Consider the following 72089-nt stretch of genomic DNA (forward strand, 5'->3'; position numbering starts at 1 on the left):
AAATGTTTCATAAACCTCAAAGGTTTTCTTGGCAAAGATACTAAAGTTGTTTGCCATTTCCTTCTCCAGTGGATTAAGGCAAACAGAAGTTAAGTGACTTGCCTAAGGCCACACAGCTGGTAAATGTCTAAAGCCTGATTTGAACAAGTCTTCCTGACTCCAAGCCCAGCAATCTAGCCACCTAGCTACCTCCTAATATGAGTTAATATTATTATTGAAAAGTTGATTAGAGTGAATTAATGTAAATTGATTAATGTTTTCCTACTTTCTTTTTATTTTTTAAATAAAATTTTATTTTCAAAATATGTATAGCATAGTCAAGCTCAAAACATTTATAGTTAAGCTATTAACTTTCATTATAAAATTGAATATGCATGTTCACAGAAAAAATTTGACCTTTCAATGGCTGATCCTTCATTCATTCATTCAACAATCAACAAACTTGTATTAAGTACCCACTTCATGTAGAATGTCATGCTAGGTACTGGGAAAGAATCAAAGTTTAGATAAGTCAGGTCCCTGTTCTCACTGGATTTGCAGTCTAACAGAATAAAAGAATAAAATAAAATAGATACCTATGATATACAAAATTACATAAGTACATTAGAAAGTTATAAAACAAAGTACAATCTAAATTTCAAGAGGGAAGGTCACTACCAAAGAGAGGGTTGTTCTTATTGGTGTTGTGCATCCTTCATTCTCCAAAAGGCCGAAGAAAATCTTTTTAACTGTGGTGACATTTAGGGTAGGCCTAAATCAATCAGTTAACAAGCATTATTAAGGACTTAGAGAGTTCCTGGCACCATGCTAAGTGATGAGTAGAGAAAGACAAAAATGGTTCTTTCCCTCAAAGAACTTGAATTTAATAGAGAACTTAACACACAAATAGCTAGTTATATGAAAGGTGTTAGCTTATTCTACCTAATTTAGTAAATAAATGTTTCTAATCATAAAGTTTGCTAGTTAACAACCTCCATAGATGGATAAATACCTATACCAACTCATATTAAAGTTAGAAGTGTTGGTAGCTGTGTTTAGATTTGGAATTTTTTTTGATTATCATTCACCATTTTGCACTGCTAATCCCTCTAACATCTGTCCCCTTTATTCTTCCGGCCACAAACCTAATTTGAGCTCTTATCCCTTAAAGCTGAAATGACCACAATGGCCTCATCTAACATTGTACCAACAGAGGCTATTGTTCTGTACCCATTCTCTTCTCAGTCACTGAGATTTGTGGATCAGGTTTAGTCCTGGGTAAGCCTGATTGCTAATTAGGGGAATTAGATTGCCTGTTCACACTATCCCTGCATCTTGGAACAATGTTAATTATAGTAAATTACATTATAGCTCATGTCTAGGTCTACCCAAAGCAGAAAGTAAAAGAAGTAGTAAATGTACAATGTGTATCAAGTATGGGACAGGTAATTTCTTCCTACATAGAAAATAATAACCATATTAAGAATCATACTATACATTAATTGATCAATTTAAACAAGATTCAGTATTTTAATTTATAATTACTGTTAAAATCTGCTGAAAGGTTAGTAGTTAAATCTCATTGGAACATAAAACAATTTGAAATGCTATTAATTAGGCATTTCACTTTTCACCTTAGCTTGGTACTGTCTAGATCAAGCAGCCAACCTTGAGTCATTTTTCTTTTCCAGTGGCCACCCTCAGCTATATTGAAGCTGGAGTAATTGCAGACACTTCACCTAAAGGCCTCTAGATCTTTCAAATTCATACCACCACCTACTCAAGAGAAAGAAACACCATGAAAAAAAGGAAAAAGAAACATAGAAATGACAAAGACCAACAGGGACTCATGTATGAGCCCATCTACTTGTAGCCCTCCCACATAAGCTACCACACAGGCAGGATTGCCATGACATCAGGAGAGGAAAGGTTTCTGTTGTTCCCTCCCTCCATGCTCTACTAGACTCACATATTGCTGCCTGGAGAGTTGTAGCCAAGAGAACCTAGGTGCCAGCTGTGTCCTCTCTTAAGAGATTCACTGAGTCACCAACTTTTGTGGCTCAACAGCCAATTAGGTAATTTATTGTTATCTTCTATTGAAAGCCCCTTGGGTGTATATATATAGATATATATATATCTATCTATATATATATATCTATATATACACACACACACACACACACACACACATATATATATATATATATATACACATATATATACTTGGCCTGAAGCAGGTCCCCAAAGCTCCCACATGGTCAACTAGAAACAGACAGAAAGTATCTGCACATGCTCCAGAGGATGGCCAGTATAGGCTCATTCAGTCTTGCTACATTCAGTGAACTCTCTTGCCACTGATCTACCTTGACCTCCTCTTGATGACTTCCACCTGCACTCAATCTATCCAACACAAAGAGAGCAGATTAACCTCCATAAACATGAATTTTATCTGTTTTTTTTGCTTGCTTGTGGATTATATAGCTCAAGGATATGAGACATGGAAGGGGTTCAAGGAGCCACTCCAGAAATGGTTTAAAAAATGGTAAAAAAAAAAAAACTGTGAGTGAAGGATAAAGGAAAAATGACTATTTATCATCAAGTCTGAAGCCTGAGGGGAACTTGATAATGGTTCATTAGTCTCATTGGGTTATTGGAGGATGGAACCCAACTATTTCCCATATTAGTATCCATAATCACTAATGGAGACAGAACGGAGGGAGGAAATGGGCTTCAGAAGCAGCAGAAAAGATTTAGATTAAGAAGGATTTTGAAAGGAAGAATTTTCTAGCAATTAGAGCTATTCAAAATGGATTGGGCTGTCTTGTGGTACATGAATTCCCCATCATTAGAAGTGTTCAAGCAAAGTCTGGATGACCACCTGTCAGAGTATCTATAGAGAAGACCCTGCATTGAGTAAGACGATGGACAAAATGGTCCTTAAGGTCCCTTCCAGCTCTCAGAATATATTATTCTGCATTTCTGGAGCAGATGTAGAGATGATTATTTTGAAGAGAAAAAGACCTTTTGAGGTCCCTTTCCCTCCAAGAAGTGTGCCCTTCTATGAGATAACAATAATAGCTCACATTTATATGCACTTCATATTTTGCAAAGCATTTTCTACAGATAACTCTGCATTCATCATCATTACATTTCCTTGTTCAAAATTCTCCATGTCCCCCCTTTCCTACGATGTTATATCTAAACTTTATTCGTTAGTTTTCAGGTACTTCCATAAATTGCCCCTCCCTATTCTAGTCAGGGCCATTTTTTCATTGTTCCTAATAATGATCACTCACATTTATATTGAATTTTAGAATTTGCAAAGCACTTTATGTGTCTTATCTCATTTGCTACTAACAATAACCCTGTAAGTACTAATGGTATTATTATCCTCATTTTTAGGATGAGGATGCCAAGACTTAGAGAGATTAATGTAGTCACACAGCTAGTAAGTACCAGAGGTAGGATTTAAACCCAGGTCTTCATGACTCTCTATGCTCAGCCCTTTATGATTATTCTACTCCCTCCTTCATCCCTACCTCCCCAAATCCTACTCATCCTTCAAGGCTTCATTTCAATTGCATGAAGCCTTCCTGATATTTCTAGCTATCACTGACTTTCTCTCCTATGAATTCCTATAACACATATGGCCTAAAACACACTATTTTGAACTTAATCATATGCCATTTGTTGTTTCATGTGAGTTTTGATCCCCCAACTAAATTATAAGTTCCCTGAGGGCAGATACCATGTCTTCTATATCTATGTCTTCCTCATGTGCCCTATTATAGCACTGGGCATATAGTAGATCCTCTTTTCTCTTTGTTCATTAAAAGATGAATGAGTTAAATGATGACAGGAAGACAGAACCAGGACAAATTCATTGCTGAGCACAGAACTTGTCCTAGACCTCTCACTGACTAAGCCAGGGGCTTCTGTTGTCAAGGATCAATGAACAGATAGAAATTTCAATGAGGCAGAATTCAGCTCTGTGTAAAGAACTTTCAAATACTTGGAGCTGTCCAAAGTAGTGAGCACGCCACTAGAAATATTCAAGCAGAGGCTGAATTAATGCCATTCAGGGACACTGTAGAGGGAGTTCTTAAACGGGGTGTATTGCGCTGGGAATTGCACTAGATAATTGATAAGACTTCTTCAAATGTTAAGATTCTATGATTCTCAGATACCCCTATTCTCCTGGGGGCCACTAAAGACACTAGTGGTGAGTAGAATCATTCCTTCCTCTTTCCAAGTACATACACATACACGCATGTACACACATACACACACAGTTAGGAGGATGAAGCTCCTGGACACAGGTGTCCAAATCCTGAACCCCACTTTAGATCATGGGCCCCCAATGGGCAAGGACTATGTCTACTCTCTTGATCTCACCCTGTATAATATATAAGCTATTAGGGAGATTGAGGGATACACTATCCTTTGTTCATAATGACAAGTATAATGACATTCACACCCTCCCCCACCCTTAACTCCATCCCACCCCCCTAGTCCTCAGCCTTTGGTACCCACCTGCCCCACCAACAATAACGAATCAATACTTGCTCTTCCTCTGCAAGAACATCTCTGTAATCCTAATTGGTCACTATGGCAACCCCAGCTGCAGCTCCTTGAGGCCTCAATGAAGAGACAGAAGGATGAGAGGGGGTGAGATGGAGGTTAAGCCTACTTATTGTATAATGCTCTGCCTTTGATATCACCTAGATCCACATGCTAAGTACCTGGAAAGAAACAAAATCCCGTGTAAATTAGAATGATTCCATCCAATCCTCTCCCTATACCCTGACGAGCAAGAGCCGATAAGGCCATTGTCTGGAGACACAGGGTCTAACCTCCTACCGCCCAGATGGCTGATAGGGTTTCCGTAGCCCTGGGCATATTTGGGGGAGGGGGCTGTGAAAAAGTTTCATTCTCTAGCTGAAGTGGGGTGTGTAAGGACTTTCCCATCTCTCCTGATGTAGAGGCCATGGGAAGAGGTGAGGCAGGGAGCATCTGAAGTAAAGGGTCCAGAGAGAGGGCTGGAGAAGGAAAAGAAAGTGCATCACAAGGGACAAATTCATCCTACTTTTCAGAAACCAGGGTGACACAACTTCCTTTCTTCCTTCCCTTCATCTCTAGATATCAAAAGACTGACAGTTCCTTAGCTCTCCTCCCCCTTCAATACCACTCTACACCCCCCATTCTTATAATATCATCAGTGCAAAGCAGGATTAGGTACATTCCCAAGACTTGTAATTCTCAGATATAGACCATGTGGCTACAACAGGCCCAGGCCCAGGACAGCCTTGAAAATGGGCACCTCAAAATACATCTGGTCACAATGAGATCTTCCCAATCCTAACTCCCCAGCAAGGAACTAGAGAGTGAGACAAAGGACTTCAGTTGTCTTTGCCCTTCACTGGACAGCATTGTCACATAGAAAATGGCTAATCTTCAAGGGAAAACTGTTTCTCTATTGGTCAATCAGGGCATTCAAATCTGTCCCAATCTCCAAACCCAAGTAAATAAACAACCCTATCCTTTCTTTCTTTTTAGGACAGTGGACAGAGTTCCAGGATTCAAGTCAGGAAGATTCATCTTCCTGAGCTCGAATCTGGCCTCAGACAATTCCTAGTTATGTGACCCTGGGCATGTCACTTAACCCTGTTTGCCTAAGTTTCCTCATCTGTAAAATGAGCTAGAGAAAGAAATGGCAAACCACTCCAGCTTCTCTGCCAAGAAAATCCCAAATGGGGTCAGAAAGAGTCAGACACAACTATAACAACTAAACAACAATAACAACAACAGCCACAACAACAACAATCTTTTCTTTCTTAGTCTGGACCTCTGATCAGTTCAGTTCATAAAATCATATAATATTAAAACTGGAAGGGCTTGCAGAGTTTCTCCAGGTCAGCCCCCTCATTTTATAGATGAGGAAGCTGAGACCCAGAGAGTTTCCACCAAGCTCCTCAGTGGCAATGCCAAAGCTAAAATTCAGTACACTTTTCACTACATCAACTGTGCCCCCCCCCAAAAAATACCACTTACTATTTTTTGAAACATCCATCGTGACTTTGTCATGCCCCTCCTCCACATTTGGATCTACTCTTTCCAGTCATTTGCCTCCTAAAGGAGAGTGGGCTTTTCTCTACTTAATTCAGAAAGAGCATCTTATTGTCCAGCATCGGTTTTCACAGCAACTTGTATGGAGGCCTGGCAGAGGAGAGAGAGACAGAGACAGAGAGAGAGACAAAGAAACAGAGAAAGAGACAAAGAGAGAGAGACAGAGAGAAAAAGAGACAGAGAGAGACAGAGAGAAAGAGAAACAGAGAAAGAGAGAGAGGGAGAGACAGAGAGAAAGAGAGAGAGAAAGAGAAAGAGAGAGAGAAGAGGACAGAGAGAGAGAGAGAAAGACAGAGAGAGAGGGAGAGAGAGAGAAAGAAAGACAGAGAGAAAAAGAGATAGAAAGAGAGAAGGGGGAGAGACAGAGAGAGAGAGAGAGAGGAAGAGAGAGAGAAAGATAGAGAAAGAGAATGAGAGAGAAAGAGATAGAGAAAGAGAGACAGAGAGAGAAAGAGAGAAGGGGGGGAGAGACAGACACACATACACACACACACACACAGAAGCAAAAGAGAGACTCTTCCCAAAAGTTTTCCCAAAAGAAATGTATTTTGGAATCAGGTAGCCAAATGCATTGGGATCCTCTAAGTCAGACAGTGGGAAGGAGGAAGGAAGGAGTGGGATGTAAAGAGCAAGAGACCCTTCATGCTTTGAGAAACCATACATGATTTCAAAGTTTCCTTTCTCTCAGTCCAGGAAAATAGAGGTCCTGTAGTTTACTAAAGCAATGAGACAGAGACAGAAAAAGGAAGGGAGGAAGGGAGGAAGCGAGGGAGAGGGGTAGAGGGACAGAGAAGAGAGAGAAGTGGGGAGAAAGGGAGAGAGGGAGAGGGAGATAGAACAGCTCCAGGCAGTTGACACTGGTTGATTTCTCTCCTCACCTGGTTGAAATGGGGGGAGGGTGGAGAAGATAAACACCAGATCTTGCCTGTTGCTTGCTCCTAAAAAATCCACAAAGAGAAATGGGATTTTCTAAACAGGCCTGACCCAAGAACTTGGGGAGGAATTGTAAGGGGATTGGAATGGAAGAGGAGTCAAAGTCTTGCTGTCAGTTCCCCAAATACAGATAATAAGCTCTGAAGAAGACACAATCACACGTCTCACTCATACATAGAGGGGCTGCCTGATTTCTAGACCGTGCAAGAGCTCCAGGACCACTCTCTGGACTCAGCCAGGATCAGAACAGCTCCAGACCCAGGAGCTTCTTACTCAGTGTCCCAGTTCTGGCCCTGGTTGCCTCACTTTCTATAGTCAGCCTTCAGGGGCCTGATGCTGCAGTCTCCCTCCGCACTCCAGGGTGATCAAAGGGCTCCGAGGAGGCTCATCTTTGCTTGAGATATCCCGGGGGCTTGGGCTCAGAGCATGGTGTCACTGGCATATGCCAGCCTGCTCCTTAACTTGTGATCCATTCATGCCAAACAGCTGATTGGGCTGTGGGTCTGTATGAGGTTTCAATTGCTGCCCCGACTAGGTGCGCAACTCTCCAGTGTAAAATCCCTCCCTGGACCAGGACTGCTTCCCTGGGGCTGGATGGTTCCAATTTCCAGTGCCTGTCCATTCCTCTGCTTCCACATACCCTTGACAGGAAGTTCTCCCTTGCCTCTAGTTTGCTTCCCTTTCCCAGAAAGGTAGAACTAGAAAGAGTAAGGATTAAGCCTGTCCTCTGATCTTTACTGCAGTCCCAATAGGAACTTTCCTCTAACTCTTCTTCTTAAGGGTCTTTAGGTCTCCTACCTTTACTCTGCCAGACCATCAAAAAAGAGGAGTTGGGTTTCTCCTTTTTGGCTAGTCAACAGAGGTTGAATAGTTAGTGTCCTACCTGGGATTTTTTTTTTTTTGGAGGCAGAAGACTGAACTAAATAATCTCTCAAGGACTCTTTTGGACTCCAAAGAGGTAAGATTCTCCTCTCATTTCTGAGTTCTCAAAATGTATGTACATCATGCTGTATCTCTCTTTGCTTCTCTTCCTCTTTGTCTTGTCTCCATCTCTCCTTCAGGCTAACTCTTCAATAGGACCTCATAAAAGTTTCTTCCTTGTACCCCCATCCATCCTGTTGCATTGATAGAGTAAATATTTTGAGAAATAAATATTGCTTAGAGGTCATGTCTGGATACAGTGCCAGGGTTTGTCTGCATGATTGGCTGTGGAAGCATTGGGAGATAATAGGAGCCCCTTTGTCCTCAGTGGAGATGGAGGGGAGCAATCGGATGTCTGAGGGAGATTACAAGCAGTTATGGATATTGCTTGTCATGCTGCCCTCAGCAGCCGCCTTTTTCAATTGACTAGTCGCTTGTATTTCCAGAATAGGGAATGCCAGATGTATTTACCAGAGTGAAAGGGAGCGCAGAAGGCCCTTGAAAAAGATACCCAGCTGTCATTTATCAATGGAAGCCTGGATAGCTTAACTCTTAGTGATCCGATTGGCTGACTTTTTCCTGGGAACTAATGGGTAAGAAGTACAAGGCAGATCTCGCTTTGTGAACTGGTTATATTCTCAAGTGTGTGATTGTAAATCAGGTCATAGATTTAGATCTGAAAGGGAGCTTACAGGTCATCTGGTCCACAGCTTCCCCACCCCTAATTTATGGATGAGACCCAGAAAGGTTATTTGAGTTGTTCAAGGTTACCCAGGTAGCAAATGGCAAAACCAGGAATCAGACCTAGATTCTCTGACTTCAAATCTGAAACTTTTTTTTCACTGCATTATACTACAAATTGGTTGTTAGAACTTAGAATGCCTAAATTCCTGGGCCAGGCCACAAAAGCCTATTGTATATACCTGAAAAGCCATAATACACCTGAAGCATTATTTCAATGACACCTAGCAACAGGGCATTGTGGTATGACAAAAGGAGCCTTAGACTGAGAATCAGGAGACCAGAGTTCAGACCCTAACTTCACCACTAACTAGCTATCTGACTTGGGGTAAGTCACTTCTTCACTTTTCAGGGTCTCAGTTTCCTCATCTGTAAAATATGAGTGTTAGACTGAATGATCTCTGAGGTGCCTTCTATTCTATGATTTATGACAATATGTGGAGGGGGAAGGGTGGCATTCTAAGTTCCAGGTAGGAACCAAGGAACCATTTTCTTCATCCTGATTTGAGAGGAGAGATTGTAGTAAAATATCCCTCCATACCAATAACTTGTTAGCTCTATACATCTGCATAGGAGAATGATAGCTCGTATCAATATAGCCTTTCACAGCTACCAAGTACCTTACTAATTACCTTATTTCATTTAATCCTAATAATTCCCAGGAAGATAGGAAGTATAAGTATCATTATCCCCACTGTACAGATGAAGAAGTTGAGGTCTACAGAGGTGAAGTGACATATTCAATACATCATAACCAGTGACAGAGATGGGATCAAGCCCCAAGTCTTCTGGGGAGTCCTGTGCTCTTTGTATTATACTTCCTTAACCTCTAGAGACATCTGCATAAGAGAAGGTATCTCACTATACCACTATATCGACGTAGGAGAAGCTACCCTGTATATCAGCCTTTCTAGAAACTATTGTGAACTGGGGAAGTAAGGGCAATGGGCAGACTGTAGAAGTTGGAGTCCTTAACTACAGATCCAGACTCTTGACTGATATGCATGGGCAACTGGATAAGAGTGCCAGGTCTGAAGTCAGGAAGACTCATCTTCCTGAATTCAAATCTGACCTCAGACACTAGCTGTGTGACCCTGGGCAAGTCATTTAACCCTGTTTGCCTCAGTTTCCTCATCTGTAAAATGAGTGGGAGAAGGAAATAGCAAACCATTCTAGTATCTTTGCCAAGAAAACCCCAAATGGGGTTATGGAAAGTCAAACACGACTGAAATGACTGAACAGCAACAATTGACATGTACATGTCATCCCTAAATTGATTTGGAAGCTGTCTATAACCTAAGATAAGCAAGAAAGGTCTAATTCCTGGTGAATTCACAGGATCATAGGATTTAGAGCCGGAAGTAACCTCAGAGATCATCTAGTCCTGTAATAATTTTAAGGACAAGGCTGAGCTCTGTTGAGTGGCCTCAATTCAACAGTCAGTCAATATTTACTGAGCCCAGTGTTATGTCAATCATTGTGGAGGGCACTAAAGACTCAGAAAGAAGTCCCACTTCTCTCCATGGGGAATCTTATAATATGGTTAGGGAGGTGAGGCTCATGTACAAGATACAATAAGCTTAAGGAACCATCCCACGGTTCCTTAACCATCCTTTCAAGTCGGTGAGGTAGTTCCCCATCTGCTGCCTCCAAGTACTTGCTTCTCACTGTGTAAATGTTCTGCCTTACCTTCTTACCAAGTCATGTTTTTTCTTCTTCCTCCTCCTTTTCCTTTTCCTCCTCCTCCTTCTGCTACTTATTCTGTGCTAGGCACTGTGCTAAGCATTGGAAATACAAATACAAAAGATAAGACGGATAGTTCTTGCCTTCAAGAACTTACATTCTAACACGGGAAGATATCACAAAGAGGGGAGTAGTTGCCAGGGATTCAAACCCATTCCCCAAATCTCACCTCTTCCAAGAAGCCCTTCCCTCCTAAAGAGTCTTCATTATCACCTATGCCTTCAGCGTTAATGTAGTTGATAACATATGAATGTCCTTGTTTATAGGAAAACATGACTTCTTTAGTGTAGGAAACCCCTGTATGAAGGAAGTTTCCTGACACCTAGAAGAGATCACAACTAGGTAGGTAATTCCAATCAAGTTGCCTTAGACACATAGAGATTATTTGTCCAATATCACCTAGTCGGAGGCGGGATTTGAACCCAAATCTTCCTGATTCCAACCAAGCTGCCTCTTGTTTATATATATATATATATATATACATATATACACACACATATACATACATACATATATATGTGTGTGTATATATACATACATATATGTGTGTGTATATATGTGTATGTGTGTATATACACACACACACACACACACACACACACACACATATATATATACATATATATTTAGTTAGTCAATGGAGTTAAGTGACTTGCCCAGGGTCTCACAGCTAGTAAGTGTCAAATGTCTGAGGCAGGATTTGAACTCAGGTCCTCCTGACTCCAGGGTCAGTGCTTTATCCACTGTGCCACCTAGTTGCCCCTCTTGTTTATATTTTTAAAAAATCTTCTTCTCATGTGAGTAACTTCTCTCCCCCAGTAGACTCTAAGATCCTGGACAGCCCGGACAACGTGTCCTCTTTCCAGAGTGTGACTAAAATCTCTTCACATGGATCTCTGTAATTAGAACAGGTGTGTATTCCAGCATTGACTGGTAACATATATTGTTTTAATTGTTTTTTATCCCTGGAGCGCTTGGGCAGGGAAAGCTTTGGAAGGCTGAGCTGGCAACCTCTGTTCCCTGAGCTACTTAGCTTCCCATCGATCTACCTACCATTGATCAAGGGACATGGTGCTCAAAGCCCCAGGACCTCCAAGTCATGAGAATGTCACTTGTCATCACTGGATGGAGTATATTCCAATGTTAAGAGGCAGCTGAACAGAAGCCTGCTAAGAATTAGCCAGGGGTTAGGGGAACCAAGATTCCTCACCCCTGAGCTAAACAAGGGTAACTGTGAGAGAATTATCTGGTGGTTCAGGACCAGGTGAGAGGAAGGAGCTCTGATAGTAATACCATTGCCAGACCCACCAAAGGCAAATTGGATGGTCTAGCTGGAAAGCTAGATGAAAACAAGATAAGATGAAGAGCCAGACACAAATTCAGATCAGGTACTAGGAGGGCACATTAAGTATGTTTCAAACTTTAGAGGATATGGGAAAATAAGAAAGGCTTCCCTGCAATCATGAACCTCTGCTGAGTTCCTAATTAAGGCTAAGTTGACCTGATTCCCCTTTGCCTCTTAAAAGAACCAAGTTATCAGGATATGGGAACTGAACAGAGGATATACCCCAGAGGTCTCACTTAGTAGAAGGAAGGAAATAAGCTGAAGGATATGAATGGTACCCTGAGCTAATGGTCCCATTTACCAATAATCCTGCCCATAGCTCTAGAGATAATATGGAAAGCTCTGATGGAGTTTAAGATCTCCATGTGTTGCTAGTGGCTTGGACATAAGCATAGAAGTAGAGGGCCCAATGAGTCATCCAGGCAGGCAATCAGGGGGACCCACTGACCCAGAGGGCCATGCTCCACTCTTGGAAACTTCAGAGCTAGGAAGAGGAAGTTGACAGGGTCAATGGCTTTTGAAGCCATCTGTCTTGGCTGAAATTCCCTGAGTTCCCATCATCTCTAAGCTGCCCTGCTCCAACAGAGCCCCATGCAGTGAACTGAATTAAGTCTAGTAATAATTTCATACTCCAAGGATCCGTGATTTCATTGATGTGGCTACTTCTTCTGATAATACAGATCCTAGCTCCTTTACTCCTTAGAAGGCAGCTTTCATGTGTGGCTATGGTTGAAAATTTTCACCTCTTGGTGGCCAGACTCCTGGTATAAAGCCTTAGAATTTAGTTACTCTGGTCCTCTATGATAGACATACCATGTGTCCCCAGGCCCTTACTGGAAGACATTTCAGCTTGGTAGAACCTTCCAGAGCTTGTTTTTGGCTAGAATAGCCTTTGAGACACTGTCACCTCCAGTTCACAATGAGGCACTGGGAAACTTTAGTAGAGAGAAAAAAATGTATTATTACTAAAGTAGGTTGTAAGAAGCTTGATGGAAAAGAATTCTAAAATAATTTTTAAAAATGTTCTCTGGATTTCTGGGCAGATGGGTTGGGCTGCCTGTCTTCTGTGAAGGAAACGTGAATCTGGCAGCACATTTCCTGATGGGTTTCTGAGTTGCCTGGCCTCAGCCCTCTGGCCCTTACTAACTCTATTATCAGTGGAGGGACTATCCTTCAAACTAACATGGATTTTAAGATTGTGTCCAGCCCTCTCACAGCCTGGCACCAGATTGTTAGAGAAGTAAACTTCTTACCTCTTGCTCTGCCCTGCCCTGTCATTTTCTCTCTAGTAGGCAAAGATGCCCATTTATGGTCCTTTGGGATGCTTGCAAAGGCATCCCAAGAAGCCTAAGTCCAGCCCAGTCCTTGGCTAGGCTGGCCAGGCCTTGCCAATGTGAAAGGTCCATGTTCCTGGCTTGAGAAATGCATTCTGCCTGCCCCTGTTCCCAAACCCCCTGCCCAGCCCAGCAGGCTCTCTTCTCCAACCCCAGCCATTGGCTCTCATCAGCCTTCCTGGCTGAGTCCTTAGATAAGAAAAGAAAATTGGCAGCAGGAGTGGGAGGAACCAGTGAGGCTCAGGGGGTCTTGTTTACCTAATGACATGCTGATTGCAACAAAGGTCATAGCCCATCTGCCAGGCAGCATGTGCCAGGGTACCAGCCGTCTGCACAGTACGAGCTCCACATACTGGTGAGGGGCAGGTGGACAATACAGGACAAATCGGCCTCTTCTTCCTTCTCCAAACTGCCCCCTGCTCCCCTTCACACACAGACACACAGACACACACACACACACACACACACACACACACACACAGCCAGAATTGCAAGGATAGTTACAATCAACTCTTAATTATCTACATTTGTGTTAAACACTTTGTGGATTATCCATGGCAAATGTTAGCTCCCAGGCTGCCTTCTTCTTGACTCCTCTGATGCTCCCAGGCCACCTCTTCCCAACCAGCTTAGGCTTTAAAGAATTGTAGACTCATTTTAATATTAGCCTAGGTTCAGTATAATTAGAAAGCTTAATCTGTTGCAAAAGTGTACGTGTATATGTATATGTGCTTTATTTTCACTGCTATTTTAAGGTTCCCAGGAAGCTGTTCAGGTCAACCACCTTTTCAAACCCACTATTCAAGGCTGTGCCCCGCCCCAACCCCTTTCCCACTTGCCTCTGTATCTCCTTCCAAATAGGCAGAATTAGACACACGGCTTTATAGGAAGGCCCAAAAGGACATTTACTTAAAATAGCATGCAAGATAAATAACAAGGAATTGAAATAAATAGCAAGAACTCTATCCTCTGTTTTCTAAAACCTTATCCAGTCTCGGGTGGTTGTGAGTCCATTCTCTCTGCCCCCTGAGAGGCTTTACAGCAGAGCACCGCAAGCCAGGAAACAGAAAAGATGAGCCAAGGGTGTGATGGGCACTATAGTCTGAAGGTTAAAAAAGCAATTATGATTGAAAGGAAGCATCTTCTTAATAGTAGCAGGGGTCAGAGTCCTGGATTCCTACCCATTCATTCTCTTTTCTCCCTACATTTCTTCTCAGCGCTCCTATGTCTATAGTTCAGACCTCCTGTGTCTCATTTCTCAGCTTCCTTGTGAAAATTTGCATTAATCAGTATCACTCCAGTAAATAAAAAAAACATAAGGTAGCCATCTCTGTTATATGTACATTTTGAGAGGCAGCACAGTGGAGTGGACAGTGCTGGACTTGCAGTCAAGCAGACCTGGGTTTGAATCCTACCTCAGACACTTTCTAGCTGTGTGATTCTAGGCCAGTCACCTCAACTCTCTGAGATTCACCTTACTTTTTACAAAATGATAAGGTTGGATGATGACCTCTGAAAGGTCCCTTCCAGCTCTAAACCTATGGGCCTTTTATAGCCTTAGTTACTTCATTGTAAAATGGGAACCTCATAAAGTTGTTATGACTTGGCACCTCCCCTTACCCCTATTACATGTGAGCCTCCAGTAATACCATTCCAAGTTGAAGGAACCTCATAGGTTCCTACTCAGAACGATGAGCTCATGAATCCTCACCCATTTTTATTCGTACTTTTACCAAGCAGCCTGAAGATATATTAGTTCAAAACAGAAGATATTTAATCAAACAGCATAGCACATAAAGTGAAAAGAAAACCTCTCTCGTGCACACACATGGGGTACATTATCCCCTTATTAATGGGGGATCACACAGGAAGAGAACACATATGACCAAGAAACAAACATGAAGAACATACATTGAGGGGACCTGTGTAAACAGGAAACATATATGAAAGGGCACATGCCAGAAACAGATTTGGCCAAGGCTACTGTGTAGAGGTCATACCCATGAATAGGGTGGGCTGGGTTGCTAGCATCTCTGGCATTACAGATCTGCAGATTTCGTCTCTGAGATCTTCCCACTGCTCTCTGTCGCCATCTGCAGGGCATAGCAACTCCTCTCTCTTCTGAGTGTTGAATAGTCTCTGATGGACATTGTGCCTCTGTCCTTGTTCCCTCTCTATTAGTCTCTTGGCCAGTGAGATGACCCCTCTTACTATATGCTGGCTTCACCTCCTCAGGGTCATCTGCTGCTCTCTGTTTCCATCTACTAGCTAAAACAAACAAACAAACAAACCTTGTCCCCTACAAAAACAGACCAACACACTTCAAATGAATAACTGAGACTATGATATACTGTACCTACCCACACAGTCAACAAAGGTCAGTGGAATGTCCCAGGCTAAGATTAAATCTATTCTTTTTACTGACTTGGTCTAGTACTGTCATGAGTTCTTTCACGCCAGAATGATTTGACTTGTGATAAGAAAAATTGTTGTAACTCCTGTTAAATCCCCAATTATGAACTTATGTCCCCAAAATCCATTTTGGGGACTTTGCCTCCTACCCCCTACTCTATTCCATAATTCCTATGGAGAGGCTTAGTCTAGGGCCTCAAGGCTCATCTTACTTCCAAATTTTTTTGTTGTCATGCACATGAATTTAGAGGCAAGAATAAAAGCTGAGTTAAACATTTGTATTCTTACATTTACTGAGTATTATCTGCTAACAAGAAAAGTCTTGGTCCTTTATTCCTAGGTACGAACATCACTAAAGTCTCAGAAAAGTCTCCCTATATAAGCAATAAATGAGATGCTGTTTGTAAAGCACTCTGTAAACCTTAAAGTCTCATTTAAAGGTAGAAATCATCTTGAATTCATCCACATGCTTGGTTGTTGTTGTTTTAATTAACCATGCCTCAGCAACACTTAGATAGCTGGACAATGAAAAATATATGGCAGCTAAATCCTACTCCACACCAAGGAGCTTGTGGCCTAACAGGCAGGCATAGAAATAGCCATCACTGTATGTACTTCTCAGATGTTGAATGGTACAATAATATAAGAAAAATAATTGGACTAAGAGTCAGGAAACCTCAGTGCCATCCCAACTTTGCTGCTGAAACATTGAATTTCAACAGTAGCATATGAAGAACATTTCATTAAGGTATGTACCCAGGGACTTTTTTTAAGGCAAACTTCTATTTAATATTTGATCATTAAAGTCATTTTAGTCATCAGATTAAATAAACTAAAAATTAACTAAACAATGTTTCAAATTGATAATTTTACTTAAAAATATAAATTTTGCAAAAGGCTCATTTTATGAAGCCAAAGAACCTGGGTTCAAATGCCGGAAGTCATTTTTTTCATCAAACTAAATAAATTATAACTTAACTAAACCATGTTTCAAATGAACAATTTTGCTTAAAAATACAAATTTTGCAAAAGCACTTTTAATAAAATTCTCATTTTTCCCTTAAAATTCACAGAAATCATTTGACTTTATCCTCTTAGCTAAAAAAAGGCATGTTTTCATCTGGACCATGTTCTCCAAGTCATACACTTTATGATGAAGGGCTAGCAGTGGAGTTTAAGGACTAGTGATCAGAGGATTACCCTCATAAAATTTTAAATTTTAACTTTTTGCTTTCCTTGTCTGTAACAACCAGAGCCCCACTGGACTGGAATGGTAAGGGGAGGTGGCAGAGAGCCTAGTCGAACTTTCCCTAACGCAAGAGCGGTCAGCTGGAGCTCCTTAGCAAATAGATTGGGAGTTGTGGGCGGGAAGGAGGAGAGCAGACACCCCCAGACCCCAGCAGAAGTCTGACTGGGACAAACAGAAGTGCCACCAAAGCAGATGAGGCAGCACCATGAAAAGAATCTAGAAGGAGCTGGTAGAGGGATCTTAGGTTACAGGGCAACAGAATCACTGCTCTTTATTGTCCCTACGCTAGATGCTCCTTGAAGCAGCAGAGGGGAAACACGTGGGAAGCTGAGGAAGGAAGCAAGAGCAGCAGCAGCGGCTGCTGCAGCAGCCAAGGCTGCTCAGAGACGGTGGAAACAACTACCCCAGCCCCTGGCAGGGGTGCTGGCACATTAGCCTACGCCTGAGAACACCTGGAACACCCTTTATGCGTGCAGGTGTGAGAGAGAGTGCTCATGTCTCTGGGTACATCTTTTCAGACTGAAAAACAGAGGAAGTGTTAGAAACACACCATCAAACACGCATCCATTAGCAGAGGGTGCAACCAGTTTATATTATCATCACCCCTTTGCCTATAAAAGACTCACCTGTTTCAACCACTTCCTTGGTCTTTCCCACTAGTTCATAGCCACAGAGGTAATGAACCTTCAATGAATAACATCTATTTTCCTTGGTGATACATGTAAAGGTGAAAGTCATTGAGTCAATTGATTAATTACCCTATACCACTTAGCCCTGACACCTTTATCAGGTGAAAACACTTCCACTGAATGGATCGATGAACTAGGTGTGAATAAGGTCTAAACATCTCTATTGAATCAATCAAAGGATTTAGGTCCTTGGTCATTTTAGGAGTCCTTGAAATCTATTGGAAATACTAGAGTGATATTATATAGGAAGAATATTCAGATTAATTGAGGAGACCCGGTACCGCTCTATGGGTCTTATATAAATATGAAGAACCTACGGGTTTGAACATCTGGCACCTAATGGCAGAAGTTTCAAACCAAACCCAAGAAGGAATTGCTTATGGGAAGGAGAGTAGGCTTGGTCTCTCTGCCTGGGTCTTCTTCTATCCCCCAGACGAGTGGAAGATCTTGTAATGGAGGGTCAGAGGATTTGGGACTTCCCGTCAGTGTCCTAATTCTAGCAGTGTCCCTGGAACAAGTGAAGCAGTGTAGAAATTAGGAGCTGAGGATAAATCAATCATATGAGGAAAGTCAATTTAAAGACTCTACAAGAAACCCAGCATAAAAGCTATCCCATGCCTCAGAAAAACTTCATGAGAATCCCACAAAGGGGAGAAAAGTACTTCCAACAAGCAGGAGTCATGAGTTACCCTCTTTGCCACTTACGCTAAACTTGAACCCACATTCCCCTAGACTCCGTATATACTAATGGGAGAGTATGTCACAGACTTTGGGGAACAGGTTTTGAAGTGACTGTTCTGACTGACAGTCAGTTTCTAATTAGTGCAAAAAATGTATTCCCTGAAGTGGCCAAATGTATTAAAATTCATACTACTTGAAGTTAGAATTATGTAAAATGTGGTAATTGGTTCCAGCCCAATTGGAAATAGGAAGTGAGAATTCAGATAACGAAATCACGTCAAGGGAATCTTTATTCACACTAATCGGGACCTAACTATACCATCTTAGTAAATATGTGTGGTTAATTAATTGATATCAATTGATAATCACGGGAAGAAGCACACCATTTGAGGTTCATGAACTATAACATTAGAAATAACATCCAAAATAAGAAATCAAAGGATTGCCCATCAATTGGGGAGTGGCTAAACAAGCTGTGGTGTATGATTGTGATGGAATATTATTGAGCTATAAGAAATGAGAAGTGGGATGATTTCAGAAAAACCTGGACAGACTTACATGAACTGACGCAAAGTGAAGTGAGCAGAACCAGGAGAATGCTGTGTGCAGTAACAGCAATATTGTACAATGAAGAACTGTGAATGACTTACCTATTCTCAGCAATACAATCATTTGAGACAATCCCAGAGGACTTGTGATGAAGCATACTATCCACCCCCAGAGAAAGAAGTGATGAAGAACTAAAGCATGCTATTTTTCACTTTCTTTCATTTTTTTATTCATCTTCTTGTACAAGATGACTAATGTGGAAATATTTTATGTGATTGAACATGTATAACCCATATCTGATTATTTATCATCTCAGAGAGGGGGGACGGAGAGGGGAGGGTGGGAGAGAGGGATAGAATTTGGAACTCAAAACTTAAAAAAATGTTAAAATTGTTTTAACATGCAATTGAGAAAATACAATATTATACATTCAATATTTTAAAATTAAAATTAAAGAAAAGTAAGAGACAAGAAAAATAATATCCCTTGGCCTCTTAGGGGCCCTTAGACCCCTGAGAAAATGCTGTAACTGTGCTCTGAGGACCTAACTTGTCAATCCAGAGTCTGTGTCATATATACCCTAAGGATAATCTGTACCTGGCCCAAACCCAGCAGCAAAGACTCACAGGAAGGCGCACAGAACTCATATAGATAGATGGGCAAGAAAGAGATTCCCAGATATCTGTAGTCAATGGGCATTCTTGTGGCCTGACAAATACACAGTAATCCCACTCATAGTAATTCTTCTCTGGCCTCTCAAGAGGAAATAACCCATACTGATGATAAGATCACTAATGAAGAGTTACATCTCTTGCTAATTTTTATTTAATTAAATTCATTTTGGCAATATTTCTTTAGTGTTTTATTTTGTTTTGTTTGCACTTTGCTCAATGCTATGGGGGATACATGATTTAAACATGACACACGTAGAAGAGATAATTGGACAAATGCTTCCTCCCCTTCCCCCCCTATTGCTTTCTGATTCTCTGGTTCCCTGTTGGAGGGCCATTGTTTTATGTTTTCTTCATGTGACTTTGGGTATTTTTCATACCCCCATCCCTACTGCCATTTCTCAAACATTTTAGGCTGAGGAAAGATGTTATTTGAGCAAACTGTTTAGTTATAATGGGCTTCAATTTCCTCATCTGTGAATGAGGGAGTTTGACTTTAACATTCTATTGGTGATTCTAACAATCTATGAGTAAAAGTGTTCAGACTGTCCATAGACCCCTCCCACATCTGGTCACTCTGCTGCCTGGAGTCCCAAACTGTCTATGCAGACAGACAGAAGTATGCCAGACAGATACTTATTAACTGTGTGACCCTAGGCACGTCACTTCACCCTGTTTGCCTCAGTTTCCTCATCTATAAAATGAGTTGGAGAAGGAAATGACAAATCACTCCAGTACCTTTGCCAAGAAAACCCCAAATGGGGACACAAAGAGTCAGACATGACTGAAAAGCAACACTCTGTATCCCAACTATTGGAGTGGTGAAGGCAGTTCATAGGATCATAGATTTAGAAGTGGAAGGAGCTGATGAAGCCACCTGATCCAATCTCCTCATTTCACTGATGAGGAAATAGCAATTTAGAGAAATTAAGGAACTTGGTATTGCAGAGTCCCAGAGGCAGGATACGAACTCATGTCCTCTGACTCCAAAGTCAGTCGTCATTCCATTGCACCACCTGCTCACAGTTGGGGCATTGGTAAGACAAGACAAAGGAACAAGAGATATGAAGGGGGAGGCCAGTGACTTACTGAAACATTTGACTATTGTATAAGATCAAGGCTGAAGGGAAGGAAGTTAAGTTAAAACAGGGGTGATACACTGAGTATGGGAAGGAATGAAGTGTTTGAAAGGTCATGCTGTAGGAAAAGAGCAGTTTTAGGAAGATTAAATCCATGGTAGAGGTGGAAAAATAGGGTAAATTGTGATTGAGAGAGGCATTTCAGGGAACAGCTATGTGGTGCAGTGGATAGAGCACCAACCCTGGAGTCAGGAGGACGTAAGTTCAAATCTGGCCTCAGACACATAACACTTACTAGCTGTGTGACCCCAGGCAAGTCACTTAACCCCCATTGCCCAAACCAAAAAAAAAAGAGGCATTTCAAGGTTCAGGATTTCAGAGATAGATAATATTTTGTGTGATACATCATCTAAGGCATGTATGACACCCCTGTGTATGGGAGGGTGGGGGCTGGGGGCCTATTAGACATCTCAAACTTCATGTCCCATTGCTGACATCTCAAAATCAACACATCTAAAACTGAACTCGTTGTCTTTCTCTAAAAACTTTCCTGTCTTCCCAATGTTCCTATTACTGTTGAGGATACGACTATCTCCCTAATCACCCAAACACCCAATCAATGGTGCGCCGGAGCTGACCCAAACTAGCTCTAGAGAACTGCTGCTAAACTTTCAGCGTGAGCACTTAGACCTTGGAAATAGGGAAACGTTACATGTCGGGGCTTTATTTGTAGCTTTGTTGATTGTCTGAACTTGAGAAAGTGATGGAGACCATGTTAATAATTCAGGTTCAACCTAAAAGCATCTTGCCCACATTTTTCCTCAGAAAGTCAGATACCAGGATATTCCCGCTCAACCTAGGTATCATTCTTGACTTCTCACTGGCAATTATCCCACACATCCAGTCTGAGGTGAAATCTGGTTTCTATTTTCACAACATTTCTCTTATATGTCCTTTTCTCTCCTCTGACACAGCCGATACCCTGATCTAGGCCAGAGGTATCAAATACATAGCACATAGATGTGGCCCTCAACACCCATGCCTCTGGAACCAGATTAAAATGTAATGGGGAAATATTTAATAAAATACAATGAAACAGATAATATTAATATTTCAGTTAATGAATCATACACAGCCCACAGGGATCTTTATGTATGGTCCAGTGGCCCCCATTTTTATTTGAGTTTTACATGACTGCTGTAGGCTCTCATCATTTTTTGCCTTTTCATAGGCTATTCCCCATACCAGAAATGCTCTCCTTCTTTGTCTCTACCTCCAAGCTTCCCTGGCTTCCTTGAAGAACTCAGCTCATTGTCCTGTAGGAGTCCTTACTGGTCTCTACACCCTCCCCATCCTGACTTGACTCCCAACGTTAGTGACTTTCACTTTAACTGTCTATATTTGCACATGTGTACTCATTCACATATTGTCTTTTCCATTAGAATATGAACTTCTTGTGGGCTAGAACCATTTTGTTGCCTTTTTTAGTACAGTGCCTGGTACATAGTAGGCACTTAATAAATGTATATTTTTTCTATTTTTTAAAATTTTTTTTATTTATTTTTAGTTTTCAACATTCACTTTTATAAGATTTTGAGTTCCATTTTTTTCTCCCCCTCTCCCCTCCCCTCTCCCCAAGATGTGAAGCAATCTGATATAGGCTATACATGTACAATCATATTAAACATATTTCCACCTTAGTCATGTTGTGAAAGAAGACACAGAACAAAAGAGAAAAACCACAAGAAAGAAAAAAAAGAGAGAGAAAATAGTATGCTTCGATCTGCATTAAGACTCCATAATTCTTTCTCTGGATGTGGACAGCATTTTCTATTCAGGAGTCTTTTGGAGTTGTCTTAGATCCTTGCATTGCTGAGAAGAGCTAAGTCTATCAAAGTTAGTTATTGCACAGTGTGGCTGTTACTGTGTACAACATCCTCCTGGTTCTGCTCATTTCACTCAGCATCAATTCATACGAGTCTTTCCAGGTTTTTCTGAAATCCGCCTGCTCATCATTTCTTATAGCACAATAGTATTCCTTTATATTAATATACCACAACTTGCTCAGCCATTCCCCAAATGATGGGCATCCCCTCAATGTCCAATTGCTTGCCACCACAAAAAGAGCTGGTTTAATAAATGTGTATTGACCAGTCTTGACTTAAGGTAGAGTAGAGACAGTAGTAGAATAGAAAGACCAACAGATTTGGAATCAGAAGACCAGATTTCAAATCCCAGTCCTTCTACTTACTACCTGTATAGACTGGGGGAAATTACCCCAGTTTCTTCACCTATATAAAAAGAGGGTCAAGTTAGATATGCTTTAAGGCCCCTTCTAGCTTAAAATCCTATGCTACCAGGATACAAAGAGATAGAGGTCAAGGGATTTCAGAAGGCTGATGATTTGAGAAATCATCAATATGAATTGAAGTCACTGAAATAACAATGGGTTGCAATGGAGAGATAAAATGAGATAATATTTTTAAAGCAGAGAAGGACTGGGAGCTCAGTGCTAAAGCCGTTGAGGAAGATGGAAGAGTATTTTGGAAGTCTTGACATCAACAAGAAACTTTCTATACCTGCTATCTGAGGCTGAATAAAGTGAGGCAGATTCCTGCTACATGATGGCCCTTTATACACTTAAAGACAAGAGATCATGTTCTTCCCAGGCCCAACCACCTTCATCTAGGCCTTCTCTTCTCCAGACATTTTTTTTCAACTAACTTTCAACTAACTTTTTTTTTCGACTAACTTCTCATACAGCATTGGTGAGTCCCCTCACCATCCCAAGCCCTTTAAACATTTGGTTACAGAGATCATGCTTTCCCCCACTTTGACCTCTCCAATCTAGGCCATCTCTTCTCCAGTTCCTTCAACTAACTTTTCATACAGCATTCTCTAAACCATCTGATAACATTGTAAATTTGCCATTAGATAGGCAAGTGACGGATCATAATATTTGGCTGCCTATATGGCAGCCATGTTCCTGCTAGCCTTTAAAAAACAATCTGACCCCTCTGAGGGGGTCAAGTTTTTGGGTTTTGTTTATTTTTTATGTAACTGGACCTGTAGGAACTGTCTCTACTAATATGTAATACAGCTGTTCTGCACCTTAGAATCTTAGAGAGCTACCCTAGGCACTGAGAGATTAAGTGAGTACCCAGGGTCACATAGCCAATATGTGACTGGCAGGACGTAGGCCTTCCTGACTCTGAGGCCACCTCTCTAACCACTATTTTATACTGCATCTCTGGAATCAATTCTTGAGGAAAGACTGTGCTCCACAGGACTTGCTCTTCCCTTGTAACTTTTGCAGAATACAGCAAGAGTGGGAGGGGATTTCTCTTGCTTCTCCTCTCCATAAACAATGATATCTTGCAGTGGAAGCTCATGACTTCAGGTTTACACACATCCTGAGAGGGAGATCCACGGACAGTGCTTCCTGAACTCCAACCCTCAGGTGGAGAATGGGAGTTTTTGAATATCTTAGATAGGATGATCCCAGAATCTAGCCATGTAGCAGAGAAAGGAGATTACTGGGATAGCACCAGATTCAAAATTTGTTTCAAAAGTAATCCCAGGTTCAAGAGTTACCAAATTCAAGAGTTCTAAGGGCAGGATGAGAGGGAGAAGGGGAGAGAGATAGAGATAGAGAGAGGGACAGAGACTGTAAGAAACAGAGACAGAGAGCAAGAGGGAGAGAGATGTCCTAATGCATCTTGCTCCTTGGAGAAATAAAAATACAGGCCATACAGTTCTTGAATAAGATCCTACTTGGAGCATTAAACTGAGGTCCTCAGCTTTTGTACAACAGAGACCAGTGGAGCAGACTGTGAAACTAAGGTCAATTGGAGCAGTTCAAAGGCAACAGCAGCCCTGCAACTTCAAAGCCATGAGCTACCCTTTCTCCCACATACCTTACTCACACTTGCTCCCTACATTTGTGAGCCTTGGTCACAAATGCTTTCTTCCCTTCATGCATTCCTCTACTTGTGACCTCTATGTGTATCCAATCACCTAACTGATGCTGGGTATATTTGTGGGAGAATACCACACCAGGTTTAGTAGTAGGGCGTGGGAAGGAGTATTGCTACTTTTCTTACCATACCATTTCAGTAAAATTGTACCAGTTCAGTAAATTTCACTAATGTTTTGAGCTAGTTGTGTCTTCTATTAGCACATTGGTTAGGGGCTCATGAGCTATATACAGTCTTAAGAATGTGGACCACACAGTACCTTGAACCTGGAGTAGCTATTCTTTTTTATAATTATTTTTATTTATTTCATTGAATATTTCCCAATTGCATGTAAAAAAAAACTTTTTAACAATCTTTTTTATAAGATTTTGAGTTCCAAATCTCTCTCTCTCTCCCATCCACTGCTCCCTTGTCCTTGAGAAGGCAAGCAATTTGATTTTGATTACACATGCGAGGTCATGGAAAACTTAATTCCATATTAGCCAAGTTGCAAAAGAAAACACAAACAAAATAAGACAATAAAAAAGAAATTTTTTACTAGTAAGCTTCACATATTTTTTCTTCATTTTTCTTGGGTTTTTTTTTTGTCTATTTTCTTTCACACCATGACTAACATGGAAATACGTTTTGCATGACTGAACATGTATAACTTATATCAGATTGTTTGCCTTCTCAGTTCAGGGGAGGAGGGAAGGGAGGGAAGGAAGGAATTTGGAACTCAAAAAGCTTTTTAAAACACATGTTAAAAATAGTTTTTAAATGTAATTGGGAAAAATATTAAAATTAAAATACAAACAAAAAAGTATGTTTCAGTCTGTATTCAGAATTCATGAGTTCTCTCTCTTTGGAGGCGGATAGCTTCTTTGATCATGGGTCCTTTGGAATTGTCTTGAATCACTGTCTTGATCAGAGTAGCTAAGTCTTTCAGAGTTGATCACCCTTACAATGTTGCTGTTACTGTCTACAACGTTCTCCTGGTTCTGCTTACTTCACTGTGCATGAGTTCATATAAGGCTTCCCTGGTTTTCTCAAACCATCCTGCTCATCATTTCTTATAGCACAACTACATTCCATCACAATCATATACCCCATCTTGTTCTGCTATTCCCCAACTGATGGCCATTCCCTAAATGTCCATCTCTTTGCCCATGGAGTAAGTATTCTAGGTATCCTACATGTGAAGGGGAGGTCTACAGGTCCTACATGAAGATTTGCAGAAATCAGTACCCAGTGAAAGAAACTAAAGCAGTTGAAGGTTGCAATGTTCACCCAGCAAGGACTAGTGCTATTCAATGCCTTGGAGCCATCTCCTGACTATGGGAAATGGAACAGCAAAGGTGAGCGAGTGAACCACTTCAGGTCTGAGAAAATACTGGCCCTTGTTGGGTGGCCTGGATGACATGACACAGGAGTAACAAGGAGCCAAAGGGAAAAGGATGGCAACAACTGGCAGCAGCTGGAATCATCCTGATGACAGGGCATGTCCCTGAGTAAAACCCCTCAGCTAGAGAGCTTCCAGCTTCTCTCTGAGTGATTCTATTAAGAGTCAGATTCTATTAAGAGCCACCTCCATGGCATCGCTCCTCAGGGCCATGGATTAAACCCACAGAGATAACCGGCTCAGCCCTGCTCAATTCGTCATGTCCAAGCCCATCATCATGGCCCTTATTATAAATGAAAAGGAGATGTGATTTAAATGACATCCTGGGGATGCCAGGGCAGGATTCCTATAAATCTGTCATCCCAGGGATATACATATTCTATCCTGCACCTCTGTGCCAGAGACAAAGAAGGTAACTGCACCTAGTTACCCTTGCTCTTATTTACGGTGGTGCTTAATGACCATCCTGTGCCCTACTCCATGGGTTCTATTAGTGGCTAGGTTCCCACCCCATTCCTTACACCCTGGGTCACAGAAACAGAATCAGGTGAAGTTGGACATAGCCCATAGGACGGAACTGTTGGCTGAGAAGCAAGAGATGTTGTTTTTGCTCCACCTCTGATTGGACTAATTTTGGGGGACTTTCAAACAGGACTTTTCTGAATCTCATGTACATCTGAGAAGCTCTGAAGTTTCTATTCCTGCATATGGAGTGTGTATGTGTGTGTGTGTGCATGTGTATGTGTGTGTGTGTGTGAGTGTGTTGTACTTGGTTTTTATTCTTTATGAATATACATACTTATACATCCAATTGAATGGTCTCCCTTCTGTCACCTGGGGATGCTTTGTATGTTTTCCAAAAATGCTGCTAGAATTAGGCCCTGAGTAGCAGTTCCCCCTAGTTTTTTCTCTATTTTCACATTTTCAGCAAGCCATAGTCAGACACATATCTTCAACTTTAGGGAAATACGTATCAAAAAGTTCAGAGAAAAGGTGGATTCAATCCCATGGTCAGAAATTTTACAAGAGAAAAGGATATAAGAGGGATGGGAGGCTCTAAAAATGAAGCTTTGACAATACAATCTTAAACGAAGAATAAAAGGGCAAGTTATGTTTAAAAAGCACATGTGAGCACACAAGGAGATCTCTGAAGAGAACACATTTTAAAGGACATGTACAAAAACTGCAAACAGAAACACTTGAACAAAGATAAATCAATCAATATTTAATTTTATTATTATTTAATTTAAATTTATAAAATCAAAAAAACATTCATTAAGCTCCTACTTATGTTCCAGGTACTATGCTAAGCCCTGCAGATATGAAAAGAGGCAAAAGATAGTCCCTGCCCTCAAGGAGCTAACAATCTAATGAGAAAGACAATATGCAAGCAAGCATATACAAGCATATGCAAAGCAAGCCACATACAGGATAAGTAGGAAATAATAAACAGAGGGAAAGCACTGGAATCAAGAGAGGTTGGGGAAAGCTTCTGGTAGAAAGTGAGATTTTAGTTGGACTTAAAGGAAGCCAGGGAATTCAGCAGTCAGAGCGGGGAGGAAGGGAATTCCAGGCATGGAAGACAGCCAGAGAACATTCCTGGGAGCCAAGAGATGGAGCATCTTGTTCATAGAGCACCCAGGACACCAGTGTCACTGGATAAAGAATAAATCTGAGAGCCTTATAAGACCACAGATTGTTTTAAAGTATGAAGGAGGAAGGACTAGGCTAGGTGATCAAGGAATGTCATAGACATACTGTATAGACCTTGATTTCAGAAGATTCCTGATGAAGCTGGTCCACAGTGGTGCAGGCTTGCAAGCAGAGCATCAAAAAAAAAAAAAAAAAAAAAAAAAACCACTACAGACCAGAATGAGCTGAGGCTTTCAAGAATTTTAAGAACAACAGAAATGGTTTCCTTTTTTTTCCTCTTTCTATTTTGTTGTTGTGTTGCAGCCAGGCAAACGAGGAACAGCTTGTCATTTGGGGCAGGTGACATGATATTAACAGATAAATCAAACAACAAGTATTTAAAAGCCTATTCTATGTCTCGTACTAGGCTTAGTGCTAAGGATATAAAAAAAATGAAACAGTCTCTATCCTCAAGAGGCTTACATTCTACTGGGGGGAAACAATATGTAGTTATGTAAATATACAAAACATACAGTCTATCAGTCAGTCTGTGCCAGGCTCTCTGCTAAGTGCTAAGGATACAATGAGGGGCAAAAACATGGTACCAGCCTCAAAGGGCTCATATTCTAATGGAGGGGGGAGACAATTTGTAAATCACCATGCCAACTAATATGTAAGATAAATACAGTGTAAAAAATATCAAAGGGAAAACACCGGGGGTGGGAGGCAGCAAAAGGGAAGGGAAAAACCTCCAACCAAAGAGATTTGAGCTGTGTCAGGAAGGAAGTCAGGAAAGCTAGGAGGTAGAGGCCAGGAGGGATAGCATTCTAGACATGAGGCACAGCCAGTGCAAAGACACAAAGTCAGGAGATGGTGTGTCACATGGAAGGAGCAGCAAGTAGACGAGTGTCGTTAAGTGGTAGAGTCTATGGAGGAAAGTAAAATGTAAGCTGAATGGAAAGGTAGGAAGGCATCTAGTAGTGAAGGGCTTTAAATGCCAAACAGAGAGTCTTATATTTGATCCTTAAGATAACAGGCAGCCCCTAGAGTTTATTGAGTCAGAGGAGGAAAGAAGAGGAGGGGATGACATGGTCAGACTTGTGATTTGGGAAAATCACATTGATAGACGATTGAAGGAAGAATCGGAAGAAGACTTGAGACAGGAAGAGTAATTAGAAGGTTATTGCAACAGTTCTGGTGAGAAGTGATGATAGCCTATGTTTTTTCTTTTTGTTTTTGTTTTTGGTAACTAGTATCTTATTTTTTTCTAATTATAAGTAAAGATAGTTTTCAACATTCATTTTTCATAAGATTTTAAGTTTCAAATTTTTTCTCCTCTCTTCTTCCCATCCCCTCTCCCCAAGACAGCAAGCAATCTGATATAGGTTATACATGTACAATCATATTAAACATATTTCCACATTAGTCATGTTGTGAAAGAAGTAGCAGAACAAAAAGGAAAAGCCAAGAAACAAAAAAGGGTGAAAATAGTATGCTTAGATCTGCATTCAGATTCCATAGCTATTTCTCTGGATGTGAATAACATTTTCCATTATGAGTCTTTTGGAATTGTCTTAGATCACTGTACTGCTGAGAAGAACTAAATCAATTATAGTTGATCTTTGCACAATGTTGCTGTTACTGTGTACAATGTTCTCCTGGTTCTGCTCACTTCACTCAGCATCAGTTTATGTAAGTCTTTCCAAATTTTTCTGAAATGTGCCTGTCATTCATTTGTTATGGCACAATAGCATTTTATTACAGTCATATACCACAACATATTCAGCTGTTCCCCAACTGATGGGCATCCCCTCAATTTCAAATTTTTGATGCTACAAAAGAGCTGCTGTAAATATTTTTATACACGTAGATCCTTTTCCCTTTTTGATGATCTCTTTGGGATACAGAGCTGGTAGTGGTATTGCTGGATCAAAGGGTATGAACAATTTGATTGCCCTTGAGGTATGGTTCCAAATTGCTTTCCAGAATGCCTGGATCAGCTCACAATTCCACCAACAATGCATTAGTATCACAATTTTCCCACATCTTTCCCAACATTTATCATTTTCCTTTTCTGTCATATTAGCCAATCTGATAGGTGTGCGGTGGTACCTCAGAGTTATTTTGATTTGTATTTCTCTAATCAATAACTATTTGGAGCATTTTTTCATGTGATTATAGATAGCTTTGATTTCTTCATCTGAAAACTGCTTGTTCATATCCTTTGACCATTTATCAATTGGGGAATGACTTGTATTCTTATAAATTTGACTCAGTTCTCTATATATTTGAGTGATGAAGTCTTTATCAGAAACACTGATATAAAAATTGTTTCCCATCTTTTTGCTTTCCTTCTAATCTTGGTTGCATTGACTTTGTGCAAAAAACTTTTCAATTTAATGTAATCAGAATTATTCATTTTACTTTTCATAATGTTCTCTATTTCTTGTTTGGTTACAAATTCTTCCCTTCCCCATACACCTGACAGATAAACTATTCCTTCCTCTCCTGATTTGCTTATGGTATCACCTTTTGTGTCTAAATCATGTACCCATTTTACCTTATCTTGGTATATGGTATGAGCTGTTGGTCTATGCCTAGTTTCTACCGTACTATTTTCCAGTTTTCCCATCAATTTTTGTCAAATAATGAGTTCTTATCCCAGAAGCTGAAGTCTTTGGATTTATTAAACAGCTGATTACTATAATCATTTACTACTGTGTCTTGTGTACCTAATCTATTCCACTGATCCACCACTCTATTTCTTAGTCAGTACCAAATAGTTTTGATGATTGCTGTTTTGTAATATAATTTCAGATCTGTTACAGCTAGGCCACCTTCCTTTGTAATTTTTTTTTCATTAATTCCCTTGATTTTCTTTACCTTTTATTCTTCCAGATAAATTTTGTTATTATTTTTTCTAGTTCTATAAAATAAATTTTTGGTAGTTTGATTGGTATGACACTGAATAAGTAAATTAATTCAGGTAGAAATGTCATTTTTATCATATTAGTTTGGCCTGCCCATGAGCAATTGATATTTTTCCAATTATTTAGATCTAACTTTAGTTATGTGAAAAGTGTTTTGTAATTGTGTTTATATAGTTCTGGTTTTGTCATGGCAAGTAGATTCCCAAATATTTTTTATTGTCTACAGTTATTTTAAATGGAATTTCTCTTTCCAGCTCTTCTTGCTGAGCCTTGTTAGTAATATATAGAAATGCTGATGATTTATGTGGGTTTATTTTGTATCCTGCAACTTTGCTAAAGTTGTTAATTATTTCAAGTAGTTTTTTAGTTGATTCTCTAAGTATACCATCATATCATCTGCAAAGTGTGATAGTTTTGTTTCCTCATTGCCTAGTCTAATCCCTTCAATTTCTTTTTCTTCTCTTATTGCTAAAGCTAACATTTCTAGTAAAATATTGAATAATAGTGGTGATGAGAGCTTATGTTGTCAGAGCAGCTGTGTGAGAGGAGAGAAGGGGACACATATAAGAAATGTTGTAATGGCAGAAATGACAAGGTTTGACAACAAATTGGATATGTGGGTTAAGCATGAGGGAGTAGTTGAGGATGACACTAAGGTTGTGAGCCTTGGTGACTGGGAGAATGATGGTACCCTCAACAGTAATAGGGAAATTGGGAAAAAGAAGAAGGTTTGGGAAAACAGATAATGAGTTCAGTTTTGGACATGTCAAGTTCAAGATGCTTACAGAATATCCAATTTAAGATGTCCAAAAGGCAGTTGTTGATGCAAGAGTAGAGCTCATGACAGAGATTAAGGCTGATTATATAAATGTGGGAATCAATTAACTTCAGAGAGATGATAACTGAATCTGTGGAAGCTGATGAGATCACCAAGCAAGATAATATAGAGAGGAAAAAGAGAAGGAGGCCTGGGACAGAACTTTGGGAGATACCCACAGTTAATAGGCATGACCTGTAGGAAGACCCAGCAAAGTAGACTGAAAAGGAATGATCAAACAAGTAGGAAGAAAACCAGGAGAGAAGAGTGTCACAAAACAGCTATAGAAGAGAGAGTATCCAGGAAGGGATAGACAATTCCCTCAATTGACAGTGTCAAAGGCTACAGATGAGGACTGGAAAAAAAAGCAAATAGATTGAGCAATTAATAAATCATTGGGACCTTTGGAGAGGGTAGTTTTAGTTGAATGAGAAGTTCAGAAGTCAGATTGTAGATGGTTTGGGAGGGAGGCAGTGAGAGAAGAAGAATAGATGCACCTAATATAGATGGTTTTCTCAAGGAAGTTAGCTAAGGAGAGAAGAGATACGGGGCAACAGCTAGAGGAGATGGTGGATCAAAAAACAACTTTTGTTTATTTGTTTTAAGGATGGAAGAGATATAGGAAAATTTGTAGGCAATAGAGAAAGATTCAGTAGATAGGGAGATGTTGAACATATGAGACAGAGACAGAAGGAGACAGAGACAGAGAGACAAAGACAGAGATAGAAAGAGATACACACATAGAGAGAGAGGAGGACAGACAGAGACACAGAGTCAGACACAGTGGGACAGAAAGATGGGGAAGATGATAATGGAAGTAATCTGTTGAAAAAGAGGGAAGAAGATGGGATCAAGGGTACTTGTAGAGGGTTTGGACTTGGTAAAGAGAATGGACACCTCTTTATGGGAGGCAAGAGTGAAAGAGGAGATAGTGAGAGATGTCTTGGTGATGTGAGATGAGAAGAAGGGAAGAAGAGAGAGTACTCCTGAACAGTGAAGTGAATGGCCTCAATATTTTCAGTGAAGTGTGGGTCAAGGTCCTCTGCTGAGAGTTTGGAAGGAGAGGATGCTGTGGGAAACGAGAAGGGATAAAAAGGTTCGGAATAGCTGCTATGGTGAGAGGGATAGCAAATCGATTAGAGAAGTAGAAAAGGATGGCCTTAAGGCAGTGCCAGCCCAGTTGAGGCTATGTGACTAATTTGTAGTGGATCCAATCAGCATGCTTTCATTATTTGCTCCAGCTCTGTTTAGCACCATGTGCATAGGAGGGATGGAGGTGGGTGGTGGGAATAAGCCAAAGACAGTTTGGCAAGGGTCGATAGATATAGGACATGGGATCTAGATTAAAAGATAAATGTGAATAGCATAAACCTCAAAGAAGAGAGGTTGCTAAGTGATGGTGGCAAAGGGAGGATTAAAAAGTGGCTTTGGGGAAAAAGGAATATACAAATACTCCCACTACGAACAGTAAGTTGGAGGTGGAAATATGAGTAAAAGTGTTGGACAAGGTGGCCAGGGACACAGAGTCGTCAGGAGAGAGCTAGGTCTGGGGATGAGGGAGTGGGTAGGGTTCAGGAAGTGGCAAGCAGTTTGGGGATCAGGAGAACCTTTATGTAGAAAGTGGTATATGAACTGATTTTTGAAGGATATTAGACATTTTAAGAGACCAGGACAGGGGGAGATGGGATTGCATTCCAGTCATGGGGGACATCCATTGAAAAGGCCCAAAGGCAGGAGGTGGAATGTTTTGAGAGAGGAACAGCAAGGTCAATCTATCTGGGTCCCAGAGTATGGAAGGAAAAGAAAGGAAAATATCATGAGATAACAAAGGTAGATGAGAGCCAGGTGTGGGAGACTTTTAAAGCCCAACAGAGTTTATGTTTAATTCCAAAGGTAATGGGAAGTCATTGGAATTTGTTGAGAAAGAACATGATGTGGTCAGTCAAATCTGACCTTTAGGGAAATTAGCTTAGCAGCTGTATGAAAGATGCATTGGAATGGGGAGAGACTTCACTTTACTCCTAGCTTATCTCTGGGACTTGATCTCCTTACTAGCAGTCTTGCCCCTCCTTCCAGCTTCCATTTTTTGCATGATTTTCCACTATTAGACTATAAGCTCTTTGAGAATACGGACTGTCTTGTTTGCTTACACTTGTATCCCTAGCATTTAGCACATAGTAACTACTTAATAAATGTTCTATCTATCTTTCTGCCCAGCAATTGAAGCAGCAAAATGAATAGGAAGCTATTGTATTATTGTAGATATTGAAAACAAAGCAGAACAAATGAACTTCTGTTTTGCATCTGTATTCTTCACCAAGGAGAAGGGTCTTCAAACTGAACAAGCCAAAATAAAAGATATTTAAAGGAAAACTAGAGCCTAAGATGCATGAGAAGATTGTATGAGAACATTTAGTAACTCCAAATGAGTTTGTCTCTTGGAACAGATTAATTACTTTTCAAAAAACTGGAGGAAGTTACAAATGGGATAAAAGAAATTCTATTGATGCTTGAAGAGTCATGAGTAGGGGAGATGTTAGAAGGCTGGAAAGAGAAAAATATTATTCTGATTTTCAAAAGGGTGGTTCCAGAAACCACAGAACTTTTCATCAATACATGACAAAATTCTAGGGTAGAATATTAAACAAATGACTTGTGAACATTAAGAAAAGAAAGAAGTAATCACTAGGATCAAGCTTGGGTTCCCTAAAAACAAGTCATATCAGATTTATATCATTACATTCTTTTTTTTTTGGTCAGAGCTACTAAACTCTTTGCAAAGTTGGTCATCAAATGATGATTTTTTTTTATTTGATGACAGAAATTCATGAAGACCATAGTAGAGTTGTAATCTGTGGTTAGCGGAGAGAGGGCTACACATATGAAATCAAAGCTATTTTGAAGCCTTGAAAAAATACTAGAATAGTCATTTAAATAATGACATAGACATAATGGGCCTTGATTTCAGCAAGGCATCTGACAAAGTTTGGCATAACATCCATATGAATGAGGTAGAGAAATATGGGCTGGATAATAGGCTGTCTTATGTATTCATGAATGATTAAATAACTATACCCAGGGAGCATTGAATGATATAAATAACGATCATTCATGTAGTGCCTACTATATGCTGTTCTTGGTGTTTTAATTATTATCTCATTTGATCCTCACAACAACCCCAGGAGGTAAGTACTATTCTCATCCCCATTTTACAGATGAGGAAACTGAGGTAGACATAGGTTAAGTGACTTGCTGAGGGTCACATATGTCTGAAACTAATGGATCAATATTAAACTGGAGGGAAGTCTCTGATGGAATAGCACTGGGCTGTCCTCATCCCTGTCCTTGTTAGCATTTTTATTAGGCATTTAGAAGAGGGGTGGATTAGATGACTTGAGAACAGAAGTCAGGGTGGAGTTCAGTCTTAAAAACATAAATTTTTGTGCACTGGCATTCACACAACAACACTCAAGTGTTCTTATTTAAGGATTTAAAATAAAAATATGGTTACATTTTAAGGATTTTGTGTATTAGGGAAGTGGAGGTAGTTGGTTAGAGGTACTAGCAGTGTGACCCTATTTTCACTGAACCTCTATTTCTCATCTCCAAAATTGGAATCATACAAGCATTGTGAGGATCAAATAAAACAACCTATACAAAATGCTTTGCAAACCTTACAGTACTGTGTGAAGGTTAAGTATCATCTCTCGTTTGCAGATATAGAAACTTAGAGAGATTTAGTGATGCTCAAGTCTCACAACTAGTAGGGACCAGAACTGGGAATCAAATCTGGGCCTCCTGACTTCATCCCCACTGTTCTCTCCACTGTATCACACAGCCATGCTAACCAGGGGAAGTGTTGGCAACCACTTTGTATTGTACTTTGTCTCTCTTATGCACTGCTCTTATATCTCATATTGTAACTTGTATCTCATATTTTGGCTATTTGTATATAAAGGGGATCTGGGGAGTTCCTGATCAATTTGATGGGATTATAGAGTCTGAGCTTTGGAAGGCGTCTGAAATATGCCTCTTCATGAACAGTATGGGCATGCCCATTGTTACCTTCTTGATAGGACAGGGGACGGCTCCTGACTAATTCCCAGTAACAAAGATTGCCTGCATAGTGACTGTCTGGCTGGAGCACAGGAGGATAGGCTCTCTGGAGAAGAGCTGCTGTCTTCTGTGGTCTATGAAAGTTATTGCACAGATTAGACCAGCCTCTTTTTGGACTTTCTTTTTTATTTTCTGATGTTCAGAAGATAGATCAACGTTCCACAGAATGGTCCAGGTCCTGAGAGAAAGGAAGTCTCTCTTCATGTACAGTCTTCTCCCACAGGAACAAGAAATGACTGCCTTGGACAAAGATACATGAAAGTTGCACGTACTTACAATAGTAATGAGAAGAGAAATCTTTGAGAGCAGATTTTCCTAGCAGAAAAAATGGCAACAGCTGGAGCACTAGTAGATTTCTTGCTGAAGCACATGGAAAAGGCCACCATTTTGTTGCCCACCAGGACAAGGGAACAGTTATTTCACTACTTTATGGAGAAAGAGGTATTTTGAATTTCCCAGAGAGCATGTTGCCTGAATCTAGTCACCTAGCCCGAGAAGGAAGATACGCTTTGCAGCACCAGTCTTGGATAAATTTGGATAAAATAAATGGATTAACCACATTTTCAAGAGTTCCCAAGTTTGAGAGTCCTGGACTCAAGCCCTCTAAAAAGATATTCTGATACAACTTGTACCTTGAAGAAAAAAAGGAATTTGCCCACATATTCTCTGACCAGTGTCATACTTGGAAAAGAAGCCCACTGAGTTATTTAGCCAATGGAAGTGATTGCTTGTTCAGTAATCCTAAAGAGTGTTTGTTTTCTGGAAGGAAACCAAAACCACAGGATAACTCTACAAGATACAGAGGGACTGCATAAGATCCTATGCTAGAAATAGGGACCCAGGGGCAGCTAGGTGGCACAGTGTATAGAGCTCCAGCCTTGGAGTCAGAAGGTCCTGAGTTCAAAACTGGTCTCAGACACATAACACTTACTAGCTGTGTGACCCTGGGCAAGTCACTTAACCCCATTGCTTAACCCCCAAAAAAATAGAAGTAGGGACCCACCATAATTTAAAAAGTCAACCCCAAGTTCTACTCTGTACTGAGGGAATTGAAAGGCTATTGGAGTGCTTTAAATATTTCTCTCTGTTTGGAAACTCCTGTGAGTTCTCTGCATCTTCCATATTTTGTGGGGTGAAAAAAGGTTGTCCTACCTACATGCATTACTAGTATTAGTACTTGTATGAAAACTAGGACCCTTTCTCTACATTTGGGGAGACTAGACACAAGCCAAAAGTCAGCTATCATTAGATATTTTCCTGGAATAGTTCTAGGTGGGAGTATTCAAAGAGAGAAAATGAGCCTTTTGGGTCAGTCCTTAGGACTAACCTGATCTATGAGCCCAGAGACTTTGTAGGGGACCCTGCGTCATGGGTTATCTTTGTACTCATGTTTCTCCTTATGCTAGATGGTAACCTCGTTTTATTCATCTCTGTGCTGTGCACGTAGCAGATGCTTAATAAACATTTGTTGAATTTATATTCCGTGATAATGGCTCTGAGGATCCAGGGAAAATCCAAAGCTTGTGGCTAGCTGAGGCAAGAAAGGGGACCCAACTCTTCAGCTCTGTGGCTCCTTTACAGTATGAATGGTGTCCACTACAAACAAACATCAACCTTGTCAGGAACTGACTGAGCATGTCCTGAAAGCAGGGACTGAGGTTTACTGCACTGTGAATAAATAAACCCTAGCCTCATCCATCTCCACACCTGAGAAAAGGTGCGGTAACAAGCACTGTGATATATATGAGCTTACAATCTGGTTATGAGGTTATCAAGCAAGAAAGAAACCCCAGGGGAATGCATATGTTTTTTTCATAGTGAAAACTGTGAGTAAATAGCGAGAATTCATCTTGAGGGAGATAATAGAAGCACTTCTTTTAAATGTGGAAAAAAACCAATATTTTTCCCCAGAGCATTAAAGCCCTTACAGGTTTAGATCATGTTTCTCATTAATGGGCATCCCAACCAGATTTATCCTGGGTTCTTGGGACAAGAAAGGGAGAGTAAAGCTGCCTGGTCAGTGCATTTAATGAAAGCCATGTCCCCAGAGGAAGCTGAAGTGAGAGAAAGAGAGAAAATACCAAGCTCAGCCCCACACTTGCCCATCTACAGAGATGCTCCAGAGAGGGGACCAAGAGACCATCACTCATGAGCTGGGCTTGTGACTGAAACATTCTGAATGCTGAAGCTCTAGGTACATGTCTAAGTCTGTGCATATGTCTGTATGTGTCACTGTGGATAAGTGTGTCTGTCCATCTATGCCTGCTGCCTTGTGACATTGACCCCTTTGCTATTTTTCTTTATTTGTTTATTTGTTTGGTGGTAGTGGTGGTTGTGGTAGTGTGGGTCTGAACCTGCTGCTTTATCTGTGTAGGAAACTTCTGGTCTGGAAATTCCTCCCACCTATACAGACATGCAATTCATCAGCAATTCTTATAGTCTTAGAGAGTTGCCTGCATTGAGAAATTAAGTGGCTTACCCTCAGCTAGTATGTATCAGAGAGAGAAAATGAAACCCAGGTCTTCTTGATTTCAAAGGCAGACTTCTATCTATCACCCCATTGCTTATCAGAAGGCAAATATTTAATTTTTTCCTTTACCTAATTATGTAAGAAACCCATAGCTTAGACACCTTAAATGAGATAGTTCCTAGAGGCAGAGCTAAGACTGGTGATGGAGATGTTTTATGACATTCCTCCTACACATAGAAACTTTTACCAAGGACTATGGTGGCTGCCTTGTAAGTTCTGAAGTCATACGGGGTATGCCCATCACTGTGGTAAGATGAGGCAATTAATGTAGTGGACCAAGCAAGGGATTTATAGTCAGAGGACCTAGGGTCCAATAGCAGCTTGGCTACTCACTACTGATGTGATGGTGGGCAAGTTGCTTCCTCTTTCTGAGCCTCAGTTTCTTCTTCTCTAAATGAAAAGCTAGACTTTGATGATCTTTAAGGCCCTAAACTTCTTTATCTCTGATTCCTGCCTCACTCTTTCCTCTTCCCTTATGTTGATTCATCCCATGCTGGTAAATGCCCATCTCACTGCACCTGCTCCAGCTCTATTAACAGCCTCTTCCCAGTCTCATGGCAGATGGGCTGCCATTTCCTGGTGTCATGTTTGAGCATCTTTTTCTCACATTGTCTGGTCCTCCACCACTCAGTTCTCACCTGCATCACTTCCCAAGTGATTCATTCTTCCTTTCACACTCTATCCAGGCACCTCTGTCTGGCTCTGCTCACAATTTCTGTTCTGTTCTACCATGTCCCTTATGTTTACTAACAATAACTAATGCTATTGGATTGGGGGGAAATAGAAGCATTGGAAACCTGAACAGAAAGTAAAAGCCTTCTTGCAGGGATACACCATACCAAGAGCACCCAAATTAAAAGGAGAGCCCACACAGGGAATTCTGGGAAATGGCTTAGGAGTCAATCCAACACAGCTCCCTCATATCCCCCTCTCAATACCAGAAAGTCAATCAATCAACCCTAGAAAGTCAATCAATCAATAAATGTTTACTAAACACCTTTTGTGTGTGTGTATGTGTGCATGTGTACACGCACACAGCACACATTCTAGGAGATAAAAATACAATGAATGGGGGGGGGAATCCCTTCTCCCAATTAGCTTACACTAATGGAGACAAAAAGCACATATATGAGTGCATATAGAGTAAATAGAAAGAGAATAAATATAAAGGAGCTAACTGCAAGGTAGTTTGGGAGGAAAGATGCTGGCAGTTGGGAGGGAAGTGAAATGGCTTCATGTAAAAGGTGCTGCTTTAGTTGAGTCTTGAAGGAAGAGAAGGATTCTCTGAGGTGAAAGTGAGGAAGGGAAGTGCATTCCAGACATGGGGGACAGGCAAAGACACAGAGAGCAGAGCTGGAGGTTGTAAGCATGTGAGGAACAACTAGATACAGGGTGCAGGAGGGGGAGTAATATACAATGAGAGGGGAAAGATTGGATATGGGCACTTGTGAAGGGCTTTAAAAGCTGAGCAGGGGAGTTTATTTTTGATCCTAAGAAGCAATAGGGAGCCAGCAGATTTGATTGAATAGGGGAGTGACATGGTCAGAACTGCCCTTAAGGAAGATCATTTGGGCAGCTGAGTGGAAGATGTAATAGAATGGGGCAAAACCTAAAGTAGGGAGACTGGTGTGGAGGCTAGGCTGCACTGGGAGTTTTTTAAAGCTATAGTTGATGAGTTCCCATCAATATACTTCCCCCAATCATTATTATTTATTATCAATTAGTCATCCAGTTTTAATTATTACAATGGTATAGTTGGTACAAACATCCTCCATAAAAATCTATGAAACAGTCTCCCACAAGTACAAAATATGGTTCAGGGAAAAGTGGGCTCAGGCTTAGAGAATACATGTGGCAAAGGGATTAACTCACAGCTCCTGGAAATCCTCTTGAGGAATCCACAAAATGTTCCCCTTAGGTATTGCGTAGTTTTCCTACTAAGCTCCTTATAAGCTGTGGATCTACTCAGTTTTTGGTCCACTCAATTTTTGGCTCCTGCTACAGGCATTGCTGCCAGCCACTTCTGTCCCAGAGATGTTGACATTGATGAAAAGTCCAAATGCTCTAGTCTTATATTTAGCCACAAATGCTTCTCCAAGGGAATATGTGGCAACCCAGTGTCCACATTAGGGAAGGAGTAAGCCCCAAACAAGATTTGCATTCCAAAAGGGTTTGATTAGCATATATTCCTTACAGCCAGTTGGAGACTCACTGTGTTCCTCCAAATTAGCAAACAGATTTGGGCAATGGTGTGGCAATTCTCAAGACTGTTTCCTATCTTTTCCTTTTTGTATAAGAACAATTCCATCCCTGATTATGATTCCCCTTTTTAGGGCTGGGAGGATCTAGGATGGTCATTAGTGGAGAGCAAGATCTCATCATCTCCCTTCCAAAACTTAATGAATCAACAAACATTTATTAATCATCCACTCTGTGCCAGGCACTGTCCTAAGGACTGGGGATACAGCAAGAGGCAAAAGATAGTCCTTGCCCTCAAGGAGCTTCCAACTATACTTTGGGATCTTTGAGAACAGTAACTGATTAAGGGGAATGAGAGTATGGGATTTGAATGTTTCCCAATTTATTCAAGGTTGTCTAACAAGTGATGATGAGGATCTTCTATATGATAGCAGCTGCTATGGGCTTCTTGGTCCTAGATGCAAACTTATCTGTTAAGTTAAAATTAAGCAAAAAAGGGGAGAACCTCATAATTGGTTTCAGAGGTGGAAACAAAAGAAAGCAATATGCAATGAAAATGGTATAGAACTAAGGTATCAACACTCAGAATGAAGCCATGACACTCTGAGTGTGGCCAGAACCAGATTAAAATATAATTGAAAAACATTCAACAAAATAAATAAAAATACAATGCAACAGAGATAATGTTAATATGTGCTTTTCTAATTCAATATACCGCAATCTTTATGCACAGTTTAATGGAGCCTTATTTCTAGTTGAGTTTGATACTGCAATCATAGAGATACAGGATGGTATCCAATTTTGGTTATAACTTTTTCACTTAGGATTCTACATATGAATGCTAGCTCTGATTCTATAGAGGAGAAGGGATAAACTTCCAATATGCAAAGATCCTGATGATGGAAAAAGGCCTTAATTCTTAATATTGCTATGTACAAATGTATATATACATATGTCTACTTTCTAGGAAGCAATGTTAATTAATTTACATTCCTCAGAATAAAGATAGCATTTGCAGTTACAAAACTCTAAGGAAGAAGCATATCTCTGTATACATAATTAAGGAAGGTAATAGAAACTACAGACTAGATAGTATGAAATGAACTGCAGCAGTTGTGGTTTAATACATCCTATAACATGTATGTATTTTTTATTCAATAATTTTCATTAGGTTATGTAATTTTGTGTAGGAGCTCCCTCTTAATTTCTCTGGCATGTTGGCAAACTCATAAACAACCCATGTAAAGAGCTTTCACTACTAAATGTTAGGGAATGAACAGGACATATACTTCTATAGACCCTAAAATTTTGCTCTTTCAACTGAAATCATTGGCGCTAATTCCTCAGATCAGTCTATTAGTGTGTAGAGAGGTTTGAAAGTTCCCTATTTCATTGAATGTCCATTTTCCCTTGAAAGATTATGCTCAGTTTTGCTGTAATCCAAGCTCCTTTGCCTTCCAGAATATCATATTCCAAGCTTCTTAATCCTTTAATGTAAAAGCTGCTAAATCCTGTGTAATCCTGACTGTGACTCCTCCGTACTTGAATTGTTTCTTTCTGGCTGCTTGCAGTATTTTCTCCTTGACCTGAGAATACTGGAATTTGGCTAAAATATTCCTGGAAATTTTGATTTTGGTCTCTCATGAGGTTATAGGTGGATTCTTTCAATTACTATTTTAGCCTCTGGTTCTAGGATATGAGGACAGTTTTCCGTAATAATTTCTTAAAAGATGCTGTTCAGGCTCTCTTTTTTTGATCATGTCTTTCAGGTAGTCCAATAATTCTTAAATTATCTTTCCTGGATCTATTTTCCAGGTTAGTTGTTTTTCTAATGAAGTATTTTACATTTTTTTCTATTTTTTCATTCTTTTGGGGTTTTTTTGATTGATTCATGATGTCTCAGAGAGTCATTGGCTTCTTCTTGCCCAACTCTAATTTTTAAGGAATTATTTTCTTCAGTTAGCTTTTGTACCTCCTTTTCCATTTGGCCAATTCTACTTTTTAAAGAGCTGTTTTCTTCAGTTGATTTTTGTGCTTCCTTTACCAAGCTGTTGACTCTTTTTTTGAGATTCTCTTGCATAGCTCTCACTTCTTTTCCCAATTTTTCTTCTACCTCTCTTATTTGATTTTTAAAATCCATTTGGAGCTCTTCCAGGAGGACTTTTTGGACTTGAGGCCAATTTATATTTCTCTTTGAGGCTTTGCATGTACACATTTTGACATTGTTGTCCTCTTCAGAGTTTGTGTTTTGATCTTTCCTGTCACCACAGTAGCTTTTTATGATCAGGGCTTTTTTTCTTTTCATTTTCCAGCCTGTTTCATGACTTTTAAAGTTGAGCTCTGCTCCTGGGTCACAGGGGACACTGTCCCAAGCTCTTTATGCTCAGGGCCAGGGGCCTGGTCACTATACTGTAATGGGGTTTGGAGGAGAGTTTGTTGTGCTTCTCTCTTTCCCTTTCATTGGAAGATTGAACTCCCTCAAAACCTGACTGATATAGTCCCTAACATCATGGAGTTGATGTTCTAGTAAGGAGATGAGACACAAATACAGATAACAAAAGAGAATCTAATAAATAGGTCAAAGGAGTGAAAACAAAAGGATATGTGGAGTCCAAAGGGGAAGATCATAATGGAAAAGAGGTATCAAAGAAGGCTTCAGGTTAGAGGCAGTACTTAAGATGGTATGGAAGTATACCCTTGCTCCCTCTTTCAGAAATATTAAGAAACAACTATTTCTACATTCTAATATCCTTGTTCTCATCTATTTGAGAAATCTTATCAATCTCTTGCATTAAGTCCCTCTTTCCCTTTTCCAAAGGCCAAATGAATTTATTTGAGGAAATTGAGTTAAAGTTCAGGGAGGAATATTGTTTCCCCCTGAGGATAAAGTTGGGGCAGTGATTGGACAAAGGGGAGGGGTGGAATGAGTGTTCTTGGTTGATCTACTTAATAGCAGTACTTCTTTTCTCATGCCTTGACAAAATTAGGGTAATTTTCTGTCTAAGAAAAGAAAGAAGTATTTTATTACTCCAGTTAATGGAAGTATCTCTTGAGTTCATATTTGTCAAGATAGAAAGGAGAATCTTTGGAGGGAGTGGTTGAAGAGGAATGGAATGGTTTTAGGAAAATTATTCTCTAGAGTGTGCTGACATTTTTAGTCACTACTGTTCTGAGTATATTATCTAAACTCTAAACCCTTGCTTAATCTTAACTGTGGGATTTTGTCTGTGGATATTATAAATTATAACTCTAAAAATAGTTTGTGTTTGATTTTCAAAGGCATGGGGAAGCTCTGCCCAGCTTTGGGGCTTTCACCTCCCCCCCAAGCAGAAATGTTTAGAATTAGTTCAAGTCAAATTAATAATAATGTTTCTGGCATGCTTGAATTTTCTTCCACTTTGGACTTTAAAGCATGGTAGGAAGTTAAAGAATCACAGAGTTTAAGAGGTCATGGAAAGGAGTAGCACAAGATAAGACTATAAAGGAAGGGGGGTACTAAATTTGGAGGGCCTTTAATGTCAGGCAAAAGGTTATGAACTTGACTCAAAAGACAATAGGAAGCAACTGAATAAAGATTTTTGAACAGAAGAACAGCATGACAAGAACTAGGCATAAATAATACAGAGAGGAGACACCTACAAGATGGGCATTTATCTAAGCAGTATTTGACTTGCATTGACCAAACAATTTCTCAAATTTGGGTTCTTGTTGCTAAAGATACAAGACTTATAATAGTTGGTCAACTAATATGGGCTTTGAATATGGAAAGGGGGAAAGGTGAGGGAAGAATCTATGGACTCCAATAGATAGATAAAAACTCCATAAAAGAAAGAGGGTATTTGCCAACAGTCTTTCCTCACAACTTGAGAGGTCAAATGATATGAACAATGGTTTACAAAAGAAGAAAGGCTATCAATAGCCATATGAAATATTGCTCCAAATCACTAATAAAAATAGAAATGCAAGTTAAAAACAGCTCTGAAGTTCACTTAACACATAACAGATTGGAAAATGTGATAAAAAAAAGCAAAATAGTTAAAGTTAGAGGAATTGTTGGAAGATAAACCTTCCTGATACTCTTTTGGTGCAGCTATGAACTGGTTCAAGCCATCTGAGAAACATATTAGAATTACATTAGAAAAGTCACTAAATTAATCATTATAACCACATTTAAATAAGATCTTGTAATTTGCAAAAGTGTTTCATTCACATTGTCTTGTTTGATCTCCACAGCAGTCCATGAGGGAGGTACTATTATTTCCCCATTTTACAGATGAGGAAAATGAAGCTAGGAGAAATCAAATTTACATAGTGGCATTGCTGGTAAAATGTCTAAGGTGGAATCCAAACATAGTTCTTCCCGACTCCAAGTTCAGGACTCTATCAATTATTTGTGCATTCTTCTTCAATTGTTCCTAATTTTTGACCTGGTCCTATTAATGGGCATTTATAGCCCAAGGAGGTAAAAATTTCATATATAACAGAATATTCATAGCAACACTTTCTGGCAGCTGAAAAAACGGGTGCCCACCAACTGGGGAAATGCTAAACAAATTATGGCATCAGATGTAATAGAGGATTATACTAACACAACAAAATTACACAATGATAAATTCAAAGGAACTTGGAAAAAATGTATATGAACTGATGCAGAGTGAAGTACACAGAATCCAGAGAGCAATATACATAATGTCAATTAAAATAGAATGGAAAGCAAGACTGTTCTTGCCCAGGCCTGACTCAGGCCAGTCCCCTAGTATTTTAGACTTGATACTGAAACAAAATGAGACACTCATAGGTCATTTGACACTTAAAAAGAAATTTACTTAGCCATAGAAAAAAAATATTCAACAAGCATAGGCACCCTTTGAGTTCATTGAGTTGAGCTAAGTCTCTCTGTCTGCATTACCCATTAGCAACCACCAGTCAAGCTTCTGAGAGATTTCTGGCATCCCTCATGGCTGCCTTATACCTAGGTAATGAAGAAATAATGTCAATGGTCTGAGCCCTTAGTCCCCTGAGCCAACCAAATCTTAAGGAATATCTTAATACTTTTTAAGAAAAAAAGATACAATAATACAAGAAATAATTAAAGAAAATTGTCTTGAAACATTGAAACAAGAGGGAAAAAGTAGAAATAGAAAAAAATCCACCAATCACCACCTAAAAGAGATCCTGTGAGGAAAAGCTACAGGTGTATCATAGTCAAATTCCAAAACCCCCAGTTCAAGGAGAAAATATTTTAAGCAACAAGAAAAAAAAATTCAAATATGGGGTGCCACAATTAGAATCACACAAGACCTAGCAGCAACAACATTAAAGGACTGCAGGTCTTGGAACACTATATATATCAAAGAGCAAAAGAATTGGGACTGTGGTTGAAAAATATCATACCCAGCAAAGTTAAGCATAATCCCAAATGAAAACAAAATGGACATTCAATGAATTGTCAGGCTTTTAGGATTTTGTTGCAAAAAACCCTGAACCTAATAGAAAATTCCACATACAAGATCCAAGAGAAATATAAGATACACATCAAAAACTAATTATAAAGGACTCAATAAGGACAGACTACTTTTTATATGAGGGAATGTAAAACATATATCTAACACTGTTATTAGTATTTAGGTAGTTCAAAAGAAAGATTATGATGTATTCTAAAAAGTAAAACCATTTAGGAAAAGGTAAAAAGAGTAATTATCTTATACAAATGAGATGCAAGAGGAAGAACTGAAACAGAGGAATGAGATGGTGAAGGACGGTGGGTAGTTCTGGAACCCTACTCTCATTGGGAATGGGTTAATGAGGAAATGCACACACACACACACACACACATGCATGAGTATAAAAGTCTTAAATTCAGAAAGAAATAAAAGGCTAAGGAGATAGGGATGGGGGGAGGATAAGGGAGGGATAGGAGGGTAAGGTAGCAGGTAGAAGTAAAGTAGAGGAGTCAGGAGGGATAAGAAATAACAGGAATACACAAACATAAAATAAAGATCAGGAGAAGAATTTATTAGGAAAAAAAAGTAGGGGTAGTGATCATGATCTCAGACAAAGTTAAAGCTAAAAATAGATTTAATCAAAAGAGAAAAATAGGGAAACTACACTATATGTCAGCCATTTAATCAATATTGTTTTAGGCTATTTAAAATAACTAGACAGTGTAAGGTTGGAATATTGCTGTGGTGCAGAAATTTGTGAGTTGGTGGACTTAGAAAAATATGGAAAGACTCAGGCTTGTGAAGGAAGATGTTATCCACCCACAAAGAAACAGAGAACAAACAAGGATAATGTGGTGTTACAGAGATGCATATGAATGTGTGTGTCCATATATGAGTATGATTATAGATATCTAAGTATATATGTGTTTAAATGTATGTATGTAAATATGTTTGTGTGTATATGTATATATGTGTGTATATACATATACATTATATGTATATACACATACACATATACAAACACACATATACAAACACACACACACACTTAATTGTAGTCTTCTTGGGGGAAGAGGGGAGGAAGGGGAAAAAAGAACAAAGGAAAAAGTGCACAGCAGAGAACAAAAGAAAACTCACAAAGAAGCAAAGAAAAGATGGACAGCTCTGAACACAATGTGTAGTGTTCATTATATAGGCTTTCTTGAAATGGAAATTTATTGCTGTGTATTTTGAATTCTTTCATTATGCTATGCACATGGCAATTTTTTTTTCTTTTCTTATTTTGTATTTAAGTTTTAGTATTTAAGTTTATGTTTCTTTTTCTTTTCTTATTGTGTATTTAAGTTTATAATATGTTTCTTTTTCTTTTTTTATTGTGTATTTAAGTTTAAAATAAATTAATAAAAAAGAAAAAATTCTTTTCTTATTTTGCATTTAAGTTTCAGTATTTAAGTTTATAATATTTTCATTGTATAAGTTGTAGTATTTAAGTTTAAAAAAAAACTAGCCTACCTGCATAGGGAAAAGGATAAGGATATTGCTCCTACCACAAACACTAAGAAGTATCAGAACTCAAACTAGTGTAATGACCAATCTTCATTCCACAGAAGTCAATCAACCAGTCAATAAATATTTATTAAGCACCTACTACCTGTCAGGCAAGCCCCAGGGGTACAAAAAGAGGCAAAAGATAGGCCCTGACCTCAATCTAATAAAGGAGACAACTTGTAAGTTATAGACAGGATAAATAGAAAATAATTAACAGAGGGAAGGCACTGGAATTAAGAGGTATTGGGAAAGCCTCCAGTAAAAAATGAGATTTTAGTTGAAATTTAAAGGAAACCAGGAGTGGTGATGAAACATATTTCCTTCCTCTCAATGGAAAGTCAGAGGGCTATAGGAGCAGAAGGCTGCATGTGTTGTCAAACATGACTGATGTGTCAGTTTTCTTTGCTTAACTGTTTCTCTTTATTACATTGGAGGATTCTATGGAAGGAGTTATTGGAAAATGACAGCAGTGCAAAAACACACCGAAACAGCAAGACATTTTAAAGGGCTTTTTTTTTATGAGAAGGGAGGAAGGGGTTCTCTGAATCTTTGGGATTATGTTCAGTCTAACCCTGAAATGGTTTATCATGGGACATTCTTTCCTAAGAGGACATAGTGATCATTTAATTAACCTCTAACATTTGAAAGTAAATTTGCAAATGATTACAGTCCCACCAACAATCAGACACTTTCTGATTTTTTGAGAATGGGCATAGAATTGTAAGTCAAATGAATGAACTCAGTCCAGGACAACCACCTGGAAAAGGACAAATTCAAAAATCACAATTTTCTTGGGAGGAGAAGAGGCATAGACATTTGAGGGTCGTTGGAGGTCAACAGAATCAGTCAGGGAACTCAACTTGTTCTTAGTTTATTTTGCAAGCTAGGGAGCTGTCCAGTCTTTTAGCTGTATTTTTGACTACCTGAATCCTATTATCAATATTTGTATAAACATGTTAATATTTATATCATCCCCTTGGAAACAAATAGAGGACCTGTGCCCTGGAGGAAAGGAAAGAAAGAAAGAGTGGCAGCCAGAGTTAGGCCACCTTGCCTGAGAATCATTAGGCACTTTGGTGGAGGGAGCAGGATATAATAGGAGAGAGAAGGGGCTCCTGAATATGATCATAATGTGAGCAGAGCATTGACCATTAGCTGGCTCAGCTGCATTGAGTCAGAGATTAGGCTTATTTTCATTTAGAAGCTTCTACCAGCCATGGAACAGTTTCCTCAAGGGACAGATCTGGAAATGACCTAAAGACCCACTTCCTTCCCATTCAATCCCTCCCTACCAGTCCCCACTGCTGAAATTCATAGCAAGTCTGACCCAAGGAATTCCCCATAGGCTCAGTGGCCTCAGTGATGATGAGGCTATTCGAGTCAATGGTGTCAGGGGCAAAAACCCTCACCCTGAATCAGGCAGTTCATATATCATATAGTTATAGCTTATGAAATTTGAGACAGGAAGAGACCTTAGGGATCATCCAGACCAGCCCCCTCATTTTATAGATGGTGAAATTGAGACCCAAAGAGGTTAAGCATTTTGTCCCAGGTTACACAGGGCAATATAATGGAACCACAGTTACAACTTCGGTCTTTTAACTCCCAAGTCAGCACCCTTTCCATTACATCATGCTGTCTTTTGGCCTGGTCCCTGGGATTTCTGCTGGTTATTAATTGCTGTTTAAATGCTTAGTAAGAGAGGAAAGGCCAAGATAGATAATGATGGTAGCCAGGCAGTAGATGATGGATAGCAAGATAATAGGTAGTAGGTAGATAGATGATAAATAGCAGATAACAGGGAGTACATGATAGGTAGTAGATAATAAGGACTTAGATAGATGGACAGATCCCTTGGATACAAATCCATCTGTTATTTTAACTGTTTTTACTGAATGTTCTTTGTGTCTGAACACATCTGCCCTGAACTCTGTGTGGCCCAGTGGAGGGACCCTAGAGATAGAAAATAATAGATCATAAAATAAATAAAATAATAAGAACTTTAAGCTAGAAGTCACCTTAGAAACGCTGACAATACTACCTTATATTTCTATAGTGTTTAATAATATTCAAATCACTTTTCTTTTTTTAAAGAAATTTACTTATTATTAGTTTTCAACATTCACTTTTATAAGATTTTGAGTTCTAATTTTCCCCCCTCCCCAAGACAGTGTGCAATCTGATATAGGCTATACATGTACAATCATATTAAACATATTTCCACATTAGTCATGTTGTGAAAGAACAATCAGAACAAAAGGGAAAAGCCATGAGAAAGGAAAAAGAAGAGAAAATAGTGTGCTTCAATCTGCATTCAGACTCCATAGTCATTTCTATGGATATGGACAACATTTTCCATCACAAGTCTTTTGGAATTGTCTTAGATCATTGCATTACTGAGAAGAGGTAAGTCTAACAAAGTCGGTCATCGCACAATGTTGCTGTTACTGTGTGCAATGTTCAAAGCATTTTTCTACATATTATTTTATTTGTTCCACACAACAGCCCTATAATGTAAGCAGGGCAAGTATTATTGTTTACATTTTTCAGGTGAGAAATCTGATGCTCAATGGAAGACAGGTCTGAGATTAAAAAAACAGGTCATCTGACTCCTAGTCCAGTGCCCTTTTGATGACACAGAGGAAACAAACTTGGAGAGTTTAGTAGTAGATAATGCTTGATCAGGACAGAAAGCAGCAAGGCAGGACATGGTATCATAAGCCTTTCTACAGAAAGAAGAGAAGAAAGGTCTACTGAACAGTTGGAACTAGGAGCTAGGTACTAGGTATGAAGCTTTTCCTGTAGAGGACAGAGCTGGATCTGAAAAAGCATATATTGGTACTCCAGGGAGTGATTACTTGGAGGCCCGGGTGTCACCCAAAGATATGTCCATCATCCAATAATGTTAAGAAGAAAAAGATTCGAGCAGTAACCAACGGGTTGGTTACTCCATGCCAAGTAGGAGATGACACAGATCCTTCTGAGCTTTGTCATATCCGCAAACCCCTCTTCAGTCCTGGTGATTTCTGCAGGTTCAGGACCAAGCAGGTTTTGTCCACTGGCAGGAAGAGTAACGTTCTTCTCCCCCAGGGTGAAGAGTGGTTCCCTAGGAGGGAACATTTCTTCTTCATAGTGACCACCATCCCTATGCCTTCCCTAATGGTCCTCTGGTAGGCAATCCACACTGCCATGAAGCACCCTCCATGCCCAGGACCCCTTTGTGATGATGCCTCTCTACTGGTCTATGATAGCCTCTTAAATCCTTAGAAGGTGAGAGCTAAGCCACATCTTCCTAGCACAACCATGTCTGTCACCAAAATGTCCTCTGTGACATTAACACTTCCAGGGTCCTGTCACCATAAAACTCATTTCTTGGGCCCATCTTCCTCCCCAAAATCCATGGAGAAAAGTGTCAGGTTTCCCACTTTATTAAGGAAGCTAAATGGTGCTATGGATAGAGTATTGGACTTGGAGTCAAGAATAAATGAGCTCAAATCCAGTCTCAGGCACTTACTAGTTGTGTGACCCTGGGCAAGTCATTTAACCTCTTTCAGTCTCAGTTTCCTCATTTGAAAATGTATATAATCATAGCACCTTCCTTATAGGGTTGTTGTGAAGATTAAATGGCAAAATATATGTCAGCATTTTGCAAAGCTTAAAGCACTATATAACTATTATTGTTATTATCATTATTATTAGCAAGACTGCATACTCACAGTCAGACTGTTCTCTCTACTGCCAACCTGTCAGGTAAAAAAATGTTTAGTCCCTCCTCTCCATGTGGGAGCAAATTATGCCATGAAAAGGAACCCACAATGCATTGCTAGGGATCAGAAGTACCTTGAGGGCACAGGTAGTGCTGTCATCACTGCTGCCAATAATAATCAGGAGTTTCAGAAGAGTTAAAATTGTTTCTGAGAATGTGTTTTGTTTATTTAGACCCCAACTAAAAATATAGGGATGATAGACTCTTGGCCAAGAGTGACGTCTACCTAAAAATACACATTTTTTTTTTTGGCCAGGAAAAAATATATTTGTCTAGTGTCTTACAAGTTATAACAAGGGGTTTTAACCTAAAAATTGAGTGAAGAGCAGAAAACTGCCCCCATAGATCTGCCAACTAGATATCACAGAAGGTACCTGGGATGACACGTGAAACATACCAGTAGAAAGGAGCAGCAATCCATAAGAGACAGTGCACGGTGATAAAACTAGCAGTAAAACCAGCACATAGGAGAGAGGACCAATAATTCACAGGGTTCAGTATGAAAGTATAAAGCCAAGAATTATGATGGATTTATCATGAGTAATAAAGAGATAAATTAGTGTTCCCAACACAAGGACACAAATTTGACCTCATAGGTATTACTGAGAATTAGTAGAATGATAGGACTGAAATGGCTTTAGAAGGGGATACATTCTTCAAAAGTAATAGAATAATAAAAAAGACAGTGGGATATGTTTGGATAGGAAGAAAATGTATTTATATGGAAGAAATCCATAAGCTATAGGAGAGAAGGATAGAAAAATTCATTTAGGTGAAGGTCAATTGAGAAACAGAAGTAATATTGTTTTGATATTATTCTACAGACCACCTGGACAGAAAGAAGGAAGAGATAAGGAGTTTAGAAGGAAAAAAACGACCACAAGCTGGTTACAGAGATATTTTATAATGATGATGGAGAACTTCAAATATTCAGGTGAACTTGGGTTTCTAGAGCAGATGATAATTCTTACCTTCTTTTAAAAATAATATAACTCCTGAAAAAGATAGAGGAAGTATCCAGAGAAGTAGCTATTCTCGATATGAGTGTGACCAATGAAGAGGAATGTATTTGTACAAGCAGGCATGATGTAAACCCAGGAAAGAAAGTGATCACTTCATTTTACACTTCATGACAGAGGAGGAGAGGGAAGTTAGTCTCAGTCTGACATAAAATCTTAGATTTCAGAAAAAACAGGTTTCAAAGGAATCAGAGAAAGGGTAGGCAAAATCCAGTAGTTGAAAAATTCTACAAGGGAAGTATGCCCAAGAGGTATGATGCAGTTCTAAAGACAAGCAGTTCTAATCAGATATAAAAACGCAGCTGACTAAAGACACGGACATGAATCCATAGGAAACTGGTTGGTCAATTTAGATTTTTAAAAGATGGAAGAAAGGGCATATAACAGAAGATGAATTTCAGAGAATTGAATGGTCCTGTAAGATGTGTCAGGAAGGCTGAAGCTCAGAGTGAATTGAGACTTACAGTGAGTACAAGAACAACAAATGTGTTGCCCCCACTCCCATCCCTCATAGAATGTAAGCTCCTTGAGGGCTTAAACTTGTGTGTGTGTGTGTGTGTGTGTGTGTGTTAACCAGTCAACAAACATTTATTAAGTGCCTAGGTGCATAGTAGCCACTTAATAAATGTTTGTTGACTTAGCAAAAAAAGACAGTAAAAGATTCTGTGTGTATGTGAGTATGTGCGTATAGGTGTGTTTTGTAGGTATATCCCCAGCAATGAGCACAGTGGCCTGCACATATTAGACTGAATAAGTGTTGAGTTGAATTGACTTGAGTATCCTTTATCCCACTTCTCCTATATCTCTTCACTGGTACTATGTTGTAGCCGATTCCCATTCACCATGGATCTTACCATTGACCTTTGAGTATGATTTGAAACATTAACTCTTTTTTAAAGTTTTTATTGATATCTTTGCTTTTTACATACTTGTAGTTTTCCCCAGTATCCTTCCACCTCCACCTCCCAGAAAGCCATCCTATATAACAAATAGTATTTTTAAAGACAAAAAAAAAGAAAGAAAAAGAAGAGGCAAAAATCAACATAAATAATCAACACATCAGAAAAAATCCAAAAACATGTACAATACCCGTAGACTTCCCACCTCCATGAAGCGGTGGGTTAGGGGTGTCCTCTCATATTTCTTCATTTGAGTCATGCTTGATCTTTACAATTTTATTACATTCACTTTTGATTTTTTTGGTGCATAATTTTTCTTTCCATGTACATTGTTGTAGTCATTGTATATATTGTTTTCTTGGCTTTACTTACTTCTTCCTGCATCAGTTCATGTCAAACTCTCCATGTTTCCCTGTATTAATCACATGCATGATTTCTTACTGTACAATAATATTTTATTAGAGGCTGCTAGGTGAATCAGTGGATAGAATACTGGGCCTGGAGTTCAGAAGATCTGAGTTTAAAACTGGCCATGTGACCCTGGGCAAGTCACTTAACCTTTGCCTTAATTCACTAGAGAAAGAAATGTCAAACCATTCCAGTGTCTTTGCTAAGAAAACCCTATGGACAATATTGGCATGCTATGGTCCGGGGGGGTCATGAAGAGTCAGACATGACTAAATGACTGAAAAACAATACAATATTCTATTACATTCATGCACCACAATTTGTATAGCCATTCCCCAATTGATGGACATCTGCTTTGGTACCAATTCTTTGCTATTATAAGAAGTGTTGCTATAAATATATTGAAGTATATGAGGACTTTCTTCTTATCAATGGCTTCCATGGGGTCTAAGCCCAGTAGTAAATCTCTGGGTCAAAGAGTATGGGCATTTTAGTCACTTTGCACAATTCCAAATTGTTTTCTAAAATGGTTGTACCTTTTCACAGCTCCACCAACAATACATTATTGTGCCTATTATCTCACAACCCCTCCAACATTGATTATTACCATTTTTATCATCTTTGCCAATTTGCTGAGTATGCAGTGGAACTTCAAGGTTGTTTTAATTTCCATTTTTGTTATTAGTGATTAGGAGCATTTTTTCATATGGTTGTTAATACTTTTTGATTCTTTTGAGAACTGTTTGTGCATATTCTGAAACACTAATTCCTTGGAGATGGTATAGTCATGCAGAGATGGATCTTTGTTTCAAAGAGGAGCTTAGAAACATTAAAAGCACAAAAACAATTTCCCCAAGGCAATTAAGCCCACTACTTTCTTCCTCTTGTTGAATATTGGATCTAGTTCATTGTCCATCCAAGATGTCTGTCAATAGATAGATAGATAGATAGATAGATAGATAGATAGATAGATAGATAGGTAGATAGATAGATAGATAGATGGATGTGTATACTTACAGACCAGCTCTGTGAACTGCCCAACCAACTCATATCATAATCTAAGCAATAGCATTTTTCTTCCTCTTGGCTTTTCTTGTGTGGATAATTAGATTTGAAAGGGCTAGAAAAGGTTGAAGCCTTTTCAGTGATTATGGATCTTGGGTAGAAGCCTCTGAAATGTTTGAGGACTTGATGCAATCAACTTAGCAACACCCTCAAAAAGGAGTATCATCATTTATAAGGTATCTCTCTTCTAGTTGGGCTCTACAATAGATATTCTCCACAAAAGTAACAAACATCTTTGGTGAGAATTTCCCTTGCTTAATGTTCAATCATGAGAGTAGCATCAAACAAAGTAATTTCCATTGTTACATCTTAAAAGAAATTGAATATGCTTTTAAGATGTTCATAGGAAGTACCTTGTCAGAAGACAACCTTTAAGACAGCATAGAATCTTTTTTAGAGTCAAAAAGCAATAAGCACAGTTGAATCTTGTATTGTCTGTACCTTTCAGTCAGTTTTATCATAGCAATGATGTGGTTTGATACTGAATATAATGTGTGAAAGCCTAACTGTTTTTTTATCATGTGTTGTATAATTTTCTCATAATAATTTTATAGCAATAGGAACATATATATATATATAGATAGATAGATAGATAGATACATATATAATAGTTGTTGATATTATTTTCTCAGGCACTGTTTTGGGGTAATAATGAAGACTATGACTTTTCCAAGATGTTGTTATTCTTCCTTCTTTCAGTTATCTTCTTCAAAATGGTGTCACCTCTAAATTGTGTCATCGTATGGACCTCCTCTCTCTATTATTGATCTAGTTCAATTGTTCCTATCGGATCATAGATTTAGAGCTAGAAGGGACTTTGGAGGTTTTCTAGTACAACTTCCTCATTGTACAGTTACAAAATTCAAACACAAAGAAATTTAACACCTTATTCAATATCACATAAGCAGTAAGTGGCACAAATGGGATTTGAACCTAGGTCAATTGAATATAAGTTAAGCATCCTTACCACTGAACCATGCTGACCTACCAGCACTACGAGTTTTCCTCCTATCTTTATTTTCTTTGTGCCATGTTTATTTCCTTATGTAGCACATCATGTTAGAGTCCAAATGGAGTGGTTCCACATACTATTGATGGAGAAAATAGATTTGTCTGGAATCCTGACAAGACTTCCTCATTTTCATGTTTGTTTTCCTCCTTCCAGTTTTATATATAAATGTTCTTGAGATGATCTGACTTAAAGTCTTTCACCAAACTTTCTGTAAACTTTTTTTCCACTCCACCATATTTCATTTTTCCACATGATATTACTCACAATATTTTACCATCCTATGTAAGATTTAAATACAAGTTTACATCTTAAACCCATCTTGCTTTTAGCTGCCACATCTTTCCTCTTAACAGAGTAATAAGTGTTTACTGGTTAAGGGGCTTTCCAGACTCTTTCATCTTCCTCCATGGCAACCAATTTATATTAATTAATCTTATTAGGAAAAGTTGACAGTCTGTGTCAATGTTTGCTCTTTTATCCATTCCCCCTCCCTTTTTTCTGGCCTCCAAGACCTGTTCAAATAGGTCATATTGGAGTTGCCACAATGATACATCACAATATATGATCTCCTTTTTTGTTGTTGTTGTAATTAGTCATTGATTTTGACCTTTTCTCTAACAAGTCAGTGGTCTGATTGCACATAGGCTGCTGATTAGGAAATGACTCCCAATCAATTTCATTTTTTGTGATGTTGTTTAGTGCTCACTAAATCCAGCATCTCCCGAGTCTTATCTCAAAGAAAATATTTAAGATAATAGGTATAAGACTTATGTATCTTTTGTCCTTTTTTTCACCCCAAACATATTTTCCAAAGTATTTTTTCTCATCCTCACCAATGTTTACCTTTGCATTGAAGTTGCTATATATTAAAGTATATTTTGATTTATTTCAGACGGTCTTATCAAACTCTTTGTAAATTTCTTTACTTCTTGATTCTCTGCAACAGAGGTTGAGCACATAAAGGATGCTTTTCTTCATGGTCAGCCTTTGGAAAATCCTTATCAAGGGCACTATTGTTCAAGACATTCTATCTCCTGAATCTGGGCATTTTCACTGGCTGTCCTCCATTCCTGGAATGCTGCCACTCCTCATCATCACCTTGTGGCTTTCTTTTCTTCCCTCAAGTCTCAGCTAAAATCCTATCCTCTACAGGAACCTTTTCCCAATTCATCTTAATTCTGGGGTCTTTCCTCTATAGTTTAATCTCCAATTTATCCTGTACATAGTTTATTTATACATAGCTGTTTGTATGTTACCTCCTTGATTAAACTGGGAGCTCCTTGAGAGTTAGGACAGTCTTTTACCTTTCTCTGTAACCCCAGAACTTAGCACAGTGCCTAGCACAGAGAAAGCACTTAATTAATGTTTATTGACCAACTGGAGATAACCTAGTATACCTTGAAATTAAGTTTCTAGTTGCCTTTGAATGCACAACAAAAACAACTCTGCCACCATCTTGGCCCCTCCAGTGAGAGTCTCTGAGCATTCCATTTAATGGCAACTTCATTGTGTCATGGGATTTCACTTATAGCAAGAATGTAAAAATTAACATCATAATATTAACAATAATATTTATATAGTGCTTAAAGGTTTGCAAACACAAATATTACCTCATTTTATCTTTATAGTAACCCTACAAGGTAGGTGCTATTATTATCCCCATTCTACAAATAAGAAAACCTAGGCTGAAGGAGGTAAAGTGACTTGACCAGGGTCATACAACTAATGAGTGTTTGAGACCATATTTTAACTTAGGTCTTCATGGCTCAACACTCAGGGCTCCACCCATTATACCACCTACCTATCTATATGACTCCATTTCTCTAATAGTGTGTTTCATTGTTGGCCACTGGAGAAGTTAATATTTATAGATGACCTCAAAACTGTGATTCCTAGACTGTCCATCCAACCCCCTTTTCCCACTACTCTGCCATCATCACTACAGAAGTGGAAAAGAATAACACAAGACCAAGGGCCATTTTGTATTTTTCTTTGTTTAATGGTGAACTGATAATTTGTGAAATTATGAAATGAGAGCAGGCACACTGAGTTCTTTGGGTACTCCCCACGAGAGACCACCGCTGGCAACAAAAAATGGTGTTGTAATCACACTTTAATTACCATAGAGGGTGTAGGGGCAAACAGCATAGAAAGTAGAAAGACAAGAGGTGAAAGAGGCAGAGAAGCAGATGGTGTAGTGATAGGGGATGGGGTGACAAAGGAAGGCAGGTAGCACAAGACAGAGAACTAGTGGGAGAGAGGCACAGAGAATCATTCACATAATCAGGAATTAGAATTGGAAGCACTTGGCAGCATGGACCCAGGAGGGATGGAAGAGGGCTTGGGGGGAAGGAGATTGAGGTCTCATTTTTATAGTATTTGAAGGGGGATAGAATAATTCTTATCTGTGCCACCTTTGGATTAGTTCATTAATATAACCAAATAATCTCAAAGTTTTTAGTAAAACTTCAAAGTTAACATGTCTGTATCATCTCAAAATGATCGGCACATTTTGGTGTTTAGTAGATATCTGGAACTTGTCTGAGACTTATATTGTTTGGAGGTGGGTTTTTTTGGGAGACTCAACATTGTTGCTGTTTGTCCTTCATGCTCAAAGAAGACCAAGATGACAACATGATGTCAGGGTCAATGTACAGTGTGTCCAGCTGTGGCTGATTATACCAATATAGGCTTGCAAGGTTCTACCACAAGTTGGGTACAAATAGTCTGTATGACCATTTGGGAAGGAGATGTCTCTAAATTTGCACATCATAAAGCACAGCGCCTTCTTTGATGCAGGCATGCTATTCTGGATGATCCTGTGCCAGTGTCTCCCATGTCTCATAATTAATACCAAAGTTTTTCAAAGAGACCTTGAGAGTGTCCTTGTATCACTTCTTCTGACCACTATGTGAGTGCTTGCCTTGTGTGAGTTCTCTGTAAAATGATCTTTTAGGCAAATGTACATTTGGCATTCAAACAACATGGCCAGCCAATTAGAGTTGTACTCCCTGCAGTAGAGTTTGAATGCTTGGCAGTTCAGCTCAAGAAAAGACCTCAGTGTCTGCTACTTCATCTTGCCAGGTGGTCTTCAGAATCTTCCTAATACAATTCAAATGGAAGCAGTTCAATTTTCTGGTATGGCACTGGTGATATTTATATGTCATAGCATCAAAAACCTTAAAAACAGAGTCCAGATATCTTCCCCTGATTCCACACATATTACCAGAATGGGATTTTTTTGTTGATATATGATACAATTTGTAAATTATGCTCCTTTGATCTTTGGAATAATTGGTATGTGACTTTCAGGCTCTCCTTTGAAATATTATTTTCTGCTCTTGCCCCTTTATACTAGCTACTTACAAACTTACTCTACGAACTAGAAAGCAGGAGGGCAGTCAGGGGAACCAGAATAAGATACGATTTTAACACAAATGATTTGCCACATGCAAAGAATTAATCATCAAGTGGCTAGCCTACTAACAAAGAGCCCCTGTCCTCACCTTGATCGGTCCTTGGAAAGCAGATATAGTCCATTGCTAAGATCATACTTAAAACCTTTCCTGCTTGATAGAACCACTGGAACTTGCACTCCACTGGCCTAGCTCCTAACAACTCAGGGTCACCTCCATATCACAATTGGACTAGGACTTTGTTGAGGATAAATAGGTAACAGTAACTTAGAAATCTTAGATGATACTAGACAAGGAGATAGTGAATCATAGATCTTGGATAATAGATGGAAGAGAAGGAGACAGTCGATAGATTGTAGTAATAAAGCTCACATTAATATAGAGCTTGACAGCTCACTGTGTGCTTTCCTGACAAAAAACCCTTTGAGATGGGTGATGCTTGCCCAAGGTCACACAGTGAATAAGTGGTAAGGCTGGAATTTGAAAGCATCATTCCTTGCTCTAGATCCAGTGTTCTTTCTTCTTCGTACTTCCTTTCTCTATTATGATAGCTAATAAATAACCAGATAACAATATTAGCTCACATCTATGAAGCTCGGTAGTTTACAAAGTAACTCACAGCAACCCAATAAGGCACATTGTATTTCACCATCTTACATATGAAGAAATTTGGGTTATAAAGACATCAAGTGACTCTGACTTCAGGGTCATAGAACTAGTAATACAAGAGTTGAGAGTCAATCACAAGCTTCTGAACTCTGAATCCAGTGTTCTTTCCACTACATCATGCTCCATAGCTGAACAGATGAGTCCCTTGGGTACCCACTTACTTCTAATTTCACCTATTATTTTAAGTAGTTTTCCTGAATTCTTGTCCTGGAGTCTAAGTGGTCTATTAGAAAGAATCTGAGGCTAGAGATTAGGAGATTGCAAGTCTTCCACTAACTAGACGAGTGATCTTAAGCAAGTCATTTAAACTTCCTCTTGCTTCTTCTATAAAATGGGGACACTAATCATGTGAGGAATGGGTGCTCAAGGTTGCCATGACTTTGCATGTTGATATTCTCCAGTTTTCAGGCAAGACCAACTTCTTCCTTGATCCATGCTGGGGAAGAGGAGTGTAGGAATGTATTCTTGTGGGGAATGTTACTAAAAGTATTTCTAATTTTTATTTTTGTTTCCCTTTTCTCTTTCAACTAAATGCTTTTACTAATTCTATGCTGTTGTTTTCCTAGACTTCTATTAGCATAATAAAAACTTAGTATCTAGACCCAAGTTAACTTTAAATATCCTCAGTTTCACATGTCTGAGAAAATGTCACCCACAAATATGAGCCCTGGTCCATGAGAAACTAAGACATGCTGATCCACACATAGGTAACAAGTATAAAGGACTTTGAATGATATTGTTATAAAAATTTGTTGAAGCACAATTCACAACAGAATGCCAGAACATAGCTGGTGGAAAGGAAACACTTTCTTTTTCACCCTCAATTAGTAGTGTCCTTTTAGATGTTTTTGATGTCTGATTTCAAGGTCCATTCCAGCCTGTAGAGTCTAGATAATACATCCACTACTTGCAATCACTCAGACACTGCCATAATCACAAATAGACATGCCTAATTAGAGATGGTCCAACTGGTCCTCCTTTTCTGCCTCCATGATTCATTGAAGCCAAGTTTCCAAAACCTGCATTAATATCTCATAAATACCATAGAAAGGCTTTCATTGTATAGTATATTGGATTTATTACCATTAAAATAACTTCATATTTTAAGTTCCTGTAAACCTACATGAATGTGTGTTGATCTTTTCATTTTTCTCTAAGACTCAATGTGATTGTTTTTTCCCTACATATGCTTAGGTCTGAGTGGCCTATTACAGATGAGAGGAACTGTCTTAATAAACTATAAGCTCCAAGAGGGAAGGGATTATATCTAAATTTTGTATCATCCTTAGGATCTAGCTAGTACTGGATCTACACACAGTAGGTATCTAGTAAATGATTAATGATATGCTTTCAAATGAGAAAGTTTTGACTTCTTGGGGGAAAGTATGTATTGGCATGCACATAAGCTGACGTTTATATGAACATTAAGGCTTGAAAAGAGATTTTATACATAATCTGAGTTTGTCCTCTGAGTTAGAGATTATGAGTATTGTTATCTCCATTTTTCAGATGAATCAACTGAGCCCCAGAGAAGTGAAGTGATTTGCCCATAATTACATTGTAAGTGTTGGAGGTAGGATTTAAACCCAAGTCTCTACTGACACCAAGTCATGCTCTCCATTATCTACATTCCCTTCCCATGAATATGAACCATTCCAATTCCATCTACTCTCTTCCCTGCTCTCAGTCTAAGAAAGGATATCAAGTCTTAATCTGTTGCTAAATATTCATCATTCAACAAGATTTTATTGAGTAGCTAATATGTGAACCATTCATGCTCTCTAGTTTCAGGAGGCTTATAGTCTAGTTTGAAAATCAAGAGTAAAACACAGGGGATAATTCAAGACAATTCAAGGCAGTGGATAATCATTGTGGCAGGTATAATGGTACAACTGCTCAACTCAAGTCCAAAAAGAAAAATAGCCTAAGAATCTGAACTGTCCAAAAATATAATACTCAAAAGTGAGTGAATTTCTCGTCACTGGAGATATGCAGGCAGAGGCTGATAACCACTTGTCAGGAATGTTTCTACCTCAGGTCAGGGTTGGACAAGATGTTCACCCTTCTCAAAGCTTCTGTGATACTAAATTCAATAAGACCTTGAAGATGGGGGAAATCAGAGGGGACTGGATTAGTTGGGACTTGAGCTTCAATATTTGCCCAGATCTCTCTGCCTCTTTGGTTGCCATGAGGCTGGAAGTGCAGAGGTTCCTGATGATTCCAAATGCCTGCCCTTGACTCAAGCTGCTGCTCCTTGTAGCCTGTAAGGAATGGACGAAAGAAGACACACTAAAAGCCCAGGCCTTCACCCAGCTCCCACTCCTCCCCTGTTCCTAGCATTGTCTCCGAAAAGCCTCCTGGAATCTACAGAAGTTTTTAGTTATGGAAATTATGGAGCAGATGTATTGTACAAGAACAACCAAGTGGTATGGTGGCCATTAACCAGTTAATTGCTGGACAGGTGCCAACAAGTGATGGGGTAATTATTAAGTGGTAATTACCATATCATTACAAGGTAAATATAGGGTTCAGGCTGTCATCCACCCCAGAGCGGGTAACTGGGAACTCATTTTGTTCCTATTAAGTGTAATTACTCCCCAATCTCTGGAAACCTGTGATTTCCAATATAATTACAGGGTATTTTCCAAATACATCCAGGAGGGGCTGGGGACAAGGAGGTTGGAGGTTGGTGGCAGAAGGGGAAAGGGGAGGTAAGGGAATGATGGGTAGTAGCTGAGGGTGGTTGGCAGGAAGTTCAAAACTCCTAGAACCAAGGTTTGGAAGATAAACCAAGTGGAGAGCCAAGAGGGGAAAGGAATCAAGAGAGAAAAGGGAAGAGGGATGGAAAAGTGTTCATGTAACCGTAAGAGTTTCTCTACTTCTCCTATTCTGAATAGCTTAAACACAGCCACACTAGGCAGATCCCCTGGCCTGGGACAGACCCAATGCCAAGGAGGAGGAAACAGGTAAAAACCATCTTTATAGAATCATACGGTCACAGAATCTGAAGAATTGGAAGGGACCTTAGAGATTCTCTAGTTCAGCCTCCTTTTATAGCCAAGGAAATAGTCCTACGGAGAAAGAAGATATGGGTTTTAGTCTTCCAGGAAGCCTTTTCCTATATCTCTGTTCCAAATGTATCTTCCCCTAGGCCCTCACCTAGAACTTTACTTTGCAACTCTCTAATGCACTTCTCAAAGTATAAATAGTGTTGGGGAGCAGAGAATGAGCAACCATCGATGTGCTCGACTGATGCAATGGTATGCACATGGAAGAGGCTAGGGAGCCTGTGTGCAGAGGAGGAGGATGATGTATAATGGAAGGGCCTTGGGGAGATTTAGAATATATGCAGAAATTCTGTAGCTGGTCCTAGTCTGCTGGCCCTGCGATGAAGAGGAACCTCTTTGACAGGCTATGGAACCAGAACATGTAGGGGGTGGAGTTCCTAGGATCTTAAAGAAGGATTTATCCAGATTTTCTGGCATTGTTGAAGGAAGACAAGTTGCTGATTGCCTCCAATTTGGAGAAGGGCCTTTCTCATTCAGAGATGACATGAAGCATATGGCTCTGTTATTGCATCTGTCCCTGTTATGACCACTCTTTCCTGCTTTGGGGTGATTGAAATTGGAGATGGCCATGACTTCATGAGCTTTGAAAGGTCAGAAGAGCAAGCCAGTAGGAGATACTAAGCAGAGTCCATGCTGATTTTATTGGCTGGCCAGTCCAACACAAACGCCCCAAGGAATGACCTTTGGAAACCCAGACAAACAGTGGTTGAAATGTAGACTCATTTAGTAGCTATGCATATTGGGAAGTGAACTTGGTAGCTTGTGGAAACTAAGTTCAGTCAGAGCTTATTTTCCCCAGGGACTGAGGTGGCATAGAGGGAGTCTATGCCTCCCAGGTGTTGGGGAGAGATGTTTATATTTCTGTGCTTGCTATATCTTCAAAGTAAATATACCTTTAGAAAAGCTAATTGATGTTAATTGGTTAAATGGAACTGGGGTCTTGATCACTGGCAGTTAACATTGGGGAAATGCACCAGTCAAGGGGATTAAGTTGTAGCATTAGAGAAAAGATTTTCCCAACCCCCAGGAGTACTCCAAGAACACTAAGGAAAAGTGAAAGTATGTGGGAGAGTGAGACCAGATCGATTGCTCCAGTATGGTATTTTTTTTTATTATAGTTACCTATATGGTAGCTCATCCCTGTACTGTTACTAGTAATAATGTATATATAATGCTTTAAAATATGTAAATTACTTTCCATATTTTATCTCATCTGAACCCTACCAAAATCCAGTGAGGTAGGTACAACTATTATCTCTATCTTGCAGATAAAGAAATCAAGGCTTAGAGTGATTTAGAACACAGTGATATATCAAGTGTCAGAAATGGGATTTGAACACACATCCTCCTGATTCCAAGTTCATTACACTATTATGCCACACTGTACATTTAACCCCTGTCTTGTCTAAATTTCAAATTTCCAGTCTCTTTCCTTCACTCCACCCTGCCCCAGCACTTGAGCACAATGTTCTATACATATCAGGTGCTTAATAAATGTTGGTTGTTCTTCTGGATCAGCTACGGTAGACTATGGACCTTGTACTATCGTAGACTGTACACTGTAGACCTTGAACTACTCATTCAGCCTCTGTCAAATGAGATAATGTTTGGAAAACACTTAGCACAATGCCTGGAACACAGTACTTGGTTAATAAATGTGTGTTTCTTTCCTCTCCTCCTTTCCCTTTCTGAGAATCAGTTGGTTTCCTTCTCTGTTAAATAAAGAGATTTAATTAGTCAATCTCGGAAGACTCCTCTGGTCCCAACATTCTCTGGCTTTACCTGAAAGTTATTTGCCCTAATTCACAGATTGCAGAGTGAGTTGGTGGCAATGACTCAGAGCTCCTGCTTTAGTGTTCTTGCCATGACTCTGTCCTGCCTCTATTATTCCTGTATGAAAAATAGTACTGGCAGCCTACAAAATTTCTAAACATAATCACGCTAAGGTCAATTGATATGCCTAAAGACAACCTCATACTCATAAACTTAAAACTTCTCATGCTTGACAGTACCTGATCTGATGGGAGGATACAGATAGAGAGCTGATAAAGAGAATCCAGTGTTACTCAACGGTGGGATTAGAAGATAACGTCCCAGTTACAGAAAATTTAAAACTTTCAAGAGGGAGCCATCAGAAGATACTAAGATACCAATTTTCATAAAAATGTAATCTATCACCTAAAAAGAGAACTTGATTCCAATAAACATTTAAACCCAAATCATTTCCTATAAATCAAGTAACCAATCATTGTCCCCATCTAAGACATGCCTATATCGGCACTTTGCCATTAAATCAAGCACAGAAATTCTATTACAAAAATGTATTGCTAAAATATAAAGGGAAAAACATACTTAGATCTAGTCAGTCTTACTGGTTGGCAGTCCTTTTTACTCTCTATTATTCTTCTGGGCCTCTTCTAGACTTCCAACCTGCCTAGATTATTTCTAACCTCTCTTCCCAACTCCAAGTCCCGGCACCTTCCCCTCCCTGTTCCATATCTAACTTTATTGGAGTATGGAATTATAGCATATAGATGTGGACCTAGAAATGGAACCCGGAGGCCATCTTGTCTCATCTCACAAAGGCCCAGAAAGGTTAAGTGATTTGCTTAAGGTCACATAGGTAGTATGTGACAGTCCGTGATTCCAAATCCAACATTCTTTTCAGTGCATTATGATCAGGGTGTAGGGGGATATCTTGTCTCTATGGTCTAGGAAGCAAAGGGATGAACTACTAGATAACTGATGGAGGGCTCCAAAGAGTTTGAAATGACTATTTCTCCATTTCTCTAAGTTCAGCAAGGAAAGAAATGGATATCTGTCCCTTCTAAATTTCCCACGGTCTGAGCCCTGTTCATCAGGTGCTCCCACAGGTGAATGGCTACAAGGAGAAAGGAGGCAGGGCACACAAAGTTAAAGGATTAGAGTCATGTAGCAGAAAGAGAATTTTATCTAGAGCCATGATCCCTGGAAAGTTACCAAAGCCAAGTCTTCTTTGGGAGGGGCCCTGGACCTGTTTCATTTCTGAAAGTGGAAGAGATGAGATACTGCAAATAAGCTTCCCAGTCTTCAAAACCCTGTCCACAGCTCTGCTATAGAGTACCTAGTGACGCGTCATCACTCTCTCACAGCCCTGGCTCTGAAACAATCCAAATCTATCCTCATTTCCTTGACAACAGCTTGAGCCCTGACTCCTAATCATCTCTATCACAGAGCTTTAGATTGGGTAGGGGAGGCCAGGTCCCGAAGGCTGCCCCCTTGGCCCTCGGAGACCCCAGCTCAGCTAGGCCAGGACCTCTGGGCACTGTGACCGCTGACCCCCCTCGGTGCCCCTGTCTCACACAATCACCTCCTCTGACCCTAGTATTGGAAGGCGTCGGGTCTGATCAAGCTGAGCCTGATGTGTGATGAGAGAACAGGCCAGAGCTGGTCAGCGCAGAGAAGGCTGTGTTCTAGAGAGAGAGAGGACATAGCGATGGAATGAGGCTATGACACATAGAGGGACCAAGCGACAGATCTGTGCCAGGTGCTCAAAGACAAGAAGGCGATTGTGCATTAGGAGGGTGTGTGCATCCCTCTATGTGCATGCCCATGGATGTATATGGTCTGCTATTTGTTCATGAAAGTATGCTGTTATCTGCGTGTATTTAAGTGCTTTTGTGGATTCTATCCCAGAACCACACAATCTCAGAGCTGAAAGGGGTTTTAGCGTTTGATTCAGTGGGGCCCCAACCTGAATCAGGACTCTGACAAATGGCTATCTAGCCTCTTCTTGAAGACTTTCAATGATGAGGAACTCACTACCACAGGAGGTGGTTCATTCTACCTTCCCCTCTAATTGTTGGGAAGGTCTTCCTTATGTGGAGCCAAAGTTTGCCCCTACCCAGGTATCATCAAGTCATGGCCCCTAGTTCTGTTTTTGGGACAGTATAAAACAAGTTTATTTCCTCTTTCATGTAATTTTTTTTCTTTTTTTTTGTAGGCAATTGTGGTTAAGTGATTTGCCCAGGGTCACACAGCTAGTAGGTGTCATGTGTGATCTGAGGCCGGATTTGAACTCAAATCCTCCTGGCTCCAGGGTCAGTGTTCTATCTCCTGCATGCAAAACTTTTTCAAATACTTTAAGATAGCTATCATTTTCCTTCTACACCCACTCATAAGTATTTTCTCCAGATGAAATTTCTTTTTTGTTTTTTCTTTGTATCCACAATGCTTAGCACAGAACCTAGTACTCAATAAGTGCTTAATAAATGTTGACCGATCGACTGAATGACACATTCCTTATTCCTTCATCCATTTTGCAACTTTTCTGATTCCAAGTCCCTTCACACTGTACTGATCACACCCCTGTGCACATGCTCTAGGTTGTCAACATTCCTTCTAGCAAATGGCATCCAGACTGAACACAGCAGTCTAGATTGTCCTGATCAGCAAGAAACACAATGGAAATATCAACTCCCTTTTTCTGTGGTCAATTTTTCATCCCAGGCTAGTTATCCTCTGTTATTGTTCCTTTCCCATTTCCCTATACTGCCCATTTGGAATTACCTCACCCCTTCTCCCTGCCTGCCCTTCAAGCCTAATTAATGAAACCTTCCCAAACTGCCCCCATCCCACAGAGAATCTCTCCTTCTATGAACTTCTACAGCATTTATTGTCTGAAAAACTCACCGGGCACTTACCATAGATGGCTTCATTATGGGGGAAGGGGAGGAAAGGAAGTACATTGTTCAGATCTGTGATTTCATTGGCATGAGGAAATCCCATGATCAATATAGAGTAGCAACTTTTCTGTAGCTAGCTGCCTAGAGAGCACTGAGAGGTTAAACGATTTGCCCATGGCCATTCAACCAGTATGTATCAGAAGCAAGGTTTGAACTCAGGTCTTTCTGACTTTAAGACTGGCCTGGCCCTTTAGTCATTATTATGCTTCTTCTAAGACTACTTCAAATGTTGTTTAATGTTTCAAGCATATTATTCCTATCTCTCCAGAAAAGTTTGCAAGTTTCTTGAGGACAGGAACAATGTAATATACTCCTTTTCTAAGCCCTTTCATCCCCATGTCCATTACCAAGCACAGTGTTAGCTATAGATTAGGTACCTAAGAAATGCTAGATGGTGGCAGCTAGATGACTCAGTGGATATAGCCCTGGGCTTGTAACCAGGATGACTCATTTCCATGAGTTCAAATCCAGCCTCAGACATGTACTAGCTGTGAGACCCTGAGCAAGTCACTTAACTCTGTTTGCCTCAGTTTCCTCATCTGTAAAATGTACTAGAGAAGGAAATGGCAATTCATTCCAGTATCTTTGCCAAGAAAATCCAAAATAGAGTCATAAAAAGTCAGACATAACTGAAACAACTGAACAACAACAAAATACTTAATGATTGATTGACTGATAGGTTGATGCCAATAACAGCCCAAGCCAAATGATTGCTAAGACAAATTAGTTAGCCCTCACCCTTAAAAAACAAAACTTACAGTACATTATAAAATCAGATTATTCACTATCTAGAATCATCATGGCACTGTGGTATTGACTCTAGCATCACAGCCTGGGTTAAAATCTCATTTCTACTCTAGTCTGGGACTCAATTTCATCATCTATAAAATGAGAGCAGTAAGATTAAAGGATCTTTGAGATCCTCAAACAGCAACAAATGGTCTGCACAAGTGGTTCCCAATCTTTTTTGAATATTAGGACCCTTTGTAACCTTAAAAAATTTCAGAAACCCCTCCCCACTAAACACATATACAATAGCAGTGTATTCACACTATATTTCGTTGAATCTAAAAATGACAGTATTTATTGTATATAGCACAAGTGTTCTTGAATCCCTTGTAATGGCTCCAAGGTCTCCCAGGGGTCTAAGGTCTCTATGTTAGGAATGACCAATCTACACCACTGCTCCCCTACATTAACGTGGATCATTGAGAGCTGACTAAATATGATATTTGTATCAATGTACTGTATGAGAGCTTCTAATACGGCCCCTGCTCCTTGGCTATTCCCAGATCCGTGGGATCATTCTTTCTCAGTCCACAGCTTATGAGCCCCATTTCCACTAAGCCTGCTCTAAAAATAAGCCAGAATAAAAAAATATCTAAAAGGAGAGTGCAAGGAAAATAGTAAGAAGTCGTCTCAAACAGCAAACACTTTCAACAATCATTTTCTGAACTCCCTACCACCTGTGGTTCAGGTGGTTCACTCTTCATTTCTATCAGCAGCTCTGCTCAGTTTTGACCTCAGGCCTACTCGAGGATAAGCTCATCACTAGAAATCTCCTTATCATGCAAATTGACTCTGCTTTTGATACTCAGCACCTCCTTAGCACTCCCTCTGATTAGAGGATAGGAAGGCAGACCCCAAAACTTCCCCAAAGCCTTGCTTTATAGAGAGTTCAGATCTTCCCAGCCAACTCTTCATTTTCTGTCAGGAGTTCTGCTTGGCTTCAACTCCCTGAGCACCTGCACTGGCTACTCCCTAGTGAGTCCCTCCTACTCTTTTCAGCTTACTTTTGTGAATCATCTTCTCCCACTAAATTGTAAGTAACTTGAGAATAGGGACCGTCTTTCTTTTTCTTATTTGTATTCCCAGCACTTAGCACAGTGCCTGGCACATAGCAGGCACTTAGTACATGTTTATTGACTGATTAACTGACCCCACCCCCCAGAAGAAGCACAGTTAGCTCCTGATTAACTGCCCTTGGGCTTAGCCTGCCATCTCCACAAGACAGGAGAGTAGCACTTACTGACTCAGATGATTCACTATCTAGAATCATCATGGCACTGTGGTGTTGGCTCTGGCATCAGATTCTGGGTTAAAATCTCACTTCTCACATTCATAATATGGTATGAGGTTAACACAGCACTGGGCATCTGGATGTTACACCGAAATTCAGAAAGTCTATGAGTCCCTTAAGAAAGCACAAACATGTTTGAAGATAATGCATTGAGTTTTTGTCAACTAACTCATTGGAAGGGGATGGGGTAAGAACAGGTTAATATAAGCTAGGAACCAGGCCTTTCTAAATCTGGATACTGGTTAGGGACAGGGATGAAGGAAGGGACCTATAAAAAGAAATGCCAGAGTCAAATTTCACCTACTCATAATTTAGTCCATACCCCATCCCCCCAACCCACCCTCCTCTGGCCCCCAGTCCCTGCTTCTCTCCCTTAGAATCTATCAGTTTCCAGTCATTCTCACAGTCTCTTCAGTTGAGGGTGTCAGAAGGGTTGAAGAAAATCTGGGTTCAAAATCCTGCCTCTGGCACTGAAAAGCTGTTTTACCTGGGCAACAGACCTCTCTGAGCCTCAGTTTCCTCATTTTGTGAAAGAGGGTTAATAATAGTACCTATGTCACAGACTTGTTCAGATAAAAGGGGATCAATATATATAAAGTGTGGCATGAAGTGGGTAGAAAGGATAAGTTCATTCCAACCCCCCCTACGCAGCCCCCATGGACCTGTCCCCTTCCTGCCATTCACCCAGGGACAGATCAGCAGCCTCACCTTCTGGCTGTCTGGCATTAAGAGGCATCAACGCAATAATTGCTGGATCCAGAGGATTTATTAAATTGGATAAATCCTGGCTGCAGCCTCCCTTTTAGGCTTTGAGTGGTGTATGTCTGTGTGTGTGTGTTTTCATAAGGGCTGCAGAATAAAATAATTGCATAATTAGTAAGGAATTTGTCACCTTTCAAGGGAGAGGCTTTTATTCCCTGCAGAACAATACTTCCTCCCCTGGGCTGCCTTTTAGTCTTTGTTGCTGTGATGAAAAGGAAAGGGAGGAGGTGAGACTGTAGGCAGAACCCCCATAGATTCCCCTGGTCGTGCAGCAGAGGTCTTGTTCCCATTTTGAGTTGCTGGGGTCAAGTACCAGAGAAGGCAGCATAAACTAGGAAATATTTACACCCATGCCATTGTATAGTCTCTTTTACCTGTGGAGCTCAGTAAGCTTTAATTAATCAATCAATCAAACATTTATGAAATACCTACTGTGTGCCAGGCACTCAGCTAGGCACTGGGGATAATAAAAAATGAAATAATCCTTCAAGGAACTTCTTCTGTTGGATATAAGGGGGAAGCTTTGATACAGAACAAAAGTGGATTGGCACAATCATCATAGACCCCTTTCAGGCCTGGTAAGAAACTCTAAAGGTTATCCTGTCCAAACCCCCTCCCCCCAACACAGGGGGATCCCTGAAGGTCGGACAGTTCTCAAGTATGACTACAACAAGACATCTGACTCCCTTGCAGCCACCAATAGAATAGCAACTACTACATTTGAGGAGAGGCACAGGTGTATTAGTGAGAACATGGGATCAGGAATTACACGTAGTCCAGAGCTTCACAACCTATTTTGTGTCATAGACACCTTTGGCAGTCTAGTGAATCCTAAAACTAAGTTGACGGTAACCGAAAACCTCAAAGCCTTTGCTGAGTTAAGGGGATGTCTACCCCAAGCATGTGAAGACTTCCTCTGGTAGAATGGGTGGATGAGAATAATTTGTTCCAATGATCATGAAGATGGCTGAAGCAGGTGCTGCAGAGAGCTTAGAGCTTCATCTGACATCAAAGACACCAAGGTCATCCACTGCATCCTGGGCCATTGATGGTCAGCTTGACTTTCGTCCTGCCATTGGACTTCTATGACTTTGGAAGAGAGAGTGAGGCTGACGACTTTGTGCAACTCTGCCTCACTTAAATCCAATCCACCCATGAGTCAAGATATCACCCATGATGCCATTGGTCCTCTGAAAACAAAGGATGAACAACATGGAGCCCTTCTCACAATAATGTTTCTAAACACATAACATAAAATACATAGGATTACAAAGGAATCCAATTATATTGAAATATAGTTTTATATATATATATATATATATTTTTTTTTTTTTTAAAAATACAAGTCCCCAGACCATGTTAAGAAACCCTGCCTCCATGGTTCCCATGTAAATGTGTGGCCTTGAGTAAGTAATTTCATCTTTCTAGGCCTCTGTTTCCTCACCAATAACATAAGGAATCTGGACTAGAGAAAAGTTTCTTCCAGCTCTAGATCCCATGATAATTAGATGTTGATGGGACATCCTAGTGGAGATGTTCTATGAATCCTTGTATATAGAGCTTAGAAGAGAAGTCAGACCCGGAGACTGAAATCTGAAAGCCTACTGCATGAAAGCCTCTCGCCTCCCCTCTCTCTCCCCTTAAGCCATCCCCCACACAGCTGCCAAATTGTTATTCCTTAAGCAAAGTTTGAACCAAATCATTTCTCAGTTCAAAATGTCTCAGGGGCTCTTCATTGCCTCTACGGTTAAATACAAAGTTCTCTGTTTGGGTTAAAGCCATTCACAACTTAGGTCCGACCCAAGGTGTGCTAGTAAACATTTAACAACCAGTTCTCTAAAAAAAAATGTACAGACACATGTTTAAGTTTAAATTGCATTATTAACATTTTCTCCATTACTTTCTTAAGTCTAGAATCAACAAAACAATAAATCAAAACCCAATTTATGACATTTGCTGATTTTCAAGGTGTAAATACTCATGCTGAAAATTTAACAACCAGCTCTCAAGAGACAATAGGAGCAGAATCTAGCACACCCTTGGTTCCAACCTTTCTTTCTAGACTAATTTCTAGTAACTTCTACAAATAGAGTCTGTGTTACAACTCAACTGGCCTGTTTATTGCTATTCCTCACGGATAATCTCCCTCACTTGCCTCATGTGTTACCTCCTGTA

This window comes from Vombatus ursinus, unplaced genomic scaffold, assembly GCF_900497805.2.
Source record: "Vombatus ursinus unplaced genomic scaffold, bare-nosed wombat genome assembly UNPS02012156.1, whole genome shotgun sequence".
NCBI lineage: Eukaryota > Metazoa > Chordata > Mammalia > Diprotodontia > Vombatidae > Vombatus > Vombatus ursinus.